Source organism: Oryzias latipes, chromosome 17 (assembly GCF_002234675.1).
Source record: "Oryzias latipes chromosome 17, ASM223467v1".
Taxonomy (NCBI): domain Eukaryota; kingdom Metazoa; phylum Chordata; class Actinopteri; order Beloniformes; family Adrianichthyidae; genus Oryzias; species Oryzias latipes.
Window position 1 is genome coordinate 31,094,588 of NC_019875.2, and position 68,414 is coordinate 31,163,001.

Here is a 68,414-nt window from a genome sequence, read left to right on the forward strand (position 1 = left end):
ATGGGTCTCTGATATTGTTCAGTGGGCCGGACCAAACATGGAGGCGGGCCGGATCCACCCCGCGGGCCGCAGTTTGCCCACCCCTGGGCAAAACCTTTGTTTAGCAGAAACAGAGAGTCAGTGGTGGACATTGTCATTTCAGGAGAGGCACTTCAATGAAACACCAGCTAAAGGTTTCACGACGTCCTCACGACTGAAGTGAATCTGCGTTTGGTTTCTGAGCTGGGGGGCCGGGACTCCGGCATTTCCATTGATCCTCCATGAACTCCGGCGGGCTTCCAGAACAGGCAGCTCTGTGCGGCTCCCTCAGCAGGTCGACGGCTTTCAGCAGACCTCGCTCAGAAAACCTCCTCCTTCCATTTGATTTGAGGATTAACTGTGATCACAGGCTGAGCTGCACAACCTTTGCAGCCGTCGCACGTTCCCTCAGCTGGTTCCATTTACATAAAATTGATGGGATTTGGGCTGAGGACACCTTGGATTCTTCCTCATTTGGATCTCAACACTGTGACTGCTTGGACAGACGTGTTCTTATCAGCCAATGATGCTGCAGTTGTTCTGAATCTTCTTCAGGTGACATGCAGCTGTTTCATGGATTTATCGACAAACAATAAACACGTTTATTCCACACAGCTTCTGTAAAACGCTGTCACTACAGAACAAGATGCTGATGTTCAGAGATGAAGGCTTGTGTCTGTTTTGGGCTCTGGTGGGAGTGAGCTGTGTGAGTGTGCACGTGAACGCCTGACAGCAGCTCTGTGTCACAGAAACAAATCATGATACTTCCACTCCCATGCTCCACATCAGCTACAGGACAGACTAGCTGTATCAAAAAAACACAAACCATCTTTCTTTGTTTCTTTAGCATCATCCTGAAAACCCCCATGATATACAAAGTAACACAAATACATTCCTACCACACACATACATACACACACACATACAGACACACACACATACATACACACATACATACACACACAAATACATACATACATACATACATACATACATACATACATACATACACATACACACACATACACACATACATACAATACACACACACATACATACATACAGACACACACACACACATACAGAGACACACACACATACATACATACATACATACATACATACATACATACATACAAACATACATACATACATACATACACACACACACACATACACACATACATACATACATACAATACACACACACATACATACATACAGACACACACACACACATACAGAGACACACACACACATACATACATACATACATACTCATTTAAATACATAACAGAACTTTTTTCTCCCTATAACTGAGCTGAAGCCAGATTTCAAGGCCTTAGAAGACTACTAGATAGTACAGCAGGTTCTGCAGAACCCTTCATCAGAGGAACACCAGGCGGACTAAAGCAGGGGAAGGGAGGGATGAGGAAAAGATGTAAAGTCTGATGTAAAGACTTAAAGTGTAAGTCTCTGGTGGAGCTTCAGGTTCTCTAAGCAACGGCGTTCTCACGGGTCAAAAAGGAATCGGTGTAGACACCACCCACCAGGGAGGAATATACAGACTTATTTATAGCGATGCTGAGCGCTGTTCCTCCCCGCTCACGCCTGTGGGGTTGAGGGTTCAGTTCTAGGTTTGGTTCTGGCTGCTCAGCACACAGGAACCACAGGGAGCGACAGCGCCGCCACAGTCAGGATGAGAGGATGGCTGATGAAGAAACGACGGAGCGGCGGCTGTCCAGACCGCTGGTCCTCGCACTCTCCAGGCCCCTGGCAGCGGGCCCTCTCACACAGGACGCCGGTGAAGCCGGGGGCACAGTGGCAGCGCTGATGGTGGTGGCACGTGCCGCCGTTCTGACAGCGCAGCATGGCGTTGTCGCAGACGCGAGCTGCAGAGGACAAACGGAGAGGGCAGGGGTCATCAGTCACATGTTCCCTAAACCTTTCTTTGCGTCACAGAGACGTTTCCACAAAGCTCAGCACAGAGCGGCAGAACTGAATCCGAATCAGAGAGAGGCGGAGGTTTGTGACGACGCCCTTCTCCCCCGCCAGAGCGAACGCCGCACAAACGCCCGCGGCCATCAAACCAACACAACCTTTGATATGCTAATCAGCCTTTCCTGGTCATTTACCTTTTGCTGCTCTTTGATTTTTGCATTCAGCCTTTTAACAAACAGATGAGCTAAAAAAATCAAACGTCTCATCTGCATCGAGACGAGTTTCTGAAGGAATCCGACTGTCTTTCTTCCTTCCTGCTTTAGAGGGAAATGATTCAGTTGGTGGATATTCCTGTTTTCTTTCCGTCAAAGCTCTGAGCTCTTCTGCTGTTTTAGGGGGAAATCTGGGAGCTTTCATTTCCAGAAAGACTCCAGTCATTGGAAAACTCTCCCTGCATGAATAGTAATTACATTTTTGCTTTGTTAGTGATGGGATGCATTAATCAGAATAAACCCCAAACCATAATCATTTCTAATACCAAACCTGATTTCAGATTTCCCCGTTTCCCTCTCACACAGATCTGAGCATGAAGAAAAGAGCTCACGGTGGGTTTTTAAGCTAAATATCTCATTTTTGCTGTCGTCTATCATTTTACAGACAGTCATGAACATCCAGGCGGTAATCATGAAGTTTCTGCACGTTCCTGAGGTTCTCCAACAGAACAAGGAACACAGAGGTATCCCATTTGGACCTCGCTGTTGGTACCAAGGCGCTCCAGCATATTCTGGAGGATCCAGATGTTACAGAACCACTGAGAACAATTTAATAAACCAGTTTTTGAATCACTCGGCAACTATGGAGTTTGTCTCATTTTTTGCCTCTGGATGTAAGGCCATGACTGTGAGACATTTGGACCAGATCAGACCAGAGCAGATCAGAGCAGATCAGACCAGATCAGATCAGAGCAGACTAGATCAGCCCAGAATAGACCAGATTGTACCAGTACAGACCAGGTCAGACCAGAGCAGACTAGATCGTACCAGTACAGACCAGATCAGAGCAGACTAGATCAGACCAGTACAGACCAGGTCAGACCAGAGCAGACTAGATCAGACCAGTACAGACCAGAGCAGACCAGAGCAGGCCAGTGCAGTGAGGCTGTTCCTGCAGGAGGTGGCCTGTAGGGCTGTGGCCTTACGTTACCTCCTTATGTGTTGTGGTTTGTTCTTTTATTTCTCAGTGTTCGTGTTTTGTGTCGAGTTGTTTCCTGTCAGTGACTCCGGGTCCATGTTGATGATTATCCACAGCGGTTCCATGTCCATCCTCAGCCTCTAGACGTGTCTGGTTTTTAGTTCTTTAATGCCAGGTCTTCTGCATTGTCGTGGTTTTGCTGAAAATGTCGGTTTTAGAAAAATGTTTTCATTCCCGGCTTTTTGTGATTATCCTAAAGCGTCGTCTGAACATTCTGTGCCATCTGTCTGTTTTGAAGGGATTCCTCTTTATTTTGATGCATCTAAAGTGTTAAAGGTCTGGTCTGGGTCACACTGATGTTTGGCTGCACTGGATGTCAAGTCCTCTCCTTCATGTTGCACAGATGAAGTTCATTCAGCTTTTCTGCTTCGCTTTACTCCTGGACTGAAAGAGGAAACAGAGGTTTGTTCCTCACACCTCTGTCAGATGTGACATTTTCCCCTGAACTGTTTGACAGCTTCATCCTCTGGCTTGGTGCTGAATGAAGCAACAGGAAGAAAATTCTCCTCAGCAGAGAGGACAAGCGGCTGATGCAACGGAGGGAAGGAGTTTTAAATGTGGGCTACCTGCTGGATGGATGGGTCTGTTACCACTGAGCTCCTCGGGTGACTTCCTGCTGCATTTTTGTTGCAGTCATTGTCATTAGTGTCCTCACATTTACATTTATTGTAAATGAATAAAATAAAACATTTATTTATTCAGTTATTTTTGTCTTGTTTGAGCCAAAACCTCAAAGGAGAAACGTCAGCATAACTCGAGGCTTGGCGCCACTTCTCCTGTCATTCTTTACCATTCTATGTTAAGGGGGGGAGTGGAGAATATGGATGCAAAGTATCCTGACAATGCCCCCCCCCCCCCCCAGGAAAGCTGATTTTGCATTGAGGTTTTACTGATGACTCAAAATGAGAAGATCCTGCAGAAACAGCAGCATCTGTTTGAAAATGAAGATTTTTTAAGAACCACAACATGACTTAATTTCCCACAAACCATTAAGGGTGTGGCCTGTGTAATGTTTTTTAAATTGTTCCTACATTTATATTGTGATGTATTTTAATTCTGCAATAGTGAAATATTTTCACCTGATATTAATCAATAAGCAATATCTAAATGATGATCTAGACTAGGACTGAAAGCATTAACATTAAATGGATCTGGAAAACCGATTATGGGGAAAATTAAATCATTCACAACAGAGGCGGCATTAAATTCACTTCGCGTGTGCAAAATTGATTTGATAATTTGTTTTTTGTCTTTTTCTTTAGTTATTGCTTGAAATGAATAAACCTGAACTATACCTGTCAGGTGAACTGCCACTCTGTAGAAGCATTCCACCTGTACGCAGCAGCTGCTCACCTGCAGCGGCTTTATGAAAGCAGTTTCCCTGCGTCAGAGTTCAGCGCCAGCCTGCTGCTCAGCCTCAAGCTGCCTGTAAGCAGAGTCCGGCTGCAAATGCTGCTCAGCACAGGGCTTTCTAGCTGAGGGTAGCACCAAACGCCCCCCAGCAATGCTGATGAGGGCCCTGATTGCAGCATCAGATGCTGGATGGCTGCATAGTCTGGCCAGAATGGCAGGCCGGACCACAGGCTTCTGGTGCTGCTCCGGTCTGCCGTCCACCTAGGATGTCATGTTTGGTAATGTGTTGAATCTACATGTGTTTATAGGTGCCGTGTTTGGAAATCTCCATTCTGGATGCTGCTTGCATGTTGTGGATTCGGTGCATTTGGACTTTGGAGCCACCTCATCGTGTGTCCGTGACACGCTAGATGGCACCGGAGTCTGTGGCTTTCCCATGACGGACGGGCGTCAGCCGCCACCCCACAGGTATCAGGACCTTGTCCAGAGTCTGGAAATGTGCACCTCAGCTGCAGGAATTGTTTGTGACCTCTCCATTAGTCGTATTTAAGGTGTCTGTCTCTTTTAACATTTTAGTAACATTTTTGTGTTAAAGATTAGTGTATATTCTGTTAACCTGTCTCAGTTTCCTATGCCGGAGAGTCCTGTGCTTGTCTTTAGCTTTCCGGTAGCTTCACTCAGCAGCACCTTGGAGAAACCATAATGCCGCATATAGAATCTTCTAATTATAAACTCTGACATGAACCAGTGCGGTTTAATTACACCGGATCAATCTGAAAGATGAGCCAGCAGAGCCTCCTGATCATATTATCATGCAGGCTTCGTCATTACGTCCTGATTCCAGCTGTGGGGTTCAACACGAGGGTCTGAGGGCAGGGATGGATGTTTTTTCTTCGTTGTTTCTTCGTTTTTTCCGGAATCCGGTTTTTTTGGGAGTTTTTCCTTACCGCGAAGGGGGGTCTAAGGGCAGGGATGCCAGTATAGCTTAGTCAGTTTGTTAGTTCATTTTAGTATTTTTCTATTGAACTCTTTGTATTCGTGATCCTTTTGATTTCATGTTTTACTTCGAAGCCCATCGAGACGACTGTTGTTGTGATTTTGGGCTATACAAATAAAATTGAATTGAATTGAATGGATGTCCAGGGTCTGTCTAGTCTAGCTGTCAGCTGTTCATATTTTATGACTGATTCTATGTTTTTCTACAGTTATTGGTGTGAAGCCCTTTGATGCAGCTGTGTTGTGATATTGGGATAAATAAATGAAGCTGAACTGAAGCCATCGGTGTGCTGACAGTGGCAGAAACCATGACTGAAAGCTGAAGCTCTGACTTGTCTGTCAGAATTCTGGGGTTTAAACATTTCAAAGGATTCTAACCAGCTTCCAGTTAAACTGACTCGGTATAGAAAAACAGAGACTGGAAAATTCATTTAGACCAGAATCAGAAAAAAAACTTGGAATTCTTGCCTTTAAACTGTATAAAAGACGACGTTTTCTAGTGCTGAACTTTAATATTTAAAAAAGTCAGCAATAGTTTCACCACTTCCTGTCGATTGTAGCATTTAGGTCACTTTTTTAAAACCATTTCAGAAATTCCAGTTGAGTTGATTCCTAACATCTGTGCTGGTCGTTATCAAACGTCCATTCAGGCAGCGTGGTGGTGGCGTGGAACCGTTGACTTCAACTGGAGATGTTGTCGGGCGGTGGAGGGCTCTCCTGAACCCCAATGACCCGCCGTCTGCTGAGGAAGCAGAGGCTGGGGAGTCTGGGGGCTGTTCACCACCACCTTCTTTCCCGGAACGGGGGTGTGTTTCTGCTATCGGGGAATCAGGTTCCTCAGCCTGAAAGTCGAATCCAGAGTCCTGGAGAGGAAAGTCCAGCTGATGGTCAAACCTGTGATCCAGGAACAACAGTGCGGTTTCCGTCCTGCTGGCAGAGCGGTGGACCAGTTTACTCATCCAGTCCAGTTGTGTTCTGTGGATTTGGAGAAGGCGTTTGACCGCATCCCCCTTGGCGTCCTGTAGAGGGCGCTCTATGAATAGGGTGAGTCTGGTTGGGGACCATAGGATTTCCTGTCTGCTCTTTGCAGATGATGCTGTCCTGTTGGCTTCATGGAGCCAGCATCTCCAGCGTGCATTTGGGGCGGTTTACGGCTGGGATGAGAGTGAGCACCGCTAAGGCCGTGGTTCCCAGCTAGTTAGCCCTCTCTGGGTGGGTGGAGTGCTCCTGCCCCAGGTGGAGTAGTTGTTCAGGAATGAGGGAAGATCAGAGCGGTAGAAAGACCGGCAGATTAGAACAGCCTCTGCCATTATGCGGTCGCTGTACCGGTCCGTTGTGGTGAAGAGAGAGCTGAGCCAGAAAGCAAAGCTCTCCATTAAAGCTCCTCCTGATGACGGAAATGTTTTCCTTGATTTTTTCTGCTGGTGGTAAAGCAGGACCTTCATGCTCTCCACACGGCAGGTCTGCTCTTTAAGATGATCAGGAGATCGCTGCATACCAACATATCTATGTAACCCTTCTGAAGCCTCATCTTTCCTTCCTTCTCTGCTCCCCTATCTCTCTCAATAACCTGGTACAGAAGGCAGGAATGGTGCATTCTGGGTTTTTAAAACAAGGAGACAATCGGAGGTCAGAGGGCTGTGGCCTCGTGTGGCCCAGTCTCTCAGCATGTCTGCTGAACAGCAGAAAACATGATTTCTAAAATCCTATTTTCCAAACAAACAGTTACTTTGGCATCAGTGAATATGCTGAAGTTAGAGCCTGCAGGCCTACCTTTGTTACGATTTACAACACCGAGAGACGAAGCATTTGCTCGATCTGGGTAAAAATGGGAGAGATTACAATTAGTCTGTGTTTTTGCAGAACTCGTACTGTGGGTTTTAGAGCAGGGGTCAAAGTGCAAACGGTTTTTCTGGCCTGATCTACTGAAGGTGTCACAGATGCAGAAGTGAAGCGCTGCATGCAGCTGAAATGACGAAGCCTGGCTTTTGTTATTCAGAGTGAGGAGTCACCTTCAGGCATCAACATGCACAGTGATGCTCGGCTGGAATCGCGCCTTCATAAAGGACTTTTTGCTCTGGGCTCATATTTGTGCTTGTGTGGGTTTGTTGCAGAGACTTGAATGTGTGGAGCACAACGTTCCTCTGTTGTTGAAACACAAGCACACAGCATGCATGGCTCCTGCAGCAGTGTTTGAACCAACAGTTCAAGTAAACAAAGTCACTTTTTAGTATTTTTTTGCCTGGTTTCTGCTGTGACTGAAATGTTTTCTGGTCCTCATTTCCTACAATCTCAAATGAAACCCAGAGGGTCTGCAGATGGAACTGGTGGTGAACTTTGTTTCTCCTGTTGGACTGGTGGACAGTCAGTTGTTACTGAGGAACATCACAGAGCATGCCAGCCGGTGAGGTTAAAGACTTACGCACTGGTCCGTTCATGCTGGGAATGCCTGTGGAAAGAGCAGAAACACAGTTTTACTGTCGGCTCGTTCAGATGCTGCACACTTCAGTTCACTGCTGCTACTGAGAAACCCCAGAGTTCACGTTTTATTCTTGCTTTGTCCTTTGGTTCTGTTCATATTAGCAGCATTTAAATGCAGCCATGGCAGTTTGGGATTTAAAGAGCGTCTGCAGGAAGTGACATAAAGGATGTCTTTGATCTTTCAGAATAAAGTGGGTTTAAGGTGTAACGTGCTGACATTTCCTCACTGTTACCATAGCGATGACTGAAAATAATAAAGCAGTAGAGTCTTCTTTTAGTGATGGCAGGAGCGTGCATAAGCCAGCTCCTCTCCCTGAGTCGTGCGTCACAGTCTGGTCTTTCTGTCCCTGTCTGGTTCCATGGTTCAGCGTCTTTGCAGCGGGCGATCGTCAGTCTTTTGCATCTTTGAACCTCCACGTGAGTTTCAGGTTCCCTTTAATTTGCCAACAGTTTTTATGTGATGATGCTCATCACATAAAGGGAACTGTCAACGTCTTTTATGAAGTGATTCTTATTTCCTGGAGAGAATTTCTTAGATTTGTTTTCAAGTGAATCTCTCAGCTATCGTCTCTACATGCATCAGGCTCTAATGTTGGGTCATGAAGGTCGTATCTGAGGGTAAGAGGGTACACGCAGTCTCTGTGATGAACCACCTTCAGGAAAAAGGGAAACACTGCTGACAGATTGCTAAAACAAAGGATACTTTGGTCATTTCAGGAGGACTGTGTTTAATGTTTTTACAGCAGGTTCTGCAGCCCAAGCTTGGCTCATGAGAGAAATAAGAAGAATCCAAAGGTGAGTTCTTCCAACACCTGGGGGACTAATATTGCTGCGTCACTTCCATGTTCATTATTATTGCATTTTATGCCACAGACAAACAAGCAGCAATATTACTTTGATAGGGCCAGCGCTTGGTTTCGTCAGTCCGGTGCAGAGGCGTCCAAGTGTTGGTTTTTTAATAACGTCCTGTCAATCTGACTGAGCTCATAACACAACAGAGGCGCAGAGGTAAATCCAGCAATATCTCCAGAGTTCACAGCCTTCCTCACAAAAACACTCCAAACACACACAAAGCTGTGTACAAACACACAAACCCAGGGAACGCACACTCATGGAGAATCCTCGGATTCATCCAGAACGAAGCAAAACGAGAAGAAAATGCTCCAGACAAAAATGATCCTGGAGAATCAGCGGATGAGGAGAAATGAAATGTTTCTGGAGTCAAGCTGCTGCAGCCCATCCCAGAGCGGGACAGCAGAGGTTCCTGTGGGCAGGACCAGCCTTTACACCAAACCTTTTTGAACCTTCCAGCCGGTGGCGTGGATTAAATAAATGTGTCCCGCCCCAGATTATAATAATTACAATAATAAAGCCCTTTTCGCCCCACTTTGACTCACAGCTGTTACACACCTGAGGGGCTGCAGCCAATGAAAACAATCTATGCAGTATAAAAACTGCAAACATTTCTGTGAGCAGATCCGCGACCCTCAGGACCTTAGTGGACTTTGATTCAGAAACAGACGGAAAATCTCTGCTTCACATGTTGGAATTTGGCTGTTTGTGCTTCTTTGTGTGTCTGCAGGATGTGTGTGTGTGAGTGCGTGTCTGGGTATGCAGGTTTTCTGTATTTGTGAGTGTTTTTGTGCACGTGTGTCTGTTTTTGTGCGTAAATCTGCATTGGTGTGTGGGTGTGTTTGCGAATCTGGCTCAATCTGTGTGTGCGATTGTGTGCAAGTGTCTGAGGTTGCGATCATTTTTCGTGTGTATATATTTTTGTGTCTGTGTTCAGGGTCTCATGTTTAGTATGCTAAATCCGTGTGTATTTGTTGGTGTCAGTGTGTGAGTGTGTGTGTAAGTTTAAATGGTTGTGTTTAAGTGTTTTGTTGTCATTCAGTTAAATCTCCACCATTAGACTGATTGACAGCTGGGGGGTGTTCCAGAAAACAGGTTATGCTAGTTATCACGGTAAGTTTGAGGCTAAGGAAGTTGATAACCTCAGCTTTCGGTTCCAGAAATGGAGGTATGTTTCAGGGTAGGTCAAGTTGCCATAGCAACTCATGCTCTGAACATAACCTGGTCTGGAGCAGGTTTAGTTGAAGGTTAGTTTGTTTTCAGAGAGGTGAAGCAGCATGACGTGTCCATTTGAAGATGATTTAGTGGATGAAGAAGCTCAGATAATACTTTTTCCACCATGAGAGGGTGATAAGACCACGTATGGATGTTGGAAAGAGAAACTTTTTACTTTGATCTAACTTCATTATTTGCTTCAGTTAAGATAAATCATTTTCTTTTTTGTTAAGTCAGCTTAAAAATAACACGTAGTTATCAGACAGTTATTTTACTTTCATTTAAATTAATTCAATAAAGTAGGTGCAACTTTGGTGCTGCTGTTAGATCGGCACCGCTAGGAATTGTGGGATACCATTCCCTTTGCCTGTCTGGACGGATTTGGGTTCAAGTGTGGGTTTTTGACCAAATGTGTTTAGTTCTTTACCTGTTTTACTGTGTTTTGCCGAGTTATTTGTCCTATGTTTAATTCTTTCTGCACCATGAGTGAGAGGGAGGGAGAGGAGGATGAGTTTATATAGCACCCTGTGAAGATGTGTAATGATAGATTCAGAGATATGGTAAATGGTTACATGATTTTAATCCGTGTTGTTTCATTTATTTTAGTTCTAAAAATGAGAATATCTGCAGCCTCAAATTTAGACATGAGAGTTCAAGAAGTACAATAAATTAAGATGGAAAAACTTTAATTTAATTGGAGTAAAATTACATTTAGTTAGATAAATATGTAAATTTGAGTTGTATAAAAATATTGAGTTGGATAGAAGTAAGAAATTAGGATGAATAAATTGAACTCAATTACTTGTTACCAACTGAATTAATTTAAGTTAGATAATTTATATAAACATGCATCACAATGAAAATAGAAATAAGATCAGAAACTCGTGCGTTTACTTTGTCTGTTCTTTTTCTCCAAGCAGAAACTCTTTCTTTTGCTGATGATGCAGCCGTGTTACTTTTTTGATGGTCGTCTAATCTTCATACGCCGTCATTAAAATCTCAGACTCCTTCTCACTGAAGTATAGCGCTCTCTTTTTTTCTCGCGTTTCCATGGTGACGCCAGAAATCGGCGATCCATTGAGAATGTCTTTGTGTACCTGCTGTGCACGAGCATTAACCCAGGGTTACCAAGTGAGGCGTAATTACACCAACTTATATCCGGTCTTTGGGAACCGACATACCCAGAGTAAGCAAGTTCAGGTGGATTTCAGCCAGAGTTCAGGGTTAAAGTCAGGATAGTTTAAACGGGCCTTCTGGAATGGCCCCCCTGCTGTTCTGTTGAAATGACTGGCGGGTGGTGTGTGTTTGTCAGTCTGACTCCGGTTCAGACTAACTGCTGCTCCACAACCCAACTGACGATTAAACACAAAATCCGATTGGAAGTCTGTTTTCGGTCGTCCTCGGCTGAGCCTGATGGCCGTCCAGCTCGTCTTAGTAGAAAACAAACAGCCTCAGTGAAAACGCTCTTTAAACGTCCAGTAGTTTTTCTAAGAAATGAAAATCTGTCAACATTGTGGTCAGAATCATCCCAGAAACGGGTTGATTTATGGCGTCTGGCTGTTGACGTGAACCGAGAAGCATCGGGGGAAAGCTGTGCTCTGTTCCTGCGGACTGGCTGGTGTCCACAGAACACTAGAAGGAGCTTTTACTTACATATATTGGCGGTTCCTTTGGGTATTGGGAGGTAGGAGCCGACGCTCCAGGCTCGTCCGTGGTAATGCTTCTTACAGCGGCTGCAGTCTGGGCCCGTGGTGTTGTGCTCACATTCACATCCCAGCTTCCCTTTGTCGAACACGCAGCTGTTGGCGTGCAGGTTGCACTTGCACCTGAGACAAAGGCACAGGGACAAAAGGCACACATCAACGCGCACCCTCCTGCTCCCGTTGAATCAATACCTTTTGAAGAGGAAATGCAGTCTGCCCTGGCGGCTAAGTCTATTTATGTCTTTCAACATGTTTTGACAGCAAAAATGGAAATCCTGGCGGGTTATCTGACTTGGATCACGCCTCCTCAAAGCTTCATTATGCTGTCCTCTAAGAACACAAGGCCTCATTTGTCGCAGAGCCCGTGGAGAGAAGAGCGATGCGGCCAAGCTCCTTTTACCACTCTGAGAACAAAATGAAAGGCACTTTGTCAGATTCCCTAATTGGACACAAACAGGACCTGGAAGAGATATGATAGACTAAAGACAGGCAGAGGCTTTTTGGATTTATCCTTTTTTCCTGAAATTTAGACTTGTGTTGCTTAAAAAGAATCCAGAAATCAGGATTCTGGGGTTGGTTTTTCAGACTGAACCGATGCTTCTGACAGAACACAGGGAGTGAACCATCACACTCGCACGCATCAACTCCAGCTGAGCGTGTCTGCAGGAGATACTTTCCTATAGCCAGATTTTAAATAAAATCCTCCATATCTGGTTTAATGCCAGGGGGTTAAAGGTTACAGTTTGTGACCTCGGCCTCTGGCGATGTAGGAGGTGGTTGATCTGAAAGCTCCCCAGAGGCGTGGCCAGCTAATGGCTCCACATCATGAACATGTTTGTTTTTACAAAGTGCTTCAGAGGAAAGATTTCTCCTGTTTTAGCTGGGGATCTGTGGTTAGAACATGAGACCCAGAAATGACAGCAGAAGTTGAAATGGATCCATCCTAATTGACTTCCTGGCCTTCCCGTGACATCTCCCATCAGTGATCGATAACTGTGGGGAAAACGGGAAGGCGTGTCCTAGTCTGAGCTGCTGATGAACTTCAGCGGGAAAAAAACGTGAGTAAACAGAGGAAAAGCCGTCAAATCAACCTCTGCATCAAACTGCTTCTGTTCATCACAGTAGCACAACTCTCTCAGATGGATTCATGCTAAATATTTGTGAAACGATTTCTCCAGGTTGAATCATAATCTTTAATTTTTCAGTATTTTGGCTTTGATGTGTTCCTATTAAAGTGTGAAGACTAAACTAAGAAAGGCGGAGTTTTGGTTTGGTTCCTCTGACTCTAATTCCCAGAAACCTCAGACTACAAAGCCTTTGGTGGTGGTGGTGGTGGTGGGGGGGTGAGCAGGAGGCAGAGGTGATGGTCTCAGACTTCACACAGTAACATTTTTAAATGTGCTGATCAGAAAGAGCTGAACATTAACCTGACAAGAAAAATTGATTTACTGCAAAAAGGTAGAATCGTCCATTTCTAAAGTGTTAACACAGGCAGCAGTGGATGCAGTTTATTTTTTACAGACAGAAATACAGCTGTTGGGGTTTTCTTTGCACTTCTCAAAAAAAAAGTTTTGGATTTTCTGCAAGAAATATAAAATGTAACAAACTGGAAAGTTTGCGTGTTTTTTGTGTGTTCGTTAAAAATTTCTGCATAATTTTCCATGTATCAAAGCACATTTTGGGTCAAAGAGTCTTTGTCTGAATTGATTGTAGCTGAATACAAACCTGTAGCTCTGTGTTAAGCCAGTTCTGGTTATCAACTGTTGTTTTAATTAACTCCTTTTCATTTCCATAAATGTGGTGTTGGTTATTCTCGTAGACAAAGACACTGAAGGTTTCTCATCAAACAGCTCTTCTCTTTAAATCTTGTTGTTCTGGACGTGTTCAGGTCCCCTTCTGTCTCGTTCTAACAGCATCTACGTTTCTACTGAACACCACTGACAGCCCCGTTCCTGCTGTCGGTGGACCCGGACTAAACCTGGTCGGGACACTCAGAAGGCAGGGTTGGTCTGCGATGTAGCCTAAAGACGGCACTACAGGCCTCTGATGGTTACTCATGGAATGAACGAGGCTAAGTTCTGGTCTCCTTTCACATCAGCAGCTTTTACAGGAATTCCCCCCAGTCCTTACCTTTTGAACCAGTTAAAGTCCCTGCTCCATAAAATTAATGACCTGCTGCATTTTCTCCAGCATGCAGACAGCAGCAGCTCCCTGAGGGCAAAAGAGATGAGATTTGACCTTCCACTTAATTAACAACCAGACCAAATGGTTGGGATGCTGGTCAGAATCTGGACTGGGGGGGGTTCAAGGATAGCCTTGTTGCCGGCATCGTCTTCTGGAAATGTGAGAATCCTTTAAAAAAAAAAAGGTCACTAAAGATGCTCACCGAGCCTTTTGTAAATCAGACGTAAACATTTAAGGAAGTTTTATCTGAAGGAAAACCTGTTTTCACACGAGTGGCTGGGATTTTAAAGGAAACCGCCAGACTGTGCCCACAGCAAATGGACACGCCGTGGATTTCTGCAGGAATCAACCGTTATACACATTTGTTGGTAAATCAGAACCAGTCCAGACTTCAAATCGTATTCAGCCTTTGGTGAGTGATGATGGACAGTTTCATGTTTTTTCCTTCATAACTATAGAATGACCTCATCACTGCCGTCTGTAAAAACGGCACCGTGTTGAGCTGCCATGTCTGATTTATCCTGCTCCTCCTGATTACTGGACAGCAGGGACGCCCGCTACACCACAGCAGCAACAGTTTACAAGAGAAAAACACAGGAAGTGAAACTTCATCTTTTCAGCTGCTAAGAATGAAGGAAAATGAGGGAAGAGTAGGAGTAGGATCCGTCAGGAGTCCGCTCCAGTGGAAACGTTTCTCTGCACAGTGAGAAAGTGATCAGATCTTTCAAATCAAATCTTTTTGATAAGTGTTTTTCAGGCTGTGAGCAGCTCACAGGACTTTACAGTTAGAAACAGTCCAGCATCCCCTGTCAATCACTGCCTCACCCCTGTTTCCTCATCCACATGTCTCTCCCCGCTGGATCTCATGGGGGGCCTGACCACATTCCCCATCACACCTTCACCTTCGCTCTTCAGACTTCCTCTCTGACCCTCTCCTCACCTCCAGAAGCTTCTGATCCAACCCATCCTTCTCTCCTCCTCTGCTCTCTCCTTCCATCTGAACCGTCCTTCTTCTGTCCGTCATGTTCTCCTGTCAAATGAAGGAGCTGGTCCACACACATCCAGGGTTTAGACATTGAGTTTGTGGTCCTTTATGGAGTTGTGTGGTGGGCGGGGGGCGGTACAGGCAGAGACATTAGGAGGCTTAACAAACTGGTTAGGAAGGCCGGCTCTGTCCTGGGCTGCACACTAGAGTCCATGGAGGAGGTGGGGGACAGGAGGATGTTGGCTAAGCTAACATCCATCATGGATAACCCCTCCCACCCCCTGCACCAAACTGTAGAGGCGCTGACCAGCTCCTTCAGCTCCTTCCTTTTTTTTCTGTTCCTTATGAATGTTGATTTTGCTGCCACAGATAAGTGAATTTCCCCATCGTGGGATGAATAAAGTCATTTAATCTTCTCAAGGTCCTTCCCTTTCCTTGTCTCTGCTGAAGATCACGTCTTCCTCTTCTCCCGTCTTACACCAACAGTGGTCCGGTTTCCACCAGAACCCTGTGGGTAAACATCACCAGTGTTGGTCACTGTTGACCCGGGTCACAACCGATCTGGTCTGACAGTTCTGTTGATTGATGTGTCTTTGGTTTTCAGGCTCCTTTAATCCTCTGGACATGGACGTTGGACCAGCCCCCTAAAGCCCAGGGTGACGCCCCCTTTGTTTGGAATTTGGGTAGAAACATGTCTTCTTTGTCTCTGAACCTTAATATTAAACTGACTATTTTCATTCAATCAAATGAATGATCCATCTGTTGGATGCCGTCATGAGGTCATCAGTTGTGTGACCGAGTCTTCGACGAAACATCGGCATCACATGACTGCTCTGATAATCATAAACAAAGGTCAAGTATTTCTGTGTACAAGAAGAGTCAGGATGAGTTTGATGATCAGTGATGCACCAGGTTAACCAAAGCAGATCTCAAGCGGAACTCAAACCAAAAAGGTCAGACTGGTTTAAGAAGAAAACAAAAGTATCCTCAACAATCACTTCTTCCACCTAAAGCAGAGTCTGAGCGACTAATATGATGCATAATACATGTAAGACGGCAGAGCATAACTGACAGATATAAATGCAGAAAGCGCAGCTTCCTCAGCTTCACTAAGCAGTTTGGCTCTCAAGGTTGTGATGTTGTGATGCTTGTTCTCTGTAACTATGAATACATTTCTATCCACCTGTTATGTGAGCATAGTTTATGCATTAAAAACAGGTCTGACCTCCTAAAGTGGACACCGCACCAATAAAGGTTTCTAAATATCAGAAGGTAAAACTGTGGAGGTTTGTTAAAACAGCTGATCCACACGCGGCATAAAACCCAAAATGTCATCGCTATGCTAAAAAAGACAAATAAAAGTAAATAAAAGTCACCAGATAAAATACTGGAAGAATTTGTCATGGTGCCTCTGGCAGTCTCTCCTCCCCCTCCCCTCTCTGCTCTGCCTTCTTATTGAGATCAGCTGTGGACACTCACCTCCTCCACTACCAGCCTTCTTAAGGAGATCCAGCTTCAGCTTTCATCACCAGTTCGTTGCCCCTTATGGACCATAGACCCCCTGAGTATTCCCAAGAGCTGTCTGATCCATGCCACGCTCCAGCCAAGCCACGATTTCCAGCCACGCCAAGACCTCCGCTAACCAAACCAATATCGGCGCATCGCCAGCGCTTCTTCAACAAACTCACCTTTGGATCCTCGTCCAGGAAAATAAACTCATTACTCACCATCTTAATCTCCTGTGTTTCCTTCCGGGCTCCAGCGTCTGGGTCTGTCTCGCATAGCAAGTCATGACAGAACGAACTGACAAAACTCCTGACCCAGCTGACCCGGAAGGTCTCTGCTTCACTGTATCCCAGCAGGGAATCATTCTGGGCCGTCAAGCCGACACGCTAACTGAAATGGCCTTGGCGCAACAGGACCTTTTCCGAGGTCTTGATGACGCAAACCCTTATGGGACTAACGGGACGATTCTCTAATCCCACAGTTGCAGCTTCGCCTCTGCCTTCAGGCAACACGACCACCTCCGCTTCCGCTACATCACCGAAGAACTTCCGCCTCCAGCCAGAACATTTTTTTTGGTGATGTTAAAGCTTGTGGAGTTTTCCTTCTGCAATGTCAATTAATCTTTCAACAAGTTACCAGCTACTATCAAACTGATCACAGCTAAATCACTCTAACCATTATGTGACAGTGCGGCACCAACAGCTGGTGGCTGTACCCACACTGCTTAATTCTGTGTTTACTTATGTCTTGCTAAACAATGTAAGACTGTTTGTTTTCTTTGGTTTAATGAAGAGCAACGCCCAGTAGGAGGGGCTTATTATTTAAAAGGAAGTGTAACAGGAAATGAGAGAGTGTTGGAGGGTGTCATATGTTGATGTGGCCCTTCGCGGACCAGTTGTAGTGCTCAGGTTCTTGAATTAAAGAAAGAACACTCTCAGCTTGGCTGCTCTGCCTTTATTTCCTGGAGGGACCCACGACACACTAATTCTCTCAGAAACAAAGCCCTGCATTGGGCTCAAGCATTTCTAGCTGCCAACCCCATTTCTCACCTGCCATTTGACCGGTTCATAGGGGAATTCTGATTGGTTTTTGACCAGCCACGCAAGCAGGAAGAAGCCACCCAACGATTGCTGAGTCTCAAGCAAAGCAATCGATCACTCAGTGATCATGTTATAGACTTTCAAATTTTGGCGGTGGAAGCAGGTTAGCCTGATCAGGCAGTAAGGGGAATTTTCTACTAGTCCCTTAATGAGGCCATTAAGGACCACCTTTGTTCACAACCTGAAGCTCACTTTTTCGAAGATCATTCTTGGCAGCTCTCCGTTCGGATGTCACTCTCAAGGAACCACAAGCTGACTGTAACCATCTAACTCGTAAGCAACCACCTAACATCACTCTTCGCACCCCAACTTTAAATTCACCTCTTTAATCATTTCTGCAATATTACGGAGGAGCCTATGCAGATCGGACATTCTAAGCTAACTATGGAAGAACGTCAAAAACGGAGAGAGAAAGGTTCTTTCTTCTACTGCAGTAACAATGGTCACCTATTAGCACAATGTGCGTTGCATTTTAACATCAGAACCCCCCAGGCCGCGGGCGGGTGACTCTGTATGGTCTACAGAAATCGTTTTATTTGTTCCTGTCAAAATTTGCTGTCGGAGATTTTTGATTTTCAAGCCCTGATTGATTCTGGTACTGAACAAAGCTTAATTGATCGCCATCTAGTCACGGAACTTTCTCTGCCCACTGAACCTCTGGATTCCCCTATCGAGGCTGCGGGATTAGGAGGTCAGCACCTCGCACGTATAACCCATCGCACAAAACCTATACTCCGTATTACGTCAGTTAACCACAGAGAATGCATGCAATTCTTTATCACGCAATCCTCTCATTATTCTGGGGTTTTCCTGGCTCAAGTTACATTATCCTCAATTTGATTAGGCACACCAACGCATAACTTATTGGAGTACTTTCTGTATGACTAATTGACTCCAGTCTAGCACTTCGGAGAATGTTAACCTTTCTAAGGTTCCCACCTGAAATCCGTTTTCTGCAAGGTTTAACTGGTGCTTTACCACCTCATAGACCCTATGATTGTTCCATAGATCTTCTCAACGGTGCTACCCTACCAAGGGTAGACTATTCATTTTATCCGGTCCTGAGAAAGCAGCTATGGAAAGTTACATCCAGGAGGAACTTTCCTCTGGGCACTTCCGTGGGGGCGGGTTTCTTTTTTATCGAGAAGAAAGACAAGTTCTTACGCCCTTGCATTGACTATCGCCAATTAAATCAAATCACCGTTAAGGACGAATACTCACTCCCACTTATTAGCTCCAATTTCGATTCAGTCCAAGACGCCTGTCTTTTTTCCAAATTAGATCACCTTGTTCGTATTAAAGAAGGAGACGAATGGAAAACAGCCTTCAATACACCCTTAGGCCACTATGAATATCTCGTGATGCCCTTTGGCCAGACCAACGCCCCCGCTGTTTTCCAGAGACTCGTTAACAATGTTCTCAGAGACTTCCACAACCGTTTTGTGTTCGTTTACCTGGATGACATCCTCATTTACTCTCAAAATCCTGTTCAACATGAAAACCACGTCCGCCTTGTCCTGGAGAGGCTTTTAGAAAATCAACTCTACGTCAAATCAGAAAAATGTGAATTTCATGTCTCCACTATCTCTTTCCTGGGTTACATCATTGAGGCGGGTCGCATTTGACCTGATCCAGCTAAGACAGAAGCTGTCATCAAATGGGAGCCTCCTGACATTCATAAGAAACTGCAACAGTTTTTGGGATTCGCCAACTTTTACCGTCGCTTCATCAGAAATTACAGCAGTTCGCCTTTAACCCAACTCACATCCATCGTCAAAACATTTAAATGGAACCCTGATGCCCAAGTGGCTTTTGAAAATCTTAAAGAACTCTTAGTCACAGCCCGCATTCTCATTCAGCCGGACCCTAATAAACAATTCATCATGGAAGTCGACGCCTCCGACACTGGAGTAGGAGCAGTCCTCTCGCAGAGGGAGGAATCTTCAGGCAAGCTCAAACCTTGTGCTTTTCTTCCCCCGTCAACTATCCCCAGCAGAACAAAATTACGATGTGGGAAATCGAGAACTGCTGGCGATTAAGCTCGCCTTGGAGGAGTGGTGCCATTGGCTGGAGGGGCCGCTGCAACCGTTCATCATTTGGACATCCCATAAGAATTTGCCCACCTACGCATGGCTAAGAGACTCAACTCCCGTCAAGCATGTCTGTGTCTCTTCTTTGACCGGTTCGACTTCACTATCACCTACAGACCAGGCAGTCGCAACATCAAACCGGACGCTCTTTCCCACAAATACAATCCCTCTGAGACCCATTCCAACACCACCATCATACCATCCACCTGCATAATAGGTAACCTCACCTGGGACATTGAAACCAGGGTCCTTCAGGCACAAGGTGAGGAACCTAATCATGCACCATGTCCCAACCGGAACTCTGTACCATCATCTCTTAGATCAGCTGTTCCTACCTGGGGGCATACATCCCCCATTTTTAATTCCATGGCGGAGTCCACAGAACCGTTGGCCTTCTCCGTAGACGTTTTTTCTGGCCGTCTATGGAAAAAGACGTGCGGGAGTATATTGCTGCTTGTACTACCTGTGCACGTTCTAAGTCATCCAACTCTCCCCCCTCAGGACTCCTCCATCCTCTATCCACTCCCAGTCATCCATGGTCCCACATTGCAGTGGATTTCGTCACTGGACTGCCTCCCTCCCAAGGCAACTCTGTTATATTCACAGTTATTAATAGATTCTCCAAGTCAGCTTACTTCATTCCCCTTCCCCAGCTGCCCACAGCCACAGAAACGGCCAACAGTCACGTGTTTCATCACCATGGAACTGATACGGTGTCTGACCACGTTCCACAATTCATCTCCCAGGTGTGGAAGGCGTTCTGCTCTGCCTTGGGAGAAACTGTCAGTATCACTTCAGGTTACCATCCCCAGTCCAATGTTCAAGCGGAGAGCTGGAAGCGGCACTCTGTTGCCTGGCAGCTCAAGACACTTCTGACTGGTCGAATCACCTGGTGTGAATTGAGTATGCCCACAATAATCACCCATTTTCGGCCACAGGGGTGTCTCCGTTTGTGGCCTCCCTTGGATACTCACCACCCCTGTTTCCATCACAGGAACTCAATTTGGCAGTGCTCTTGGTCCAACACCATCTGCAAAGATGCCAGCGCATCTGGCGTCAGACCAGGGCTGCTCTCCTGCGCACCAAGGAGAGCAACTACCGTATCGCCAATCGCCACAGAGTGGATGGATGAATGGATGTATGGATAGATGATTGGATGGATGGATGGATGGATGGATAGATGATTGGATGGATGGATGGATGGATGGATGGATGGATGGATAGATGATTGGATGGATGGTTTATTCCACGCAGCTTTACAGAACACGCTGAAGTTCAGTAGCAGAGGTTTTGGATGGACAGGAAGACAAACCCTCTGGGAGAGTCACTGATTTCCTTAAAGACTGATGAGCAGGCAGGAAGTCGCGGTGATGTCGGCAGGAAGGTGTTGGAAATGTGCCTTTTCTGTTTTTAGATGTTGGTTTCTGAAGAACGCAGCAAAGCATGTTTGACGTTTTCTGCAGTAAATGAAAAGTTCTGCCACACAAACACAGTCCTGTTCACACCTATTAGAACCGAAATAAGGAAGATATCTCTTCTTATCCTTCAGTAGAACCTCATCATGGCCAGAGAATGGACTTCCTGAACTGATGTTACAGATGTTTGGGGGACTTTGGGTCTGTTTCCTGTTATTTTTTGTGTCATGATTAAGCACGACGACAGCCGGCTCCGCAGTCACAGAAACATCTTCACGGTTCAGGTGGACTGACATTTTTCTCACCCAGCCCATTACAGGGAGCTCTGTCAGCATTAAGGAGTTCGATTAGGTTTGTTCTTGTCATTTCGTGAGCTGTTCTGTCATTCTCAGAGGTGTAGCATCAAGCAAATTATGTGCGCCCTACCCTTTGTGAAAGCATAAAGCTGCTCTGCCAGGGCTCCCCAGGTTGGTGGAGAAATATTAGAGCATGATCATCAGTTAATTCCCCTGCTCCAGGTTTCAGCAAACGTGAAATGGAATCTGCATTTGCATGTCTGCAGGCTCTGCCCCAGAAAGCCAGCGATTTGTTTCAATGACAGGGTGCATTACTGAGGGAGTGCACTGATGTGGTCCCATATATTGTCTAGAACCCCACCCCCCCGTGATGTCTGAGGGTTCACATTCATCAAGGCGGCTTTTGTTTTTCAGGAAGTAGATGTTTTGCTGACTGTCCAAGGATCCTGTTTGCTGACTGCTTTTGCTGACTAAAGCTATGTTCACACTGGGCAAAGAAACGTACGTTCAAACGACCACTTCCAAGGAAAAGTTGACATCAATGAACGTATATGTGCATTTTGGGCAGTTTTAAGACCGTTTTTCGGGGTCTACGTACAAAACGTCCATCCATTGAACGCACGCGGAAGTTTGAACCAGTTGAACTTTGACCAAGCACGGACTCAGATGTGGTAGTGACGTATGGATGGCGTCCCTCTAATGCACGGAAGTACCGACCGTTTGAAGATTGATCATGAAGGAGAAATGAGTAACTGTGGTTTGTGTCCGGCAAGAATTCTATGACAGTCTTTCATTCATCGGAACAGAGCTGTGCCAGAAAAAGCCTGAGGATTCACTGACACCGCGCAGACATTTCAAATCAAAAGTCTTCCAGCTGTGAAAACACGCGCTGGTATCAGGTAGAAACGATCCGGTGTGAACAACAACCCCTACACACGCAGTCAAGATCGCCCGCTTGGCATTACATTTCCTGTCTCCCGCGTTCTTTCCTATTTTGACACCTTTGTCCTGCAGGGTCCATCGATCCCCTACACACCAAAAGAACCACAAACAAGCTTTCAGGTTGGCTAAATGCGGGATTTCCCAGCAGAACCAGAACCTGAGTTACTGCTTTTGCTTTTGTAAAATTAGGAAATGAAATTTAAAAAATGAGATTAAAGAAATACCAGCACTGCTGTTTATATGTATTATTATTTTATCTGCTCACGGTTTTATTCATTAATATTTACCTGCCCCTCTGTTTTCTTTCCTGCGCTGCTGGTGTCGCTTGATCATACAACAAACATGCAGATGATTCATGGCTTCTTGCTCTGCAGAGACAGTTTATGTTAATGTGCTGCTCTTTCTCCCATATATTATTAACAAAGAACGCGGGCTGTAATGAGCACTAATGGAAGACTGGAGACTGGCAGATGACTGGCAGAAAACATGGCAGCATGTGACAGACATCTGCTAGGAGATGGGAGAGCAGCTCAGGATGAAGAAGCTGCAGGCGTGAAGCAGAACCTGAAGCTTCCACACTGTTCATCAGACCAGCTCCAGCTGTCACGGTTCACGGAGCGGCAGCTCAGCGCGGTGTCCTCTGTGTGTGTGTGTGTGTGTGTGTGTGTGCGCGACTGCATCAAGTTTTTGTCAGAGACGGTGAAGTTTATCTATTGATGTTGTTGTTTGCTAAATCATCAATTGAAATGATCAATAGCTAAAGGCTTTCAGCGTGTTGTTATGCTCACTTATGAAGCCAAACATGATATTTCTTCTGGAAATAAAACAATTATTGAACTTTTTGCTTGAACGTCAGTCACTAAAGGTTAGTTGACTTTGCTGGGACATGTAGTTCTGTTTTTTCAGTTGAACTCCAGAATCTTCATCGGTGTGCATAGTCATCCTCGGAATAACTTCAGTCAACAGCTGGACCTCCTTTTCTGCATCCTTTTTACAGTTTTGCCAAAATCTTTTGCCTTTTAACATACAGACGGATGTCGTTAGAGAAGCTATTTTTCAGCTGAGGCTCTTGTGGATTTGGCAGTTTTCTGGCTTCATACTATGAACCCTTAAGGCCCAACGTTAAGGATCATTTGGACACGGCTGAAATTCCAGGTTAAAGGTCAAGCAGAAAGTAAAAATGTGCGATTCTGTCAGATAAAACATATGTAAAGATTGTTTCAAAGCAATTTGTCCTGTTGGGTATCAGAGAAGAGTGTATTAGCACTCATGGATTAGCTGTCTGGTTCCAGGACCTGCTGCAGCCCTGAAGACGTGAAGCTCTGACCCGTTACCGCCCAGCAGCGATCACGTCTTCATTAACAAGCAGACGTCTGATCAATAAGTGAGGGAGGGAGCACAGAGACGTGACAGGTGGTGCCCCCCCCCAAGCTTGAGGTCTTTGTTTTCTGTTGATGGGGAATAACCTTAGAAATCCTCGGAACGGCCATCATCAAGAAGCAAAAAGACTTTGTTCTTTAATTACGTCTTCATGTTTGACACGGCAACAAAAATGGAAGAAACCGTTGAACTTGATAAGTTGAGTCATGCAAGACACGTGTCTGCCCGTGTAAACCTTTAGTCATAAATAATTCCTAGAGAAACTGAAAGCTGCTCTTTTATGATGTCATAAGTAGAAATTCTGAAGTTTTACAGTTTTTTTTACAAGACTTTGAAACACTGAGTCTGAAGTTCTAATCTTTAGGAGATTTATTGGATTTTGGGCTCATTGAAACCAAATCTATTTAAAGTTACAGCATGTGTTTTTATCAGAAACACGACAAAAGCATCAAACACTGAGGATTACAGGTGACAGAGCTCCTGACCGTCTGTGTTGTTGAATGAAATCGTGGGATTCAGCAGGGTCCTTCTAAAGTCACGACTTGCTGGCTGTGACTACATTTTTCTGTTTTCGGGCTTTGCTTCTTGCTGCTGGGACTCCTGAAGGAAACCGCTGCACCACAGCTCCTGCACATATTGAAACCCTTCTAGGTTTGAATCCCTGGAATGAAGACGGACTGCATATTTAGAGTTGACTGTGGTCTTTCCATGCAGAAGCATCGATTGGTGTCTGCCTGTTTAGAGGAACAGATCAGAGCTGTTTAGGAGAAGCTCTTGATTAAAGGATGATTGGTGCGTCTGGTGGAACGTTGAAGGAACGTTCTGGATGTCTGGAGTCTCTCAGGCTCAAACTTTGGTCATAATCTCAGAGCAAAACCTGCTCATTTACTCGGATGAAACGGACTCGCCTGTTGAAATCTCATTCAGACCCAGAACACTTTCAAGACAACTATATGATGTCTCTGGGGGGTTGTCTCATTAACCCCACCCCAAAGGTTGGGTGGTGCTTCCAGATGTGCTGCCATATTATTGAGGCCACACATGGTTTTGATCACGACAGCACAAATATAATTCAAATGCAGAGTGTTTGGAAGCTTTGCTTGCCTGAAGGCCGTGTCTCTCTGTTGCTACAAACAATTTGCGCACATTGCATGGAGAAAGCTGGTCAGACGTGAATACACGAGGAAAAAGCTGTGATTCTTGACCTAAAGTTTTCACAGATGTATCACAAATGAACCACGTTAACCCACAAAAAAAGGACGAATAAACCACGCAAAGAACACCTAAACCGCACTTCATTGAATTTTTTTGTTTTGACATTCAGAGCAGAAATCACATGACTTCAGAACCATGGTCAGCTCCCGCCGCGGCTCCTCCTGATGCTTTATTTTAAAGAAACAGTCGGATTCGCCTGATCTGGGGGTGGGGGTGACACCCCCCCCCCCCCCCCCCCCTCGAGAGGGGGGAGCTCCGGCGGTTGCTGCAGGATCTGCGAGAAGGGGCCGGCACGTGTGTTGCATCCGCGCCTACCGTATACCAACTGCCTTCCACGTAACGCCGACCTGCGTGACGCCTTCGCATGAACGGCGTAAGTCTCAGCCCCCAAAATTTAGAGCAACTCAAAACCGAATCCACAAAAAGACAGAAATTCCATCCATGGAAAATGTTCAGACTGAATGTAGCGACAGTGTCACACGGCCTCAAACTTTAACTTAACAAATGAGAAACTTTGGTTAAACCCTGAATGAATAAGACCAAAATAATACTATCTGGTCATGATGGACCCCCCCCCCCCCCCCCCCCCCCCCGACGGGGGCTGCAGTTTGTGTTGAACTTTTCAGTAAATAGGGAAGAAAACCAAAAGGGAAATGTGTTGGAGACTGTAAATCCAAACACAGGTGCGATGTGTATCTTTTTGTCTTTGAAAGGATTTCTTTGACAGCCAAACCTGCATGTCAACATGTCCAAAGCCTGTTTAGCAGCTGCATGCATGAGGGAAACCTGAAACAGCAATGCCTTTATCTAAGAACACGGCCTTTCCAGCTCCTCAGAGTTCCTGCAGCACTTTAGTGGGCACATCTACCGATAACCTGCAGAGGCTCGGTCCTGCGCGTGAGACCTTACCAGGCAGGCTGGGTGTTTTCAGACAGGATGGCCCGGCTGTGATGAGCCTTTCACATTTGCTTGTGGCCAGAAGGCTGCTGAGCTTGGCGGGAACCCTAATCAGTCTCTGCCCACCTGCCTCCATCACGCTCCTTCAAGTGAGTTACTGATCCACCTCTGGACAGAAATTGTATGTTTATTTTCTTTTCTCTCTTATTGCAAACTTTTCCTGGAAAATTGAATTTGACGCCCAGGGGCAAGACGGAAAATTGGGCAAAATAGCTTATTTTCCCAACATGCAACCTTTTGCTCCTCTCTCTAATGAATGGCAAAATAAGATAAATAAGATAACTGTGGGAGATGCTCCCCTCTGCCGGCTGGCAAGCCTTTCAATTTAGAACTCATCAATTTATATTTACAGTGTAAGCGTGAATATTGGAGGTCTGTGTATAACCGCAGAAGACACACATTTCATATGGAGCTGAAATGGAAATGAAGCCCAGGAAAACGATGAAAAAGCTGGACTGTGATCAGGAGATGTGCAGGGTGACGGCTCAGGGGAGACCATGGGCCGCTTTTTAAAGAAGAAAAAAATGTTTCTCATAATGATGCAACAACAGGAAATAAAAGTCATCAAATCAGAAATGCTCTCAGCATTAAACAGGCTGAGATCAGCGTCCTACTAGTTAGCAAAGACAGTAATGGCACTAGTCATTGACTGTATAAGAGAACTGGACTGAGTGGCCCCTCCCTCCTGGCGTTCCAAACAGGAAGTACCGGTCAAATCCCAGAGACGTCAATGGAAAAATAAACAGCTGTTCCTCAGCCATTCTATTGGTCAGAAAAACCATTCTGGATCTAATACCTTTTTTTTAATCTTCGTTTTTTTTCACAATATAATTTCTGTAGTTCAAGTTATTCAAGTTATAAACAGACCAATCAAGTTTGGCCTCAATTCCAAAAGGGGTTTATTCAGACATACCTTTGGTTTGTCTGAAGATTAATAACCCCTCTTGTTAAAGTAAAATATGTCCAACACAAGAGGCCCTCAGCTCTCATCTGACTGCCCAGCTGTTGGACAGGACAAGTTAAAAAAAAAAAAAATAAAAAAATAAATAAATAAATAAACAGACCAATCAAATGCCCCAATAAAAGTAGGCGGAGCCTGCTGGCCCCCACGTCCAACATTCAAAACAGATTTTGTGTGACAAGATTTCAAGAGATAGGGGTGTGGCTTTCCAAGAAACTCACTCATGATTGGCGAGAGTGGTTGCCATGGAAACCAAGAGCAACTCTGACCAATCACTGCTCACTGACATCATCTGGCTCCAACATGGCGGCGTCCGTATCATGATAAAATGGCGACTGAATTGACTTTATTTGGTCGGAGCAGGAAGTAAACCGTTTTCTGTGGATGACATCACATCCACTCAGTCCAATTCTCTGATACAGTCGATGGTTCTAGTTTAGGAATACTTAACTAGAAACTGTTCCTGTTTACCACTGGCCAATCAGAAGAGTCTTTACCAACCTGGCAAACCTTCATTTTACAGCTGAGCTGCTTTCTTAGTTTAATTCAATTCAGTTGAAATATCTGCATAGTTGTCCAAGTAAATGACATGATGAGACGCTGCTGCAGAACTTTGAGGCGTGCTAACAGGAAATGTGCATCATCTCACTTCAAAGCAGGAATCCAGGTAATAAATAAATTTGAATCCTGTTATATTCAGAGGCAGCAGCGTCTGTCCTTGTCAGGTCAGCCTTGAAATGAATCATTGCAGACTTCAGCTCAAAGCAGGCTGCCCTCTAATGCTGGAGCCATGCTTTTCCGTCTGAGAGACCGTTTCAGGTCTGCACTGGTTGGTTCTTCACTGCTGCTGAGATTTGAACGGTCCGCAGCACAGACCTCCACCCGAATGCAGGAGGCTTCTTCTGGGAGCGTTTGGGTAAACCTTCACTGAGTCATGATGGATGTTTGAAACAGTTTTTAGAAACAGTCATCATTAATTGCCTGCAAAAACTCTTGAATTTGTGTACTTTGTTCTCCACTCAAAGGTGGTGGGGGGGGGGCACAAACCGTTTATCTGAACAAAAGTGACTTTTTTATCAGTAAAGTTTCAGTTTCTCAATGATCTTGTTGGAAATGAATGAAAAAGGGTGTGAAAAGTGCATTTATGATGCTCATGCCCTTCAGGTGGACATGCTGGAGCACAATCAGCACAGGCTCCTCCCCTTCAGCCAGGAGGAGGCCCACCTGTGGGCTGTCACGCCATCATGATGGACGCCGCAGGTTTCACGCTGACGTGTTCATCTCCTGGAACAACCTTCAGCATCAGAACAGTGTGGTTTTTCTTTTCGATGAGAAAAACGATTCAACCAGAAGTAACCCCCCCCCTTATAAGTTGGGTTTCCGGAAGTCTTTTTGCATCTAAACTAGGAAGCTGAAATCTGAACAAAGTCTTTTTGTGAACTGTCTGTCATCTGGTTGCTAATCAAACACAAGAAAGAGGAATAGAACCGACAACCTGTTCAGGTGTCGGTTGTTTGACAGCTGGATAAAAAGAAGAGGCAGGATCAGAAATGCATTTATCTGCATGGTTGAAGCGTTTCAGAATCAGAATCAGAATCAGAAATACTTTATTGATCCCACACGTGGGAAATTTGTTCGCTGTTTTCATCCAGAGGGAATTTTTGACTGTACATATAAGGAAACAGAACTACAAGCAGGAACAACAATCATTCATTTCCCAGCATTCAAACAGCAGTTACCTCACCTGCCCTGAACCTTGACGTCGGAGATGGCGTAGAAGTATCTGGACAGGTTGTTCTCGTCCACCATGGTGGCCCCGGTGGCCGGTTTCAGCAGCTTTATCCTGAGATCGGTGATGGTGAAGAAGTCTCTCAGCTTCTTGGTGGTATCCAGCTGGCCGTACAGCGAGGCCATGTTATGAAGCCGCGGTCCAGCGAACAGAGCAAAGCGGTCTTTGATTTCGAAGCGAACCGTCTTGTCGTTCTTCCACACGTACCCGCGGGAGTAGTCCTCAGTGCAAATGATGTCCAGCAGGGTGAGCTGCGTCAGCTCGCTCGCCGTCTTGGGCTCCATTGTGAAAGCATCCAGACAGTCTGTGGCGTAAAACTGGTACGGGGTCCAGGTCCGACCAAAGTCCAGGGACTTCTCCAGCACCATCTGCTCCGGCCGGCCCGACTCGAAGGTGAGAACGATGTCGTCGGTCAGCTCGATGCTCTTGTTCCACGACAGCGTGATGTTGACCTGCAGAGGCTTGGGGTATTTTTTCCACGAGGACGACTGCCAGAACGTGGTGGGGTTCCGACCTTCAAAGTCAAACATCAGCTTGGGAGGATGAGCCAGCTCCTCTGTGGCGGCGTCACACTCGTTGTTGCACATGTACGGGTTCTCCTGGAAACATCAACGCCAAGAGTCACAACCAGGTACATGTCAATCACCCCATGTTTGGAGGGAAAAAAGGCTTTTAAACGACAGCATGGTTTTGCTTTAATACATCAGACGATGGACCATCAGAATGTAGACAGAAGAGATGCTGACATCATATTTCACATTAAACACAAACTCTTTAAATTGTTTAAAGGTGTAGAGTCTACATGTCAGCATTGTAATCCTTGTGCTATCCTAGGCACTTTAATGTTGGGTCATCTAGACCCACTAGACAGTGCTCTGAACCTTTTTTCTTCAATGATTTGTGATCTTCACTGGTGTCCATGGATTACATGAAATCTTTCCACCTTTATCCACCTTTGTCATGGCAGGGAGAACACCTCAATGGAAGGGGGGGTCATCTAGGATAGCACAAGGGTTAAATGATGCAAACAGGTCAGCAGATTCATGAGGAGACTGGGACATAAAGTTAAGTTTGAAAAGGCTAAACCTTTTTCTGTGTCTGTACAACAGAACAGCAGACCGACTCAAGGACTGTTGCTTTACAAAAGGAGAGAAAACCGTCTGAGGTTGTTGAAAAGAAGCCGTGGATGATCAACACATTAGTTTAGCGTCAAACTACCAGAGAAAAAACAGCTCAGCTGCATTTTCTTCTTGGTGTCTTGTTGGTCCAGAAACATGAAATGTGTTCTGGTTCACTTTGGTTCTGGGTCTGTTCGGTTGACCTTTTAGTGACACAATACTGAGAAAAGCATCATTTCTGACTACCTGCCACCCAAATTGCTGGTGTAATTGATATTCCTTGGAGGTGTTCAGAAGAAATGGGAGCAGAATCCCAAAGAGCGTTTCTTCTGAAACTCGCAGAGCGCCATGCATTTTTCATGGGCCGGTGTTTGCTCTGCCAGAGCCTGGACACCGCCGCCGCTGCTGCGAGTTTGTGGGGAGAAGAGAGGCTGGCTTGATGTTTTTGTGTTTGCTTGTGTGTTAGCAGCAGAGCTAAAACGTTGGCAGGAAAACAGCCTTTCCTGATTGCCATTCCCCCCACCTCTGCTCCGGGAACAATGAGGTTAAGTGTTGATGAAATTCAGATCATCTGGAACGGCGTTCAATAATCAGCAATCATCCAACACTCCAAAGGTGGGAACAGAGCTCTCTGCCATATTAGTCACTCATCTCTCAGATATTGCAGTGCGTTCAACCCCGACTGGCACTTTGCTGAGGAAAGACCACTGGCAGGAATGCTGATAAGAACACCGTTATATTTTATTCAGAAGACAACCAGGCACTCTTTCTTTCTGCTTTTTGTCTCGGAGTCAGTTCCTGAAATCCTCCTGCCCGAAGGAAAATAAAAATAGATTTGATTTTTTTATCTTCTATTCTACGTTCATGGATCTGCATCTCCAAAGTCCACCTCATCTCTATGGGACTCACATTCATTATCAGACAAAAAGCTGATAGAGGAACTGTGAGGATGTGTGTGTGTCTGTGCGGGGGGGGGAGGGGTTCAGAGTACTTAGACGGGGGAACAGGATCCAATTAGAGGCCCCGTTGAGGGGGGGGGTCCATTGTGTTTTTCATTGTAAAGTTGTATGTGTTGGGTCTCCTCATTCCCTCCCCCCCCCCCCCCCCCCCCGTCACACTTGAAAGGTCAGGAGGAGCAGAACCAGGCTGAGAGGTCAGGCAGGGGGTGGGGGGTGTTTGGGGGGTGGGGGGAGGGGTCCGAGACTTCTGTCACGAGAACAACCAGCTTCAGTCGGATGATCGGTAGCAACAGCTTGAAGTTCCTGTTCCGACTGTGTGGAGGGAGGGGGGCTAGTACAAATACAGAACAGACAGACACACACAGACTCACACACACACACATAGACTCACACAGACACACACAGACACACATAGACTCACACAGACACACACAGACTCACAGACACACACAGACACACACATAGACTCACACAGACACACACAGACTCACACAGACACACACAGACTCACACTCACTGGTACACTCACATGAACACGCACAGGTATGCACTCACAGGTACACTCTCAGGTACACACACAGGTAGACACTCACTGTTACACACACAGGTATACACTCACAGGTTCACACACAGGTAGACACTCACTGGTACACAAATAGGTATACACTCACAAGTACACACACAGGTACACACTCACTGGTACACTCACAGGTACACACACAGGTATGTACTCACAGGTACACTCTCAGGTACACACACAGGTAGACACTCACTGTTACACACACAGGTATACACTCACAGGTTCACACACAGGTAGACACTCACTGGTACACACACAGGTATACACTCACAGGTTCACACAAAGGTAGACACTCACTGGTACACACACAGGTATACACTCACAGGTTCACACACAGGTAGACACTCACTGGTACACACAGAGATACTCTTACTCGTCACATATTAGCACATAAAGTGAGCAGCAGGTATTTGTAGCTTTATTCACTCAAACCTTAACCCTTTAACACCAGAGAGTTCACCGGCGACGCCTAAATGACACGCTCTTTAACCTACCGTGAATCTTTTATCCTTAAGGCTATCACAGAGAACAGCTGATTCTGATGCTCTGAGAAGCAGCTTTCCACATGGATGTGCCACACGGCGCTGTTCTCCACGTCAGAAACAGTGGATTGATGTTGACGGCTAAACATTTCATCGCTGTTGCATACTGGATGCTTTTCTCCATTTCAGAATCCGCTGGAATTACATTAATTGCATGAACTTTAAAAGAGTTACGGTAATTCCAAGAACGGCAACATCCTAGCTAGAGTTTTGGTGTTAAAGGGTTAACTGGTACACCGAAACAACACAGATAAAGACGTGGAGATGAAAGCAAAAAAACCTTAAAGCTCATCTAAATATTAGAGAACAGTTTTTTAATATGACTTTGATCTTTGGCTGACTGATCCTTCCAATAAAACCCACATTTGCAACTCAAAGACCAGAAGAGCCAAAGTTTAAGCTCCGACTGGGTGCAAAGTTTTGGTCTTCCCCTGGGGGGGGGCTGCTTTGTGGATTGTGGTTGTACCTGCGATCGCCCTGGTCCTCTCTGATTGTGGAGGCTGGGAGACACTGGGAACACAATGATGTGATGTCATCATCAGCGTGGGAAGGGGTCCGTCCCTTTGGGAGTGGGGCTTCCTCTGTGCATAAGGAGGAGTTTGATCTCCTACCCTCTCTAATGCCAAACATGTGGATGTGCTGAGCTTTTAAATCCCCCCTGAATGATTTGGATGACATCATTTCTGTCAGCACAGGCCTACCTGGGGAAACCATCATTAATTTACCTGCAGATGTCCACTGCATATTCTACAGTTTGCTTTATGTCAGTACATCAATTTTCATAAATGACCACACAGCCTTGAAATGACATCTTAACACTCTGGTGATGATCTGGAGAGCAGAGGGAGCTGATTGCTTCACGTTCAGGAGAATGACATTTGGATTTGCAGCTCAGGTGTCTGCCCCCGTCTTCTGCCGGCTGACTATGGAGCTGTGTGACTCCCTCATATTGGATTGACCTTATGGCTGCACAGATCAGGACATCATTAGGTGCGACCAGCCGCAGACTCAACACTCGGGCCTCCTGCACTGCGCCCGTGCGCCGCCGGATCATGTGGCATCAACAGAAAGCAGCTGGTTCTGTTCTGCAGAGGAGATGCCAGCAACACCCAGAAGCCTCAGGCTGTCAGGAGCGGCGGACGCTTGCATGTCAATGAGGGTGAAAGTGGAAATCTCAGCGTGGATTAGGAGGATGTCATGTGACCAGCAACATACAAGAAAAAGAGAAAACGACATTGTCAGAATTATTGGATGTAACACTTGGTAAAAGTCAGGACCTTGTCAGACGTTAAAGGAAACTTGTCGGCCCTGTCCTGGGGGGGGGCTTTCTGGGGGGGGGGGGGGGGGGGGGGGGGGCACTATTGGTATGGGACCTTGGGGGTTGACGGGTCTGGGTCTCCGCTGAGGCAATCGACGGTTGCCCCGGCCGGTTGGCCGCCTCCGATGTCTGAGTGTGTCTGAGTGAGTCTGCGTGAACCTGTGAGTGTATACCTTTGAGTGTATCTGTGTGTGTACCTGTGAGTGTATACCTGTGTGTGTACCAGTGAGTGTATACCTGTTTGTGTACCTGTTAGTGTGCCTGTGTGTGTACTAGTGACCTGTGCGTGTACCAGTAAGTGTGTTTCTGTATGTCTACCAGTGAGTGTGTATCTGTGAGTGTACCTGAGTGTGTACTACTGAGTATATACCTTTGAGTGTACCTGAGTGTGTACCAGTGAGTGTGTACCTGTGAGTGCACCAGCTAGTGTGTGCCTGTGAGTGTACCAATGAGTGAGTATCTAAATGTGTACCTGTGAGTGTATACCTGTGTGTGTGTACTAGTGACCTGTGCGTGTACCAGTAAGTGTGTTTCTGTATGTCTACCAGTGAGTGTGTACCTGTGAGTGTACCTGTATGTGTACCAGTGAGTGTGTTTCTGTATGTCTACCAGTGAGTGTGTACCTGTGAGTGTACCTGTATGTGTACCAGTGAGTGTGTATCTGTGTGTTTACCAGTGAGTGTGTATGTGTGAGTGTATCTGTGTGTGTAGTAGTGAGTATGTACCTTTGAGTGTACCAGTGAGTGTGTACCTCCCACCTCTGATGTCCGTCATGCATGAGCTAAACCACAGCAGCAGAAATTTTACAACCCAGGTGTATTTTAGGATTCAGGTAAACAAAGAACCACACTTCAGGCTGAAGACCCCCCCCACACACACACACACACACAATCACACACCGAGTCTTTGTGGACACCAGCTCGGACATTTCAGCTGTTAATTTTCTGATTTAGTAAGTGAGGCGAGAAGGATACAGAAACCTCAGATCATAACCTTCTTAGCAGAAGGAAGTAGACGAGTGACGTGAAGGAAGCGTCTGGGAGGATCTAAGAGGCTTCCAAGACGCTGTGGACAGTGGAGATGAGCTGACTGGCTGGTGGAGTCAGAGCTTTAGCACAAGCTCAACCGAGCTTTGATGGCTAACAGCCAGGACCAGAGCAGGTTCATAGCAGAACAGGGCTTTACATTGTGCTGACCTTCACAGTAGTGAAGGACACGTGATCTGAGCGCGCTCCTTTCATCCACATCTGCAGCCCCATGAAGGAAGATGAACATCACAGCAAATGTGAAGCCATATGTACTTGCTGCATGACAGCAGAGCGCTAGCCGTACTCCAGGACGGGTTCTCCAGCTGTTTGTTAGGATTTACCCCAAGACATTATTGGGAAATGGAATTTACAGGAGCAATGTTGGTCCTTTCAATAGATAACTGGGTTGGATTTCTGATCATTTCTGTTTGTGTTTCCAAACGGCACCACGCCTTCTCCTGTGGTTGTTCTGTTTGTTAGCAGCTTCTGGTTCTTATGGGTCAAAGCTCGGCGCTGCGGATCCTGCAGAGCAGGTGGCAGCGGCTGACTCATTCTACGAGATCATAGTGGAGAAATCTGTCTGGAGACAGAAGGAAGAGAGGCTTTCATGTCTAAACTCTGATATTTAAACAGCATCAGCAGTTTTACATGTTTGCAGTAATAAGAATGATAATAATAATAATAATGATTATGATAATGATAACAATAATAATGATTATGATAATAATAATAATAATAATAATGATAATAATTATTATGATAATAATGATGATAATGATAATAATGATAAAAATAATGATAATAATAACAATGATTATGAAAATGATGATAATAATAATGATAATAATGATAATGATAATGATGATGATGATAATAATAATACTGATAATGAAATTAAAACTGTGAACTCCAGTCACAGACACCTGATCACTCCTAACCCTGAGGTGAACAGCTCCAGCCAGGGAGGGGAAAGGGTCAGGTGACATAAGGTGAAGCCACAGACTGAATTCCTTTATTGTTCATCAATACGTCATGCTTCAGCTTGTCCTTCATCTTTCCAATCTGCATACTTATTGGGGGCGTTTATTAATTTGAAATGCCAAAGTGAGGAATAAAGCTCTGCTGAAATGTCAGCCGTCCACGTAGCGCCATCCAATCATACCAGCACCAAATGAAGAAACCAGCGTTTGTCCCCTCTGCCCCTTCCTCTGCTTCTCCAGCAGCGCCTCCATCTGCATTCCTCACGGATCAATACAATCTGATAGCATGAGGGGAGGGGGTCACCTATCATCTCACTACTGTGTCTGTCATTCATGCTGTTTTTAGCTTAGCCTCAGAGAAGAAACTGTGTTTAAATCTCCTGTTGGACCTTCTGTGTTCCATCAAATCCAGAGTGAAGTGGACTTTCTTCATGCAACAGAGCTGTAACAGCTGTAACTGTCATGATTCTTCAGGCTAAGCGAACCCAGATGCTGGAACCCAGAGTAAAGACAGGTCAGTGGCAGGTGAGTAATCGTTTATTGATTCTCCGTGTGAGGCTGAGGTTTGGTCCCGGCGAGGTCCGAATGTGAAAATGGCTTGTGTTGTGGCGTGGCTGGAGGTGTTAACGCGGTCAGCGTACGGCGAGGAGTCTTCCGGTTCACTGGAACGGCTTAACTGATGACCCAGACTGGTGTCACTCGTAACGTGGCTTCCTGAGGCAGGAGAATAGGAATTAGGTTGGGTACGTGAGCAAAACAAGATAGAGCATAGCAAGACCAGGCGAGTCACCGTAAGGGTTAACGATCTGGCGTCGGCTTGAGGCGCTGGAGCTCCTTAAGAGCAGAAGTGATGATGAGGAGAGTGACAGCAGCTGGTGGCAATCAGGAGAAGAGTGAAACAGTGCTGGAGGGGGAGGAGTCTGCCAGAGGCACCATGACAGTACCCCCCCCTCAACGACCGCCTCCAGGCGGGCCAGGGCGCCGATCCGGGTGGGCACGATAGAAATCCCTGATGAGGGAAGGGTCCAGGATAAGGGAGCGAGAGATCCAGGAACGTTCCTCCGGACCGTAACCCTCCCAATCCACCAGGAATTGGTGGCCACGACCCCGGCGACGGACGTCCAGGATGCGGCTGACGGTGTAGGCAGGAGCATTGTCAACGAGCCGGGCGGGTGGAGGGGATGCGGAAGGGGGGCAAAGCGCGCTGTCCTGAACAGGTTTGACCTGGGAAATATGGAAGGACGGGTGGATCTTGAGAGCAGCGGGCAGCCGGAGGCGGACACAGGAGGGATTGATGACCTTCTCAATAGTGTAAGGACCGATGTAACGGGGAGCAAGCTTACGTGACGTGGCGTGGATGGGTATGTTACGTGAGGACAACCAAACCCGTTGACCAGGCAGGTATGTGGGCCCCACCACCCTGTGGCGGTTAGCAGAACGGCAGTTGCTCTCCTTGGTGCGGAGGAGAGCAGCCCTGGTTTGGTGCCAGATGTCTTGGCACCGCCGAAGATGGTCCTGAACCGAGGGCACTGCCAAGTCCAGCTCCTGCGAGGGAAACAGTGGTGGTGGGTACCCGAGGGCGGCCTCAAACGGGGACAATCCTGTGGCAGAGGACGGGTGAGAGTTATGTGCGTATTCGGCCCATACCAGATATTTCGACCAGTCCATGGAATTCTGAGCGGCCAGACAGCGAAGGGAGGTTTCCAGCTCCTGATTAGCTCTCTCAGCCTGCCCATTTGATTGGGGATGGTATCCGGAGGTGAGGCTAACAGAGGCGCCCAGCGCCGAGCAGAACGCTTTCCATACTTGTGAAACGAACTGGGGACCCCGATCTGAGACGATATCAGTGGGGATGCCATGGTGTCGGAAAACTTGCTGGACCAGAATTTCAGCTGTCTCTGTGGCTGTGGGCAACTGAGGAAGTGGAATAAAGTGAACAAACTTGGAGAAACGGTCAATGACAGTGAAGATTACTGAGTTGCCTTGGGAGGGGGGAAGACCGGTAACAAAATCCACAGCTATGTGTGACCATGGTCGACTGGGAGTAGGCAATGGGTGCAGTAGTCCAGATGGTGGATTATTAGAGGATTTGGAGCGTGCACACGTGGGACAGGCGGCAACGTACTCCCTGACATCCTTACCCATAGAAGGCCAGAAAAACCGTCTGCGGAGGAGGTTGAGGGTTCTGGCGACACCCCCATGGCAGGCGATGCGGGACGAGTGAGCCCAGGTAATTGTGTCCGATCTGAGGGATTGAGGAACATAGAGCGTACCGTTAGGAGGATTGGGGTGGTCCGGTTCCTCACCTTGGGCCTGAAGAACTTTGGTTTCAATGTCCCAAGTGAGACTTCCAATGATGTAGGATTGCGGGATGATGTTGGCGGGGGTGCTGTCCAGTTCATCCGAGGAGCAATATTTCCGGGAGAGGGCATCCGGCTTGACATTACGACTGCCTGGTCTGTAGGTGATAGAGAAATTGAAGCGATCAAAAAACAGGCACCAGCGGGCTTGGCGGGAGTTTAGTCTTTTTGCCGAGCGTAAGTACGAGAGGTTTTTGTGGTCCGTCCATACGATGAATGGTTGGACCGCTCCCTCCAGCCAATGACGCCACTCCTCTAAAGCCAGTTTAATTGCGAGAAGTTCCCGATTCCCAACATCATAGTTCCGCTCCGCGGGGGAGAGTTTCTTAGAGAAGAAGGCACAAGGTTTTAATTTGCCGGACTTCTCTTCTCGTTGGGATAGAACAGCTCCTACCCCAGAGTCAGAAGCGTCTACCTCGACGATGAATTGTCTGGTAGGATCGGGTTGGATAAGGATGGGGGCTGAAACGAAGAGTCCTTTAAGAGTGTCGAAAGCCTTTTGGGCTGCTTGGTTCCACTGGAAAGGTCTGCTGGTGGATGTGAGTTGTGTGAGGGGCGCGGCGATAGCACTGTAGTTCCTGATGAATCGTCGGTAGAAGTTAGCAAACCCGAGAAACTGCTGCAACTTTTTACGAGATGTAGGGGGATCCCACTGGGAGACAGCTTCAATTTTGGCAGGATCAGGCCGGATACTGCCTGCCTCAAAAATGTAACCCAGGAATGGGATGACGGAGGAGTGAAACTGACATTTCTCTGCCTTCACAAATAGGTAATTTTCAGACAACCTCTGGAGCACGAGCCGAACCTGATTCATGTGTTGAGTGGGATCTTTGGAGTAAATTAGAATATCATCGAGATATACAAAGACAAATCTATTTATGAAATCTCTGAGAACGTCGTTCACCAACCGCTGAAAAACTGCAGGAGCATTGGTCAGGCCGAAGGGCATGACCAAATACTCGTAATGCCCTAAGGGTGTGTTAAAGGCAGTTTTCCATTCATCTCCCTCCTTGACCCGAACGAGGTGGTAGGCATTACGGAGGTCAAGTTTGGAAAATATACGAGCTTCCTGTATGGAATCAAAGACTGAGCTAATAAGAGGGAGAGAATATTTGTCCTTAATAGTGATTTGGTTCAGCTCGCGGTAGTCAATACAAGGCCTGAGGGTCTTGTCCTTCTTCTCTACGAAGAAGAACCCTGCACCAACGGGAGATGACGATGGACGGATGTGTCCCGAGGAAAGTGCCTCATGGATGTACTTCTCCATAGCTGCTTTCTCAGGACCAGAAAGATTAAATAATCTCCCCTTGGGAAGAGTGGCTCCATCTAGCAAATTTATGGCGCAATCGTATGGTCTGTGGGGTGGTAGAGAACTGGCTTTGGATTTACTGAACACGGCTCTTAAGTCATGATAACAGTCAGGTACGTTAGAGAGATCAATCTCCTCTGGACTAGGAGGAGAGGGGGCTGAAATAGAAGGAACAGCAGACCGAAGACAGTTAGCTAGACAAAACTCACTCCAATTAGAGATGCGGTGATGAACCCAATCACACTGTGGATTATGACGTTGAAGCCACGAGTAACCTAGCACGACGGGATTCTGAGGGGTGTGGGTGACGAAAAACTGGGTAAACTCCCTATGATTTCCAGAGGTGATAAGCAGTACAGGCTTAGTGTGGTGAGTAATTAAGGAGAGATGTTGTCCTCCTAAGCCGGCAGCTTTAATAGGGGTTTCGAGTCTTTCAGTGGGTAACGAGAGACGTGAAACCAAACTATGGTCGATTAGGCTGTGTTCAGCCCCAGAATCAATTAAAGCATGAAGGTCGGTGATCTTAGACGAATGGCAGAGCTTGACAGGAACAATAAGAAAGTCTTTATGTGTAGTAATGGATACACCCCCCCGCGGCCTGTCTTCTAGCGGGGGGTTCTGGAGTTTAAACGAGCAGTGCACTGGTTTACTTGGTGTCCCTGCTGTCCGCAGTAGAAACAGGCCCCCTCATCTCGCCGTCTTTGTCGTTCTTCTGCAGACAGCTTAGAATGGCCGATTTGCATGGGCTCTTCAGAAGCACTATGAAGTGTGGCAGATGGGGGGGTTAGCGGAGAGTGGTGAGTCATACCTGGGCTTTTACGAGGTTGAGTGGGCCTTTCATGTTGTCTTTCTCGTAAACGGGTGTCAGAACGGAGAGCCGCGGTGACGAGCTCCTCGAAAGAGTGAGTTTCGGGCTGCGTACATAGGTGATCTTTGATGGATTCATTCAACGATTGGTAGAATACTCCCCGTAACGCTGGATCTGACCATCCTGCTTCTACAGCCAGGATCCTGAAATCGATAACATGGTCACTAACCGATCGATTTCGCTGCTTCAGGGCTAAAAGCCTGCGGGTGGCCTCCTCTTGTTTTTTAGGTTGATCGAATACCAGTCGGAACTCCCTGATGAAATGGTCGAAAGATAGGTGGGTGATAGGATTTACAGCCAGAAATGCTTGAGCCCATTGTAGAGCTTTATTGCGTAGGGAGTTTATAATTAATGTAATTTTACTATGATCTGACTGATAGTACCTCGGGGCTTGCTGGAACAGTAGGTGGCACTGTAGGAGGAAACCGCCGCATGCTTCGACATTACCCAGGAACGGCTCAGGTTGTAGGCGGAAGTTTTCCGGGGTCATAGCGGAAGCGGAAGTGGAAGCGTTGCTGGCAGCCGGGAGCGTAGCTGTGGGTGAAGGTGTAGACATTTGACCAGTTAGATCCGTTAAAGTTTGTGTCAAACCGTCTAGACGTCGAAACAGCTCTTGTTGGGCGGATGCAATTTGGGACAACGCGTCGGCTTGATGACCCAGAGCGATGCCTTGCAGATTCACGGCGACACGGAGTCCTTCTGGGTCAGCTGGGTCCGGAGTCTGGCCAGATCGTTCTGTCATGATTCTTCAGGCTAAGCGAACCCAGATGCTGGAACCCAGAGTAAAGACAGGTCAGTGGCAGGTGAGTAATCGTTTATTGATTCTCCGTGTGAGGCTGAGGTTTGGTCCCGGCGAGGTCCGAATGTGAAAATGGCTTGTGTTGTGGCGTGGCTGGAGGTGTTAACGCGGTCAGCGTACGGCGAGGAGTCTTCCGGTTCACTGGAACGGCTTAACTGATGACCCAGACTGGTGTCACTCGTAACGTGGCTTCCTGAGGCAGGAGAATAGGAATTAGGTTGGGTACGTGAGCAAAACAAGATAGAGCATAGCAAGACCAGGCGAGTCACCGTAAGGGTTAACGATCTGGCGTCGGCTTGAGGCGCTGGAGCTCCTTAAGAGCAGAAGTGATGATGAGGAGAGTGACAGCAGCTGGTGGCAATCAGGAGAAGAGTGAAACAGTGCTGGAGGGGGAGGAGTCTGCCAGAGGCACCATGACAGTAACAGTATCACAATCCCATCTGTTACAGCTGTAACAGTATCACAATCCCATCTGTTACAGCTGTAACAGTATCACAATCCCATCTGTTACAGCTGTAACAGTATCACAATCCCATCTGTTACAGCTGTAACAGTATCACAATCCCATCTGTTACAGCTGTAACAGTATCACAATCCCATCTGTTACAGCAGTAACAGCATCACAATCCCATCTGTTACAGCTGTAACAGTATCACAATCCCATCTGTTACAGCTGTAACAGTATCACAATCCCATCTGTAACAGCTGTAACAGTATCACAATCCCATCTGTTACAGCTGTTACAGTATCACAATCCCATCTGTTACAGCTGTAACAGTATCACAATCCCATCTGTTACAGCTGTAACAGTATCACAATCCCATCTACAGCTGTAACAGTATCACAATCCCATCTGTTACAGCTGTAACAGTATCACAATCCAATCTGTAACAGCTATAACAGTATCACAATCCCATCTGTTACAGCTGTAACAGTATCACAATCCCATCTGTAACAGCTGTAACAGTATCACAATCCCATCTGTTACAGCTGTAACAGTATCACAATCCCATCTGTTACAGCTGTAACAGTATCACAATCCCATCTGTTACAGCTGTAACAGTATCACAATCCCATCTGTTACAGCTGTAACAGTATCACAATCCCATCTGTTACAGCTGTAACAGTATCACAATCCCATCTGTTACAGCTGTAACAGTATCACAATCCCATCTGTTACAGCTGTAACAGTATCACAATCCCATCTGTTACAGCTGTAACAGTATCACAATCCCATCTGTAACAGCTGTTACAGTATCACAATCCCATCTGTTACAGCTGTAACAGTATCACAATCCCATCTGTTACAGCTGTAACAGTATCACAATCCCATCTGTAACAGCTGTAACAGTATCACAATCCCATCTGTTACAGCTGTAACAGTATCACAATCCCATCTGTTACAGCTGTAAAAGTATCACAATCCCATCTGTTACAGCTGTAACAGTATCACAATCCCATCTGTTACAGCTGTAACAGTATCACAATCCCATCTGTTACAGCTGTAACAGTATCACAATCCCATCTGTAACAGCTGTAACAGTACCACAATCCCATCTGTTACAGCTGTAACAGTATCACAATCCCATCTGTTACAGCTGTAACAGTATCACAATCCCATCTGTTACAGCTGTAACAGTATCACAATCCCATCTGTTACAGCTGTAACAGTATCACAATCCCATCTGTTACAGCTGTAACAGTATCACAATCCCATCTGTTACAGCTGTAACAGTATCACAATCCCATCTGTAACAGCTGTAACAGTATCACAATCCCATCTGTTATAGCTGTAACAGTATCTCAATCCCATCTGTTACAGCTGTAACAGCACGTCTGTACTCACATTGCTGCATTTGACTGTTTCACTTAGAAAAACACTGAAAATCCGGCAGGTTGGGACTCCTTTTGGGTAATTTTTGATAAAATGTGAAATGAAGTTTTTAAAATTAATACCCTTAAATAGAATTAAGGAAAGAAGTGCAGCATGTTTGAGGATACAAAATACTGAGGTTTCATTGGTGGAGAGTAAATCTGCAGGTTTGTTGCTGCTGACTGGGTTTGTAACAACAGCTTTTCTATTGTATCACAATCCGAACGTTGTGTAGAATATCGTCACATGCAGTTTATCTGTCTTTGTATTTATAGCCCTCCAAGAAAGAGCCAGCCACAGACCTCAGGAAACCACGTCTGCGTATCTCCATCTGCCAGGGGCTGCAGCCCCCTCATGCTCCAAGAAGACACCGGTGCCGGGCATCACCGTCTGACACAAAACACGGGACGGCCAAATTAAAAAGCCAGGAGACAAAGGGGATGGCAGGCGAGTGAAAGCAGAAATGATGAGTCTGCCCGCTCCTGGAGTCGGGGGACGTGTTGCATGTCATCTCAGTGTCTCGGTACCTGGCGGTGTGGTGATGATGTGCTGGGCCCGGCCCGTTCGGAGCAGAGTCAAGGGCACAGAGGTGACGACGAGTTAAACGCTCCAACTGTTCCCCGTCTCCAAACAAATATATGGATGAGAGACTCTGCTGCCAGGGGGGGGCAGAGATCAAAGAGGGGCAGTGACAGCTCTGAGTTTGACCTCTGAACTGTCTGACATCTCAGCCGCCTGAGACATACGTGCAGTCCATGGTTGGAAAGCTAAATTTGTTTTTTGCATGGGGGGGGTCTCATGACAGAAGACGGGGCGACAGACCATCAGATCCTTTTAAGGTAAATGAAACGGGATTTTTATGACTTTATCTGCACGTATGCAGGAAAAGTCTGACATTGACACCGACTGTCAAGAACGCAGAACAAATGATCTCTGTTGAGACCTTCTGAACGTTCCAGTTACTGACGCTCAAAATGGGTTCTGCATGTCGTGTTCTGCGTGTCGTGTTCTTTGTGTCGTGTTCTGCGTGTCGTGTTCTGCGTGTCGTGTTCTGCGTATCGTGTTCTGTGTGTTGTGTTCTGTGTGTTGTGTTCTGCGTGTCGTGTTCTGCGTATCGTGTTCTGTGTGTCGTGTTCTGCGTGTTGTGTTCTGCGTGTCGTGTTCTGCGTGTTGTGTTCTGCGTGTCGTGTTCTGCATGTCGTGTTCTGCGTGTCGTGTTCTGCGTGTCGTGTTCTGCGTGTTGTGTTCTGCATGTCGTGTTCTGCATGTCGTGTTTTGCGTGTCGTGTTCTGCGTGTCGTGTTCTGCGTGTCGTGTTCTGCATGTCGTGTTCTGCGTGTCGTGTTCTGCGTGTCGTGTTCTGCGTGTTGTGTTCTGCATGTCGTGTTCTGCATGTCGTGTTTTGCGTGTCGTGTTCTGCGTGTCGTGTTCTGCGTGTTGTGTTCTGCGTGTCGTGTTCTGCGTGTTGTGTTCTGTGTGTCGTGTTCTGCGTGTCGTGTTCTGCATGTCGTGTTCTGCGTGTCGTGTTCTGTTTGTCGTGTTCTGCGTGTTGTGTTCTGCATGTGGTGTTCTGTGTGTCGTGTTTTGCGTGTCGTGTTCTGCGTGTCGTGTTCTGCGTGTCGTGTTCTGCGTGTCGTGTTCTGTGTGTCGTGTTTTGCGTGTCGTGTTCTGCATGTCGTGTTCTGCGTGTCGTGTTCTGCATGTCGTGTTCTGCGTGTCGTGTTCTGCATGTCGTGTTCTGCGTGTTGTGTTCTGCATGTGGTGTTCTGTGTGTCGTGTTCTGTGTGTCGTGTTCTGTGTGTCGTGTTCTGCGTGTCGTGTTCTGCGTGTCGTGTTCTGCGTGTCGTGTTCTGCGTGTTGTGTTCTGCGTGTCGTGTTCTGCATGTCGTGTTCTGCGTGTCGTGTTCTGCGTGTCGTGTTCTGCGTGTCGTGTTCTGCGTGTCGTGTTCTGCATGTCGTGTTCTGCGTGTTGTGTTCTGCATGTGGTGTTCTGTGTGTCGTGTTCTGTGTGTCGTGTTCTGCGTGTTGTGTTCTGCGTGTCGTGTTCTGCGTGTCGTGTTCTGTGTGTCGTGTTTTGCGTGTCGTGTTCTGCATGTCGTGTTCTGCGTGTCGTGTTCTGCGTGTCGTGTTCTGCATGTCGTGTTCTGCATGTCGTGTTCTGCGTGTCGTGTTCTGCGTGTCGTGTTCTGCGTGTCGTGTTCTGCGTGTTGTGTTCTGCGTGTCGTGTTCTGCGTGTTGTGTTCTGCGTGTCGTGTTCTGCATGTCGTGTTCTGCGTGTCGTGTTCTGCGTGTCGTGTTCTGCGTGTTGTGTTCTGCATGTCGTGTTCTGCATGTCGTGTTTTGCGTGTCGTGTTCTGCGTGTCGTGTTCTGCGTGTTGTGTTCTGCGTGTCGTGTTCTGCGTGTTGTGTTCTGCGTGTCGTGTTCTGCATGTTGTGTTCTGCGTGTCGTGTTCTGCGTATCGTGTTCTGTGTGTCGTGTTCTGTGTGTCGTGTTCTGCGTGTCGTGTTCTGCATGTCGTGTTCTGCGTGTCGTGTTCTGCGTGTCGTGTTCTGCGTGTTGTGTTCTGCGTGTCGTGTTCTGCATGTTGTGTTCTGCGTGTCGTGTTCTGCGTATCGTGTTCTGTGTGTCGTGTTCTGTGTGTCGTGTTCTGCGTGTCGTGTTCTGCATGTCGTGTTCTGCGTGTCGTGTTCTGCGTGTTGTGTTCTGCATGTGGTGTTCTGTGTGTCGTGTTTTACATGTCGTGTTCTGCGTGTCGTGTTCTGTGTGTTGTGTTCTGCATGTGGTGTTCTGTGTGTCGTGTTTTACATGTCGTGTTCTGCGTGTCGTGTTCTGCGTATCGTGTTCTGCGTGTTCTGTCGTGTTGGTCCAGATCCACCCAGAGGGACCCCACCCACTCAGTTTTATGCATGCATTCAGTAGTATGTTCAGATGAGCTGTCACTGCAGACAGAAAGTGTGAAAAATTAAAACTTTTAACCTGTTGACAAAGAAGCTGCTGGAACTAGAATCACTGGTTCTATTTACAGTTGAACTTCGTTTTCATATCTGTGTGTTTCTACACAAATTGTGTATAAATTCTATTATTCATGCCTTCCAGGGGGGGCTGTACCTCAGCATTTGTAACAGTTCCAATCAAACTTTATTTATAAACAGGAAAAAAGAACTTAAGAATAAAAACAGAATAAAAATGTTCATTTTAAATAAATAATGATAAATCACAAGCACTACCCACACACACACCCAACACAGTGAAACATGTGAAGAAGAACAGACAAAAGTAACTTGCTCACTTTAACGGGATTTCTATGGAATACAGTTTGAGTTTATCTCAATTCTCCATGAAACGGCTGGTTTTGAACTGGAGCTTTATACGTTAAATGAACTGATTAATGTGCATTTATTGTTAGCCTCACACCTCTGTACGTTTGTTATCTTAAATGTTCATCTACATCGTCCATTGTTCCTGTGAGTTTTACAGAATAGAATCAAAAACCTGAATGATGAGAAGATCTGTCATAAAATGCTGGTGTTTTGCATAAACGTGCAGAGGAGATGCATGCGTGTTGCTGCAGCACGTTGAGGGGAAACTGGCAGCCTTTAAAGATTTGCCTGCGTGTTTTGACAAAGGTGTCACACATGACTGCAGACAGGCTCCTTTTTATCATTCTACAGGGGCATTAAAATGACTCAATGCCATCTGGAGCTGTGAGAATAAAAGCTTTCCTGTTAAAGACGCCCATCTTAATTGGTAAATGTTTACTTGCGGGAGGTCTCAGTGGCAGGCGCACCATTTTAACGAAGCACTTTGCAGCGTTGAGCTCCTGCAGCTTCACTTTGAGTGCTTTTCTCCACAAACACGACCCGGGGTTGAACTGCTGATGATCAGCGGTGAAGGCGTCTGAAGCACAGAGCCGATCGGCCCACCAGAGCGGAGTGTGCTCAGTGTGCGGCCTCGAGTCACATTTACAGACAGAGCCCTGTCATTTAGGCGTCTGATGATGGATGTGGCTTCAGTTTGTGCTTTTGGCTGCTGGTTAACAAACCTGCAGCTGACCTACGGTCACAAAATAAAAGGTTTTTGGATGATCAAAAAAAGTTAAAGTCACTCTATCTGTCACACACCTAGGTGTGTGAAATTGGTTCTCCGCATTTGACCCCTCCCCTGGAGGAGCGGTGAGCTGCAGACACAGCCGCGCTCGGGAACCATTTGGTGGCTTGACCCCCCAATCCAACCCCTTGATGCTGAATAACAAGCAGGGAGGCACTGGGTCCCATTTTTAGAGTCTTTGGTATGATTTGGCCTGGATTTGGACTCACGACCATCCAGTCACAGGGCAGACACTCTACCACAAGGCCACTAAGCCGAGACCAATGTGCTGATCTCAGCAGAAAACAGGCATCCACTGTTTATGCGTTTCTGTTTGTCAAAGTGAAATCCTCGCTCTCGGCTGTTGGAGTTCATGCACTGCTTTGCTTTTTTCTGTGGAAGTCATAAGAAAGATTCTGCACAGTTCTGTGTTTTTATTCCCATATTTCTTTGGTGTTTAAAGACTTCTGCAGTTTCTGGCTCTGCACCGTGAGCACGTTTGTTCTGCAGAGCCTTGAGAGCTCTCCTCCCTGAAACAGCTCACAGTCAGACCCTTCATGATGCCTCATTTGTCTCCATCACAGCAAAAACCACTCACCAAAGCGCAGTACATTTCTGGCGGATCTCCACACGTGATGTCTGGAGGGTCAAGGGTCACGCGCAGGTACTTTGTCATGTCTGTAGCTTCTGGCTGACAGGCCATGTAGTCCCAAGCTAGGCCCTCCTCCGTATAGATCTGAGACTTGCACACGTCGTAGTGTCCCCACGCCGTCTGATAATGCTGCAGCCCCCGAATGACTGTGGAGCACAGCAGCTGCAGGACAAACCAGGTCCACCAAAGCATGGTGTCTCTGCTGCGGGACACGCTCAGAGTAGCTCCGTTTCTTCACAGACGTGGGAGGGCGGTTAATCCTCTAAACTAACTGCAGGTTTGAGGAGTCGATGAGGAGTCCAGACACACAGGCAGCATCCTCAGCTTCAGCAGCTTCCAGCAGATGAGGTTCCCTTCATTTCAGTGGGCTTCATTCCCATCACAGCGGTCACAGTGAGCGCTCTGAAGGAGGGAGGAGACACAGATCAGGTCAACACAATGATCAACACACAAGCAACACACGTCACACCTACAAAGGTGGAATGACGTTTGTCTAAGTCAGAATTCCCAGCCTGTTGTTTTAAAGGGTTTATAGGATTCTGTTGTGACACCTTTCAGAGTAAACTATCCATATATATGATGATATATCACCTTTGGCACACTTAAGAACTTTATTTTTTGAAATATGAGTTACTTTCACAGCTCATTTTCCAACCCGGAAGTAAGACGACTCCATCTCTGAAGCTCCGCCTTTCTCTCCTTGTGGGGTCCGCCCATTTGATGACATCATCCTAGAGTCGGCTTTAGCGGCGTGTCTGCATTTCTCCACGAAAACAAACAAACATCCGAACTTTTGCAAAGATAGATGTGGAGATTGCGCAGAGAAAAATGAAAGAGTTTAGCCCATCACCGCTAGCTCCACTGAGAAAGTGGGCGTGTCAGTTAGATTGGGGGCGGGGCTAACAGGGCAGACTCTTCCTGTAAGGGGCGGTTCCTCACTTTGTGATGTCACAATGCGACAAACTACTTGTTTTCATGGATTGGGAGGGGCTGGTGCTCAGAGAGCAAGTTTTTAAAGGAATACTCAGAGATGCGTGAACGGATCAAAATACCACTTTGGGGTTGTTTTGGATTAGGCCCCTATCCAGAACCACCAAACTGTTAAGTTTCATGTGTTCCTTCATAATAATCTCCCAGAATCACTGCATACAGTTTAAGTTCACTCAATCGTCTATGAAAGAAGCCCCTGTCCATGTTTGAAGTCAAAGCGATTCTTTAGACTCCTCACGTCCTTCAGAGCTGCAGTTGTTTTTCATTTTCTCAAAGTACATTTTTGGCCGTCAGAGTCAAAGCAGCAGCAGGTTTGTGTGCTTCTCACGGCTACCTGGAGCCATCAGTCAGGAGTGAAAGTCACCGGATGATGGAGTCCAGCAGCCATCAGTGTTGAATGACGTCAACATGGCTGCCTCCATCTTCACTCCTTTCTACTCTTTAAAAAGAAGCAGAGTTCTTCTCTGCTGTGGGAAGATGAGCTGAGATGATCATGTTACCATGAAAGCTGTGAGACCATTTCTTTTCATTTCACCTTCCTCCAATATCACCGTCAGAACAAATATAAACGTCTTTTACTTCATGTTTGCATAATTTGTGTGACAGAGAGGCTTCGTGCTGACAGGTATTGTTCACCTGGCAGCTTAAAAGCCTCACATTTGGTCACCTGAGCAGCACACATGGAGATAAGGCCTTTCATACCCATGTGATCACAGGTTTCTGATGCAGTTCAACCATCCACTCTTCGCCTGAAGCCGTGGGAGCTTTTGCGGGACACAAACCTGGAGATTTTTTATCATCAGCAAATAAAAAAGTGTGACAACAGCAGTTCATAATGAATGATGTCGATAGAAGCGTCTGTAAACACATGGAAGTGGTTGAAATCGATAAACAAATCTGGTCATTCTGTCTAACCACGTCCATTTAAATAGTAAAAGGAAATAATCCCCTCCCCCGCTCATGATGACCATTTTCAGCCACAGGCTTGAATACACTCCAGATGCAATAAAAGTCCATGTCCATCTGAGGCGGGAAAGTGTCTGCGCTGCTGTCCACACCTGGCAGAGCCTTCAAAGATGCTCCTGTCTGGAGGTGTGGACGGCAGGCTCAGCTGATAGAGCTCTGCTGGAGGAAGAAAGTGGGGAAAGGAAAAGAAAGAAGGCGCCGGCGTCAATCAGAAAAACTCCAGCTGGAAGCCAATTACAAATCTGAAAATGCAGCTCCATGTGCCGATGCTGAAGATGGCATTTCTTTCACGGAACGCGTGAATCAAATTACAGCCGTTTGAAAGAGAGCCTGTTGCAGAAAAGCCCCCGCTCTCATTTTTCAAGTTCATGACTGATACGAGCGTTAACGAGAATCCATCGCCTCCATGGTTCATGACGACCATCAGGCACCAGTGAGTGGAGGTCACTTCACCTATTTTAAAAAGTCCGGCCCTGTTCTTGCATGAGGGACAGCAAACTGAATTACTGTGAAAGTTTTGTATTGAATTCATCAATACTTAGAGAGTTTATCTGCACTCTGCTGCAAACACCTGTACGCCTGATGAATGTCTGTTTTTAGAATTCAGGGTTCTCCATGTAGTGATGTGATGACATGAGGTCAGACTGTGATTAATAATTAGGTGAGAGGATGGACGACCACGTCATCACTGCTGATGTGCTTCATTCATTTTGAGAGTTCTTTGGGGGTTTTTCATCTCTGGCTTTGATTTTCTGATTCTCATTTCAAAGGCAGGGAGCTGTCCGCGGTTCTGAAACGCAAACAGCTCTTTGGGACAGAGCTCAGACAAAAACTGGTTTCCTCTTTACATTTGGGACACATACTTTCCCTTTATCCTGTTCTGACCATCATTTGAAAACAGCTAAACTTCTCCTTTAAGACTTTAAAACTTCTGATCCTTTCAAAATGATGCTGCTGGTTCCTGGCAACTAAACCGGGTTTAATGGTCTCAAAGCAAAGACTCCGTCCCTTCCCTGCTGAGTCTCAGAGGAATTCATGTGAAGAACAGAAGCTTCCTTTTTGGAGAGCACGCGCTATCTTTTCTCTTTTAAACGTTTATCTGTATTCCATCCAATATTTGGCTTTGTTTTCACATAAAGACTGTTGGATCTTCTGAAACGCTCCCCACGCGCGGCAGAAGCAGCTGAACAGCCCTCTGCGTGACTGTCGTGTCCGTGGAAGTTTCTCCTCCTCATCAAGCATGCAGAGCAGCGCAGCATGATGCAAGCTCCTTCAATTCTTGGACATGTCACAGAAATCTGAGTCCAAAGCTGGCGGCGTGTGGTCTATGTCCAAATGCTTCACTCCAGTCTGACACTTTTCTTTGGCTTTTAGTGGGATTCGAGGAAAGGTGGGATGGGATTTCGCACCTGTTGCATAAAAAGGTCAGAGGAAGAAGACCTTCAACCCCAAAGGCGTTTTTAGAGCCAAAGCTCCACCACGGTTCATGACCTCCCAAATCTTCCCAAACAAGGATTTTCCCTCGTTCAGTGAAATTCCTCAATGAGGGAAACTTAAACGGATTCAGCTTTTGTTTCTCCCAGAAGCTCATTCTGTCACTGCAGCCTCTTCCCGCTGCGCCGGGAACAGAACTCGGCTCTGTTTGAAATGATCCCGCGCGCGCTTTGGCCGCGAGACAACCCGTGAGCGCGCCAAAAGACCAAAACAATACTTACATCAAAGTTCCTCAAACGAAGACGAGATGCCCAGTCAACAAGTTTTTTCACAGCCCGAACCGAACGGCGGGACTCCGGTGTCACGGTGACGCTGACTCTGGTTTTCACGGAGATAATCGGTAAAATTGTCACGGGCGCAGAACCCGAACCACATCGTCCTCTCTATGGATTCCTCTTCGTTTCCCGAACTTCTCCAGAACTTTGAGAAGTCGCCAAGATATCCGTTTTTTTGATACGGATGGTGGACGCGATGACCGGCGGGATCTACGGAGCGCGTCCCCGCGGTACCTTCATCGGAATGGCGCACAAAAGATCAGTCCCACGATGTTGAAGTCCATCTGCGCGTAATATGGTCCCGCAGGACAGCCGCTGATAGCGCAGGATGGGACAAGTTTGCGGGATTTCTTCCGCCAGTCGAGCTGTCTCCGAATGAGGAGAAGAGAGAGGAGCAGTCTGGATGAAATGGAGCCACATGTCCAGCTCCACGCGCGCGCGCGCGCTCCGCCGGGTCCTAAAGATAACACTAGCTGCTGACTCTGCTTCACTCCGTGACTCTGTGCTGGGGAAGCTCGATTCTTGAATGTGGACCGAGCCGGTTCTGGTGTTTCGGGAAGGCGCCAGCTTTCCTCTTCTTCGTCATTTGGAGGAGAAGTTTCCACGACAGAGTCCAGAACAAAGTCCGTTCCAAAACTGCGTAACGGACCAGGATGCAGAGCAGAGAATCCGGTTCTATGAATGGAAACGCGGTTAAAACGGAGACTCACCTGTGGAGACGGAGATGAACTTCACCTGCGGACCCACCTGGAGGCGGGAAAACGGACTTTTCATGTGGAAGAGCGGAGCTGAAAGAATAACCTTAGTTCAGGTGCGCGTGCAAAGCTCACAGCTGGAGTCACTAATGCCCCCCCCCCCCCCCCCCCCTCCCGCCACGGGGCGCCGGGCAGCGCGCGGCGAGAAACCACGCTGACAGTTCGCCTTAAGTTCGCATTTTAATGGCGCTTTAACGCCAACTGTTACCGATTACACGGTAACGGCACCGTGCCCGGTGAATGTCACCCAGAGAGGGGGGCGGGGGGTCACAGCAGTCCGAGAACTGACCATCACACAGTAATTCCTGAAAGGCTGATATTTGTCGCGCGTATTTCCGTGCATGAGAGCAGCACAGAAAGTGATGGATATTCGCTTTTTCCGCAGCATTTCTGCGCGTGATTCAAGTGCGTCCAAGGCTGCATTGAGGGTTTAGAGGGAAAGCTGTCTGGCTCCTCGGTGTGTGAAATGTTTGAACAGACTTTGAAATCAGGACCAAGGACAGCTCTCGAACACTCCTTTCTCTTTCGGCTTTTCCCATCAGGGGTCGCCACAGCGAATCATCCTTTTCCACCTCACTCTATCATGGACATCTTCTACCCTAACATTAGCCAACTTCATGTCCTCTGTTAAGACATCCATGTATCTCCTCTTTGGCCGTCCTCTTGCCCTCCTGCCAGGCAGCTCCATCTCCAACATCCTTCTACCAATATATCCACTATCCCTCCTCTGAACATGTCCAAACCATCTCAGTCTGGCTTCTCTGACTTTGTCGCTAACACAGGCAACATGAGCCGTCCCTCTGATGTACTCGTTCCTTATCCTGTCTAACCTGGTCACTCCTAAGGAGAACCTCAACATCTTCATCTCCGCTACCTCCATCTCAGCCTCTTGTCTCTGTCTCACTGCTACCGTCTCTAACCCATAGAGCAGAGCTGGTCTCACCACTGTCTTGTACACCTTTCCTTTGAGTCTTGCTGGCACTCTTCTGTCACACAACACTCCTGACACTTTCCTCCACCCGCTCCAACCTGCCTGCACTCGCCTCTTCACCTCTTTTCCACACTCCCCATCACACTGAACTGTTGACCCCAAGTACTTAAACTCCTGCACCTTCTTCACCTCAGTCCCCTGTAACCTAACGCTTCTACCTTGATCCCTCTCGTTCAGACACATGTATTCTGTCTTACTACGACTGACCTTCATGCCTCTTCTTTCCAGAGCAAACCTCCACCTCTCTAGCTGTTCCTCCACCTGCTCTCTACTCTCACTGCAAATTACAATGTCATCCGCAAACATCATTGTCCAGGGAGATTCCTGTCTTACCTCATCTGTCAGCCTGTCCATCAGCATAGCAAACAAAAAAGGACTCAAAGCTGATCCTTGGTGTAGTCCCACCTCCACCTTGAACTCCTCTGTCTGACCTACAGCACATCTCACCACCGTCATACTTCTCTCATACATGTCCTGAACTACTCTGACATACTTCTCTGCCACTCCAGACGACCACTCCGCGGTCAGCGGTCAGCTCTCGAACACGTGGATGGAAAAAACGTCAGGATTGAGTAGAAACGAAATCATCAACAGAAATCTGGAAAACAGAGTTCAAACATGAGTTCATCTGAAATTAATAACAACCCCCCCCCCCCCCCCCCTGCAGTATATTTAACATCGTTCTTAAGTCTCATTTCCAGATGAAACACAGTGAGAAACTTCCAAACCTCTGAGTTCAGCCCCCCCCGTCCTCCACACCCCCGCATTGATTTTTTTCCCATTAACATGCAGCCGAAGCCCCGTCATCCTATTAGAAAGTGACAAAGCCATTTCTGTTCTGATAAAGGCAGATTTGGGGGGAGACTGCAGCTGAATGGAAACAAGCCTGTCCTCTCCTTGGAGCTGGGGGGGCGTGGGGGGGGGCTTCTTGGTTTTGGATTGATCCTTCCGACCTGCCGTTGGAACCCATGAAGAACCTCAGAAGTGATGACATGAAAGCCCCTCAGGGTCAAATGAAGGTGAACGGAGCAGCAGCTGAAAGATTCCTTCATTCACAGCGCAGAAGGCCCCCCCCCGCAGCTGACAGAAACGCAGGCTCGCTCTTTGATTCTGCTCCAGGGGTCTGTGGATGGTTTGAAAGTGGAGTCCACCTGCCACAGCTTTAATCAGCTGTGACCCCAGTGGTGACCCCTGGGATGGGGTGGGGATGGGTGGGGGGACTCTGTATCTCTGCATGTGTTAGCAGCCCAAGAATAAAGGACTTTACAGAAAGCAGATTCAACTGGTAAAGATAGGAACACCTTTCAGATTCCAGCTTGAGGCTTGTTGCTTCTACTTTTTCTATTTCTAGAATCATTTCTATCTCTGTGAAAGGTTTTCTCAGTGTATTGATCTGCTTTTCTCCAGATGTGGAGCAAGGTGAAGCAGCATGGAGGCAGCAAGTTCATTCAATTTGTTCCAAAGTCTTTCTTCTGACGAGATTCTAACTATTAGGGCTTACAGTATTATGGGCTGTCAATATTAAATACCTTTACTTTGAAAGGATACCCATAGCTTTTCCTTTTCCTGTCCAGAAAGATCTCAGGAGACGTGTAGCCGTCACCTCCTTCAACTCTCCTGACGCTGAAAACCTTTGGTTTGTGTGACGATGCAGGCCTGAAGCCTCTTTCTGACTCTGGTTGGGATCAAATTGAAATCTGTGACACTCTTCCGGTGAGTGTGCCACATCCACAGCAGCTTCACACAGGAACTGATCGGGCTACGGAAGGAGATGTGGGCTTCAGGAAACCCTGGAATTAATTGAAGCATTGCAGTGCAGTGTGTCTTTGTGCGTGTGAGTCTGTGTGATAGAGAGAATTTTGTAAACATCCTCCTTCACTCCCGCGGTGGAACAGAGGAAGCCGGCTGAGGCTCATCTCAGATTTGTGTTTTTTTCTGACCACAGCAACAGTGAGACCACGCCTCCTCCCATTCCTGCTGGTCCACAAGATGATTGACAGGAGTTCTGCTCATGGAAAACTCCAGCAAATGATTTTCTAAAATGTTTTGGAAAAGCAAAACTATTCATTTTCTATTTTAAATCCCTTCAGTTTTTGCAGCTGCAGGTCTGCACTGCAGAGCAGTTTGTTTCTTTAGAGGTACTTTTACTGCAAATGAGTGCCAGTAACTGGTATTGAATGTCCACAAATGCAGCAGATTTCTGACAAAGAATGATGTCATAGATTTATTTCAGCTTTATTAAAGCAGCAAACTGGTGGGAACTGCAGAATTTAATGGATAAACTGCAGAAATTCAGTCCACAAAAAAGGTTAAACGTTAATCAATTTGCAGACAAAAAAAGTTCATTTGGAACCAAACCATCACCCAGAATGGATTAATGGAACAACGTGACTCAATCTCCCATGTTTAGTTTCCCATCATGAGGAGAAGTTCTTCTGCAGCTGAAGACAAGTTGCTGTTTGAGGACAAAAGGCTCCAGAGGAAGCAGAGATCCTTTGACAGGAATCCCTTTCTGGATTTGGACATTTCTGTGATTATGGTGATGAAGGTTCTCATCTCTGCTTTTGTTTATCCGCATGTTTTTGAGGGATGTTATTCTAACTTAAAGGACAATTTCCCTCAAAAATGAAATAAAAAATCAATCCTCCAACATCTTTTCCTTCTTCTTCGTCAGCACTGCTCATTCTGTCACTTCATAAAGCGATAACTCAAAGAGGGGTCCACTGGTGTGTGAATGTGCATGAATGATCCCGGTGATGGTCAGAGGGGCCGTAGGCGCGAACTGGCAGCCACGCCTCTGTCAGTCTGCCCCAGGACAGCTGTGGCTACAACCGTAGCTACCATCACCAAGTATGAATGAGGAGTGAATGAATAATGGACACAATGTAAACGCATTGAGCGTCTTGACAAGCGCAGATAAATTTAATCCAATATTATTTTTATTACACAGTCACACACACACACATTCAAACACCCACAGTCAAACACACACAGTCAAACACACACACAGTCAGACACACTGTCAGACGCACACAGACGATTCCTGCAGGAGTGTTGCGGGACGCTTCCTTCTGGTGTTTCATGCATTCCTTCAGGTAATTCTCCTGAACAGCTGCAGGAAAAACCTTAAGCTGTGAGTCTGCTGGGGTGGGGGCTGCATTATTTATCAGGAGTCAAATCGTCTTCAGACACGACAGGCAACGCCAAAGCAATCAAACAGCGTCCCGGCACGCTTGGAGACGCCTCTTTTCATTTGACAAAAGCATTGCATCACACTCCTGCTGAGGACTTGGACAGGACGACAGGAGGCTTAAGAGAGGGGCTGTGGGGGGGCCCCGTTGTCAGAGCATGGAACGAGTGGATGATAAACATCTCCTCAAATGAAGAAGGACGTCCCCGTCTCCACCCCGGTCCCATTGTCCATCACCAGCAGCCCAGTCCTCTGATTCTCTGGAGTTTTGGGACGTTCGTTCTTCAGAAATAAATAAAGTATGAAGGCGGAGTGTTGACCAACATTTATGCAGCGGCAGAGAAATGTGGGAAAAGGAAGTGTGAATGAAGGGTGTGGGGGGCCACAGCCAGGTCTGCTGAGAAATCTGCTGCTCTCAGTATGCAAGGCAGGCGCTGCAACCCGGCGAAGCTCTGAAATATTAAAGACTAACCACCTGCAGTCTCTGTTTTCACATCTATAAGGACGGCTATGTGTTAAGCTGAGATGAATGCAGAGAAAAGGATTTGTCCTTCTGCCCGTCTGGGTTTGGATTGGCAGAAACATACAAAAAAGTGAAGAGCCAAACATCCCAGAGTATCTTTACATTTGGGTTGACTGCTGGGAGAGACGGTTTGCCTTTTCCTACACTTTCTGCTTAATTAGAAAACACAGATCGCATTTGACAGATAGTTTGATCTTCTTATTCCCTGAATCGACTTCAGTCCCGCCGTGGATTGGCCTCATTTCCTGATCAAAAGAGTCCCCTTCCTGTCTGGGATGAATCTGGGATTAAATGCCTCTTTGATGACTCACTTAACTAAATTACAACCCTTTTCCACAGATTAACCCCCCCCCCTCCAGCTGCTTTTTAACTTCTTCATTCAGAAGATCAAACTATAGATTTGAAAGTATTTAGTGACTTGATGACATCCTCTTGCTACATCCCATAATGATTTCAGATTAAAGTGGGATTTCTCCTGTCTTCTCTTAGTAAATGGACATTCAACCATTTTACACGACGAATTTGAATAAAAGCAGAGTTAATTATTCATAAATTAAAGACGTCAATCTCCTCAGCAAGCAGCCGCGATGACACTAGGAGGTCCTGACAATGACCCAGTAAAAGTCCCAATGATGTCCTCATGGTGATGTTCTGATGATATCCTGACCATGTTCTCTTGATGATGTCCCAATGATGTCTTGTTTACGTCCTGGCATTCCAACCATGTACTGACCATGTCCTGAGGAAGTCTTCACAATGTCCCAATGATGTCCTGACAATGTCTTGACAAAATACTGACAGTGTTCTGATGATGTACTGAAGATGTTCCAGCAATGTCCCAGCTGTCCTTATGATGATATCCTGACGATGTCCTCATAATGATGTCCTGGGACAAAAAAATGGATTAAAAATAACATTTTCTTCTTTTTTTTTTATGGCTGCATAATGGCGCAGTGCCTCGCAGCAAGAAGGCCCCCCGGTTAAAGTCCCGGCTGGGGGACCTGAACCAGAACACCAATGGGGGACCTTTCTGTGTGGAGTTAGCATGTTCTCTCCATGCATGTGTGGGTTTTCTCCGGCTTCCTCCCGCCATCCAAAAACATGCTTCATAGGTTCATAGATTCCTCTCAATTGTCCTTAGGTGTGAATGTGAGTGTGCATGGGTGTGTGGTTGTAGCTCTGTGTGGTTGTAGCTCTGGGACAGACTGGCGACCTGTCCAGGATGTCCCCTGCCTTTGCCCACGAGTGGCCGGGATAGGCTCCAGCAGCCCCGTGACCCCGAAAGGGACAAAACTGATTAAGAAGATGAATGAATGAATAAAAAACAACATTTTAGGCTCAGATTTAAAGGATTCAAGAGCGGCTACATCATTTGACTGTAAACACAACCTATACCTTTTTTTTACCTTTTTTTTTACATAATAGTGATTTTATATTTCTGATTATTTTGTCTAAAATTGTAATTTATTTTTTACTTAGACTGAGGTTTGTTCTATTGGTGACTCCTGTTTCATTTAGCTTTTTAAACAAAGTCACAAAATCAAGAACAAAACGCAAAAGCAGGTCTTTGAATTAATGTGGTTCATTCGTTCTCTTAAAATGACACATTAGTCTTTTAGTCCTCATGAAAATGTCCAGAAACTCTGTGGTCTTCCTGACATTCCTCAGTGACTGTGTTGGTTTTACTGCTGCTGCACTTTATCTGCCTACCTGCCTTCTCACCACCTACGGTTTGGCCGCAGAGAGAGCTGGTGGGTGTCACGCTCGGCTCCAAAGACGGTGGTGTGTTGGAGATCGGTGGCTCTGAGACTCGTGACTCCGGTGCTCAAACCAACCCACATGACTATTCCAGAACCTCTAGAAAAGAATAGAAGAAAAGATTGGGAAGAACCTCCTTCATCCTCTGGATGGTTAGTAGAGGTCAGGCATGGACAGTCCTCTGAGCCGAGGCTTGTTGATCTGAAACTTCTTTTAGGCTGTCTTTGCTTTGCTGAATGGACACTGGTCTGGTGTCACCTGAGACGCTCACTTTTAAAATGCACATTAAAAAAACATCCCAGCATGCCGTTCTGTCCACTCCAGCATAAGAAGATCAGACCATGTTCTTCCATACTGTCTTCACTGAGATTCTTGCGATGAGCTTATAGCAGCTACATGAAAGGCTGCTGCACTAAACTCTGCTGCATGAAGCACTGATGCACGAAACGCTGCTAAAAGAAACGCTGCTAAAAGAAACGCTGCACCGCGAAACGCTGCCGAATGAAACACTGCTGCACGAAACACTGCTGCGCGAGACGCTGATGCACGAAACACTGCTGCAGGGAACGCTGGCAAAAGTGAGAAGAAAGCCCACCCGGAAGTCCAGAGTAAGTGAGCTTTACTTACATCTAACACAATTCATGATACAAACAACACACACATAGGGTTTCAATGCAGAAATTCAAGCTTTTTGAAACATTCGCAGAGAAATCTTCATTTAGTGTTTGCAGTTCTTGATCTAAAATAACACCAAACTTTCATTTTTGGTTTCACCTTCATGATAGTCAGATGTGGAATGAATTCACGGTTTGGTCGTCTTCAAAAACACTGGAAGTGACAGAGAAAGACATGAAGACCTTAACCAGATGCTACAGGCCAAGCTGTGCTGCTAAGTGAGCATCCGGCGGCGTTCCCGCTCTGTGACGGCCTGACAGGCGGTGATGTGCGGCGCTCCTCGCCATGCTGATGGGCCGGATATTGGTCTGCGCTGATGGCGAGTGGCTGCACGCTCCTCGGCAGGCGCCACGCCTTCTCACCATCAGAGGGGGTTTGAGCAGAGAAAGTGCAAAAACGTCAGACATGGTCTTTCAAGCTGCTTTAGCCGGATCCGTCTGAATCCATTTTTCACAAACCTGGAAACCGATGGTTGAGTATTTACTCACAAATTTACTGGTCTTTACTAATATTCTAACATTTGTTCAAACGTTTTCAAATTTAATACTCAACATTTACAGACAGACAGGTGTTCATACCCTGATCTCATCCATCTGTTGGAAATCTGCGGTGCGTGATGGCGTGCAGCTCTGCGTTGGCGTGGACCTCTGCGTGAACGTGTTTTAAGTGCACGAGCCTGTAGAGTTGAGGGAGTTAGAAGGTTGTTGCCCTGGTTTCCTGAGCTGGAAACATCTTTTGTCCAATCCCACAACAGAAAGGAGAGATGGAGGACATCAGCACAGAAATACAAATGAAAAAAGGCTTTTCATCTGAGTACAAGATAACTGATATCAATGAGCAGAACCTGATACCAGAACACTTTAGGGCTCTAACAATTCACTTGAACAACAATTCCAATCATTTCATAATATGACTCATAGTCAATATCAGTTCATCTGAACGACCTGACTGGATCTGATCCTCTGACCTAAAGTGGATCGAGATCCTCTGCCCTAAAGTGGATCCAGATCCTATGTCCTAAAGTGGATCCAGATCCCCTGTCCTAAAGTGGATCCAGATCCTCTGCCCTAAAGTGGATCCAGATCCTATGTCCTAAAGTGGATCCAGATCCTCTGCCCTAAAGTGGATCCAGATCCTCTGCCCTAAAGTGGATCCAGATCCTATGTCCTAAAGTGGATCCAGATCCTCTGCCCTAAAGTGGATCCAGATCCCCTGTCCTAAAGTGGATCCAGATCCTCTGCCCTAAAGTGGATCCAGATCCTATGTCCTAAAGTGGATCCAGATCCTCTGCCCTAAAGTGGATCCAGATCCTCTGACCTAAAGTGGATCGAGATCCTCTGCCCTAAAGTGGATCCAGATCCTATGTCCTAAAGTGGATCCAGATCCCCTGTCCTAAAGTGGATCCAGATCCTCTGCCCTAAAGTGGATCCAGATCCTATGTCCTAAAGTGGATCCAGATCCTCTGCCCTAAAGTGGATCCAGATCCTCTGCCCTAAAGTGGATCCAGATCCTATGTCCTAAAGTGGATCCAGATCCTCTGCCCTAAAGTGGATCCAGATCCTCTGTCCTAAAGTGGATCCAGATCCTCTGCCCTAAAGTGGGTCCAGATCCTCTGCCCTAAAGTGGATCCAGATCCTCTGTCCTAAAGTGGATCCAGATCCTCTGTCATAAAGTGGATCCAGATCCTCTGTCCTAAAGTGGATCCAGATCCTCTGTCCTAAAGTGGATCCAGATCCTCTGCCCTAAAGTGGATCCAGATCCTCTGCCCTAAAGTGGATCCAGATCCCCTGTCATAAAGTGGATCCAGATCCTCTGCCCTAAAGTGGATCCAGATCCTATGTCCTAAAGTGGATCCAGATCCTCTGCCCTAAAGTGGATCCAGATCCTCTGCCCTAAAGTGGATCCAGATCCTATGTCCTAAAGTGGATCCAGATCCTCTGCCCTAAAGTGGATCCAGATCCTCTGTCCTAAAGTGGATCCAGATCCTCTGCCCTAAAGTGGATCCAGATCCTCTGCCCTAAAGTGGATCCAGATCCTCTGTCCTAAAGTGGATCCAGATCCTCTGTCCTAAAGTGGATCCAGATCCTCTGCCCTAAAGTGGATCCAGATCCTCTGCCCTAAAGTGGATCCAGATCCTCTGTCCTAAAGTGGATCCAGATCCTCTGCCCTAAAGTGGATCCAGATCCTCTGCCCTAAAGTGGATCCAGATCCTCTGCCCTAAAGTGGATCCAGATCCTATGTCCTAAAGTGGATCCAGATCCTCTGCCCTAAAGTGGATCCAGATCCTCTGCCCTAAAGTGGATCCAGATCCTATGTCCTAAAGTGGATCCAGATCCTCTGCCCTAAAGTGGATCCAGATCCTCTGTCCTAAAGTGGATCCAGATCCTCTGCCCTAAAGTGGATCCAGATCCTCTGCCCTAAAGTGGATCCAGATCCTCTGTCCTAAAGTGGATCCAGATCCTCTGTCCTAAAGTGGATCCAGATCCTCTGCCCTAAAGTGGATCCAGATCCTCTGCCCTAAAGTGGATCCAGATCCTCTGCCCTAAAGTGGATCCGATCCTCTGTCCTAAAGTGGATCCAGATCCTCTTCATCCAAACTTCCAGCAGTGAGACTCAGACAGAAATTCCTGCTACTGAACAGTTTTCCAGATTCTTGGATTTCTTCCAGATCATCAAGTTAAATGAAATCTGTGTCCAAACCAACAAGTAAACTAGAATGAATGTCAAATCCATTCACATGTTAGTTTCCTAAAGTTCACCACTGTTGTTTTTCCACATCCAGAGAATCCAAAGGGAACATTCTTAGAACATTCTAGACACTGGATGGTCACATGACTTTATTCAAAGGACTGGAATGATGGACTGATCCGTGTTGATGACATCACATGTGTGTTGTTTCTGTGATTGGTCGGTTTTACCATATAGTCAAAATGGTATAGTCATAGTAACAAAAACTGTACCAAATGGAATTTTCCAACATCAATATAATCAGTTTGTGTAATCTTCAAACAATTTTATGATTCAACACAAAACTCGCCTCAGACGGATCCATCTGGCTGGATCGTAGGAAACTCGTAAGCGTACTGTCATGTCAGCCAAAGTGGGCGTTGTGTGTGCAGACGTTGCTCGCTCACAGGTTGAGGACTGTTGCTTTGCTGAAGTCTCAGCGTCTCCACAGCTTTCCTCTGTTAAACGGGTTAAAGAAGCTGGAGCAGCATCATTTTGGCCTCATGCAATAGATGTGCATTATGCTGAGCTGATGAGAGCGTCAATAGCAGTGTGGTCCGCCGTGACTGCTGCCATCAGGAGCCCACAGACGGTGGAAGATAGAGACGGCGTGCTGCAGAGAGAGGCTGATGACGGCAACAATCGATTAATTGAATGAGTGAGCGACTCCAGCAAAGATTCGGTTTCACTCCTGCGATAAAACAAAGTGCACATTATGTTATAAAATATGAAAAAAACAGTGAAGCAGCCAATAGGCCAGCAGAGTCAGTAGCTGCATTCATCTGCCCCCCACCCCCCATGCCTCTGGCTGGTTAACTTATAAAAGCCCCCAGAGCTTTGCTGCAGCTCAGACCGATGCCCCAGGATCACAATCTGGTTTTACGTCTCAGCAGCTCACATTTTCCACCAAGATTGAACTTTGCTTCTGTTCTTCTGCTGAGCGTTCGGCTTCTCCTCCGGTTCTGGTTCCACGATGAGGAACCATGGAAGCCAGCAGATCCACAGCAGGAAACCTTCTTCCACTTTCATGGAAAACATTTTTACAAAATAAAAAAAATATGTAGGCTGCACGGTGGTGCAGTGGTTAGCGCTCTTGCCTCACAGCAAGAAGGTTCAAGTCCCGGCTGGGGACCTGAACCAGAACACCAATGGGGGACCTTTCTGTGGCATGTTCTCCCCGTGCATGCGTTCCTCCCACCGTCCAAAAACACGCTTCATAGGTTCATTGGTTAATCTAAATTGTCCATAGGTGTGAGAGTGTGTGGCTGTGGCCCTGTGACAGACTGTCCCCTGGCTTTACCCACAAGTGGCCAGGATAGGCTCCAGCAGCCCCGTGACCCCAAAAGGGACAAAACGGCAGAAGATGAGTGAATGAACGAAAAAAACATTTATTATTAGCTTTTTAAAGTCCTACATTTTGAAATGTTTCCTTTCTTCTTGATTGCAACGTTTTTTTGCTACTTTCCTCCTGTTAGATGCAGCTTCACTGGAGCTCTGCAGGTAAAGACGCCACTCCTGATTGGTCTGCTGCAGCCTGATCCCAGATCAGGACAAAGCAGGAAAACCGATGGAGCGTGCATTCCATCAGTACTTTATTAGTACTGTATCAGTACTTTATCTGTACTTAATCAGGACTCCATCAGTACTTTATCTGTACTCCATTAGTACTTAATCAGTACGTAAATCTGAAGACCTGTCTGCCAAAACCCTTGACGGACATCTGTGCACACGGACGAATGCAAGAAACACTTATGAATTACGTGTCGTATGTCACGCATGAATCATGAAAGACTGGAATTCATATGTGGAAAATGCACAGATTACACTTAGCGGCTAAAGTAAGACGTTCTGTCTGGAGGTGAGGAGACGGCTTGTGCTTGGGTTGGTGATCTTTGACTCAATAGGGGTTCAATCAGGAAGACGAACAGGATCTGCTGCTGGAGGAACTCAGAAGAGACGGACGCTGAGATGACTCCCTTTTTGTAAAGACTCTTCCTTCTGGTTCACATCTGAATAAACAGATTTTGATCAAATGCATGAATCAAACTATTCAAATGAAGTCATGCAATTTGTCTGGACACGTGGACAGCTGCAGCCATATGGATGATGTCAGTGTGATGAAACGTGAAAGGGTGATGTGTTTCATGTTGGCATTAATAAAACAGATGAAAGAGCGGGGAGGAAAAGGCCGGTCATGCTGGATAGACCAGACAAAGCTAATGCTTAATACAGGATTTCAAGGACAGGTGCCATCGGATCTCAGCCCGACAATGAGCCTGTCGACCTCCCTGTCATCTCGCAGGGAAGCTCTGACCTTGGTGAAGGCTTCTGCGTTTGGCATCTTTGTGAATTCCCTTCGATGCCAACATGAAATAGAATCAAGATGCTTTGAAGTTGGTGTCAAAACACAAGTCCTCACTTGACAGTGAATAAGTTATAAGAGCACCTCTTGTGGTCAAAGTTCTTCTCTTCAAGCTTTGTTCAGAAGTTTAGTTTGAGTTTTTTCTGCTAGGAAGCTGAAGTCCAAGCAGGGACTGAGCAGTTCACACAAACGATAAAACCGTATGATAATTCATCTTGTTGCAGCGTTTCTGCTTTCTACCAGTAACACACAGATGTCATGACAGTAGAAGGTTATTGATAATAGCTGGAAAACCTGCATCTTTCATGCATTTGCTGCATGAAGGGGACCCAAAACATTCCCTCCATCACTGAACACTACTGTCCACTGCAGCCCCTCCTGCTGCATCTTTACAGCCCCAACCACCAAAGACTATGGAATCATATCATCTGCATCTTTAGTATCACAAATTAATCTTTATTCATTCACATTCCTAAGATCTCTCCTTATCTAAAGAGTTTCTACGCTGTCTAATATAAGAACAGACTCTCTGCACACACGACATCTACGACATTCAGAGTCCTGAGCCAAACAGACTCGCCAAAGCAAAGTCCAACAAATGTTTCATGAAGGCTTTTGTTGTTTCTGCACTTCTGCCTTCACTGATTCTCACATTTGTTTTCAAAATGTAAAAAAAAACAGTCGAGACAAAAGTTGAAGGCGAGGAGTCAAACATCAGTCACTGACTGTCATCCTTCCATATTTTATGGAGAGAGGTTTCTGGCATAACGAGCATGTTGACCATTTCCAGAGCGTCAGCAGTGACTTCTGTCGGCTTTGCTGGAAGTTTCCATCAAACAGCCTGAAGTCTCTACGCGGCAGAGCCTGAATGATTTATGCCTTTGTCATTTCTCATTTGTTAAAACAAGGTGTCAACATTTTTGTTCCATGGCACCAGTCAAGCCTGCAGAGATCAGACGTCCTTGAAGAGAGCAGCAGAGGGACTTTGGTGCCAGCGTTCCTCCTTCTTCCTGCTAAAGGTGCATCTTGGTGAGCGGTAACCTCCAGTCTCGTCTGCGCTCAAACATTGAGCTCCCACAGAGCGAACATATGGAGGCTGGTCGTCCAGCATTTCCCCTGAAGAGGTCAAAGCCAATTCCCTTTGCTGAATCCATGACAAGAAATCAGTCCGAAGCGAAGACTATTCTGACAATAAGACATGTTCTTTAGATCAGATACTTTAGATTCAAGATTCAAGATTCAAGAGGTTTTTATTGCCATATTCTGTGTAGCTACACAGAGTAGGAATTTGTTTCGGTGCAAATGTGCAACATAAAACAGAAGAACAGTAAGCAACAAAATTTTTACACAATGGACAGAACAAAAAATATAAATAGAGTCAGTAGTGCAAGGAGTGTCAAAACAGTGCAAACTGAGAATGTTCAAGGTGCAGGTAGTGGGCTGGTGACTGGTGAGAGGGAAAGAAACTGTTCTTGTGTCTGGAGGTTCTGGTCTTGATGGACCTTAGCCTCCTGCCTGAAGGGAGTAGTTCCAGTAGGGAATGTCCAGGGTGGGAAGGGTCGGCAGCTATCCGGCCTGCACGTCCCCGGGTTCTGGAGACATATAGTTCCTGGACAGATGGGAGGCTGCAGCCGATCACCTTCTCTGCTGAGCGCACAATACGCTGTAGCCTGTTAATGTCCCTGGTTGTGGCACTAGTGTACCACACGGTGATGGAGGAGGTGAGGATGGACTCAATGATGGCCGTGTAGAACTGCACCATCATCTGGGCCGGCAGCCGGGCTTTCTTCAACTGCCGCAGGAAGTACATCCTCTGCTGGGCCTTTTTGAGGAGAGAGCAGATGGACGGCTCCCACTTGAGGTCCTGCGTGATGGTGGTGCCGAGGAAACGCACAGAGTCCACTAGGGTGATGGGAGAGTCTGTCAGGATGAGAGGGGATGAGGGGGCTGTGACTTTCCTGAAGTCCACTATCATCTCCACTGTCTTCTGAGTGTTCAGCTCCAGGTTGTTGATGCTGCACCACAAACCCAGCCGGTCCACCTCCATCCTATAGGCAGACTCATCATCATTAGAGATGAGTCCGATGAGGGGGGTGTCATCTGCAAACTTGATCAGTTTGACAGAGTCATGGCTGGAAGTGCAGCAGTTAGTGTACAGGGAGAAGAGCAGAGGGGAAAGTACACAGCCCTGTGGAGTTCCTGTGCTGATGCATTGGGTGGTGGAGACATTCTTCCCCAGCCGCACACACTGCCTCCGGTCCATAAGGAAGTCACTAATCCACCTACAGGTGGAGTCAGGCACGTTGAGCTGGAGGAGCTTTTCCTGGAGCAGAGAGGGGAGGATGGTATTGAACGCAGAGCTGAAGTCCACGAACAGGATCCTAGCATAGGTACCAGGGAGTCCAGATGCTGCAGGATGAAGTGGAGGGCCAGGTTGATAGCGTCGTCTACAGACCTATTGGCTCTGTAGGCGAACTGCAGAGGGTCCAGGAGAGGGGGGGGTGAAGGATTTGAGGTGGGGGAGGACCAGACGCTCGAGTTACTTTAGTAACCCTGCCACTCTCCTGATGAACTCCTCCTCCTTCAAAATGTTTGCTTCGATCCTTCGGGGCTTTTCACCCGACAGACCAACAGAGGCCCAATTGTCCTTTATAGTCTAAATGCATCATCGTTGTTGAGTTCAAAGAAGGAAGTTAGGTGTCACCACCCAAGCCAACTGAGCCTATCAGCAAAACCAACACACCCTCCACTCATTCACTGTACTTAGAAGGGTTCACAGCTGAGCTTCTGTTCGATTCAAACCAGCAGAGCAGCCCTCCGGCTCAACAAGGACGCTTCAGACTCTGCTGGTGCAGATTCAAATCGCTCAAACTAACTTTCGTATGCAAACGGTGGATTTAAGCTAGAGTTTATTTGAGATATTTAGTCGATTGCTTCCCCTTTTTTTAAGGTTATCAACCAAATTCACTGATGGCAAAGAAACAAAGATGGTGAAGGAACTCATTCCTCAAGCGAGCAGACCCGTTCCCTCGCTTTAGTCGTTGTGGACGAGGCTTCAAAAACACGACATGGAACTCTGCAAGCGCAGACGTCCTTCACATCAACTGCTCTTGTGGAGGAGGAAACTCCCCTCAAGAACAGTCGGACATTTTCAGACTTCAAACAAAAGTCTGGTTTTAAAGAAGGCGTGACTGGATTCAGATTAGAAAACAAATGACTTTCACACGCAGTGGATTAACAGATGGATAATCCAGACGTTAGTCCTGTTTTGAGATGGATAACTAGGCTAACCAAACTGCTCTACAGCTCTGAAGCACATCCAGGAAATAGACTGGTGCAAGGAACACCTTTCATTTGCTGATAATTACAGATAATTCAAAGGGGGTTGGTTGGATGTAGCTTTTGCTGTGGCATGAAAGACATAATGTCTATGAAGCCCTTGTCCTTCATCTGCCATGATTCAGACACTGCTGAAGCTGTGTCCAGCAGCAGGACACCCTCTGATCAGAGGCAAACTCTAGAGGACGTCTCTTCCTTTTTTCTGAGACCTTTAGAATCACAGTAATACCACGTACATTATGCAAACTAAAAGAGTTTTTTAAACTCTCTGCCTTTCAGTAGACGTCCTTCCTTTGGAATGGGCCATATTTATACAAAAGCTGGTTGTTTTACATGGACATAGAAAATCATTACATGGTGGATTTGTGAAGTTAGAATTTTTTGCTCCTTAGGAAGAATAAACGGTAACTAACAACATAATGAATTGGGAGCAAATCTTTGTTCTGTATTTTAGAAATGTAGTCTTCAAACGCAGTGGAACTCACCTAAAGACTGAGATTTGGGCGCCAGGACCCAGTCGATGTCATTTCAAAAAGTCACGGTGTCTATATCTACATTTTTATCAATATTATTACAATATAGTATAATCTAAGCAATGATTCATGTGGATCTGATGGCGGGTTTCTTCTGCAGCCGCCATAAGGATGTTAACGGATGGAACACTTTCAGCTGAATCTTCTTCTAGATCGTCTTCTGATTTTTTTCTTTGAAGTCAAAGTTTCTTCGAGCATTTCCTCACTCACCTTTTTTCTGCGCAAATAAACTTTTAAAAACTTTTTGTTCCCTTTGCTGGCCTTCAGGTTTCAGTTCAGTGGACAGAGCAGCTGATTTAGAAAAGTAGATGTGTTTAAGACACAGGATGGAGGCATGACTGCACCAGGAGAAGGTCATGGACGGATCTGCCAGTTTTCTGTCACAGACTTCAGTGTTTTGATGTTTTCTGTTGGAGGTTGTTGTCCTCCTGATTGGTTGCAACTATTGTTTATGTAGATGATGCACCGCTACTGAGTGATCCATGGAACAGTGGTTGTGGGCCGGTAGGTTAAATGAAGCAGGATCCTAAAGCTGCAGAGTCAGAGAGCCTGAGGCTGACGTGAGGAAGACTCAGCAAAAGGAAAACTACGACAGTTCCTCATCATTGACCTTCTCCTCCTTTCAGACTGAAGTCTCTGCAAACAGCTAGAGTTCCCGTGCACACACACACACACACACACACACGCCCACACACACACTCATTTGTTCTTCATGTCATCCAGTGTTCAGGCCC

The 68,414-nt window shown here is 46.5% G+C and overlaps 1 protein-coding gene across 3 annotated transcripts; it reads right to left on the reverse strand.

Moving 5' to 3' along the window:
* Positions 1-1,225: 1,225 nt before the first annotated feature.
* LOC105357770 (netrin-G1) lies at positions 1,226-51,657 on the reverse strand. 3 transcript variants are annotated; one of them, XM_023965377.1, is made up of 7 exons: positions 51,538-51,657; positions 47,049-47,504; positions 28,586-29,229; positions 11,761-11,933; positions 7,982-8,008; positions 7,333-7,377; positions 1,226-1,910 (listed from the first exon to the last, which is right to left on the reverse strand). In XM_023965377.1, the coding sequence occupies exons 2-7, from the start codon at positions 47,292-47,294 to the stop codon at positions 1,672-1,674; spliced, it is 1,374 nt and encodes a 457-aa protein (XP_023821145.1). In that variant the 5' UTR covers positions 47,295-47,504; positions 51,538-51,657; the 3' UTR covers positions 1,226-1,671. The 3 variants fall into 3 exon arrangements, with proteins under 3 accessions (XP_023821145.1, XP_020555845.1, XP_020555846.1); XM_020700186.2 differs by lacking the exon at positions 51,538-51,657 and adding an exon at positions 50,774-51,526; XM_020700187.2 differs by lacking the exons at positions 7,333-7,377; positions 51,538-51,657 and adding an exon at positions 50,774-51,526.
* Positions 51,658-68,414: the final 16,757 nt, after the last annotated feature.

What these genes read in the sequence shown, in the direction of transcription:
- LOC105357770 (XM_023965377.1), bottom strand. Translation starts at nt 47,294, where the DNA reads ATGCTTTGGTGGACCTGGTTTGTCCTGCAGCTGCTGTGCTCCACAGTC. An exon ending in GACGTCAAGGTTCAGGGCAG is followed by an intron (nt 11,934 to 28,585) that starts GTGAGGTAACTG and finishes CCTTTGTCTCAG; the next exon opens with GTGCAAGTGCAACCTGCACG. An exon ending in CAAAGGAACCGCCAATATAT is followed by an intron (nt 8,009 to 11,760) that starts GTAAGTAAAAGC and finishes CTCTTTCCACAG; the next exon opens with GCATTCCCAGCATGAACGGA.